General features: G+C 34.3%; 1 long non-coding RNA gene across 2 annotated transcripts; it reads left to right on the forward strand.

Annotated features, from left to right (window-relative positions):
- The first annotated feature begins 22,962 nt into the window (after positions 1-22,962).
- Positions 22,963-51,224, forward strand: LOC134475762 (uncharacterized). 2 transcript variants are annotated; one of them, XR_010046996.1, is made up of 4 exons: positions 22,963-23,191; positions 31,886-31,932; positions 40,861-41,029; positions 46,936-51,224. It is a non-coding gene; the product is annotated as an uncharacterized LOC134475762 (long non-coding RNA). The 2 variants fall into 2 exon arrangements; XR_010046997.1 differs by lacking the exon at positions 40,861-41,029.
- The last annotated feature ends 20,865 nt before the right edge of the window (positions 51,225-72,089 follow it).

Consider the following 72,089-nt stretch of genomic DNA (forward strand, 5'->3'; position numbering starts at 1 on the left):
AGGATTCGGAGACATATTTGTGCAGAGTAACAGAACAAAACTGAGGGCTGAAACACAGCCAGAGGAGAATCTTTGTGGGAGTGTCTGATGTAGTATTGCAAAAGAATCAGATGAATAAAGTTTATTTTCCAGAACTTTGAGCTACTGTACAGTAGTTAACAGAGATAGCCAAGATCTCTGTTCCTGGAATAGCTTTAAGGACTGAAAGTGAAATGTGAACTAAACTTAATTGCACAAAGGGAGGTTGAGAACTGACTGCCATTTGTATGAATACTGATCTACGAAAAGTCCATTTTCAAGTCAAGGGTGTGAAACATAGGCTAATTGGAAAGAGCATTTTAGATAATTGAATAAGCTTGAGAATGTACACAGAACCATAACCAAAGCGGTTCCTGTTATCAGTGGGTAATTTTTTGGAAGTTCCCTGCTAAAGGAAGTTTCAATCAGAATCACACTAGGTGTTAGCATGCTTATAAATACGTGTAGGCCCACAAACACACCCATGCACTTGCACAATGTATTCATTCTTTTCTAGAGAAGCATATTTAAAGAAAAGCATACCCACAAACAACTAAAATTTGCTTAAAGAGTAGTTGAAGTTAATGTTCTAAAACAGAGATTCTATAGTTGTGCTGTTATTGTCTGATTTTTTACACTTTGATTTTGTAACTTGAGCAACTACTTCTAAGGATAATAATGTTTAATATATTAACTCGTGTTGACTTTTTACTTTGTTTTGAAATTCTGTGTTATTTCTACCCTTGTTTTGATTTTTAAGAATAAAAAAAAAAAAGAAAACAGAAATCAGAGATTCCAGATGATATAAGAACGTATATGGCAGAGCAAGCTGTGAGCAAATTTCCTCTGGTTACCATCTCACATTCCAGTGCAATGGCTTTTCCCAGGTGGAAAGTAAGGCTGAGGTCATGAATATCCGGGTAATGTGTATCTGGGTCTCCTTTCCCTAGTCAGTTTTTAGGAGACACTTTCATTCATGCTTGAACGATAGGTCAGACAACTTGTGTAGAAACTTGTTCAAGTTTTCTAACTTTCAGCTGACAGCTTTCAAGGGAATTCGTATATATCTTAACATTAAAACTGTCAAAGTAAGCTTTTTAAAAAAGATTTCCAAGGACAGCATCAATTAATGACTTACAGTTTCTCAAAGAGGATGTATTTAGTATCTGGCCATTGACAATTATCTCTGAAAACTTCCCATCCAACCCATGATTAAGGCTTTCTAACATGGTGGGGTATCTGAGGAATTTTTTCTACTATGTAGAATCATCATAGAAAATTAGTTGTACACAAGTGCCTTTGTATTCCTGGATGGGGTGAAATTTGGTTTGAGAGTTTCCTTAGCAACACACTTGAGCTATACATTTAGTTCTTTCTCTTTACCCTTCTGTCTTTCTCTGTATCACTGTGAACCTGATTTACCAACAACAGAATTTTATATTTCAATTCCCTTTTGAGTCATAGACCACTGGTTATAAGCTCCTGATGTATAAAGGAGCACCTTTGGTAAAGGAAAGGATTTGTAGGCTACCACTCATATTTCCTTGGTCCTGTATTTTATCACAGTATCATCACAGGGATAGTAGCTAAAACCTTTGGATTATAATATTCATTTATTAAATAATAAAGGAAAACTACTGATTAAGTCATTAAACTGTAAGGGAAATTTATGGAATAATATCTGCAAAATGATTCTTAGCTTGCCTGAAGTACTAAAATTCAACGAGGTTTATAACTGCTATAGACTTCTTTGTAGACTGTAATACTTATTTTAGAACAGAATGGATAATACTAAATGTGAAATAAAAATGGATTCTTGGTCACACAAAAATCTTTCATTTTTGATTAACAGATACACAGACAAAGAGGAAATTGATATATAAGAATGAAACTCCCAAACTACTAGGTATCTGATGAGTTCATATTATCTAAAATTGAAGAATGGATTTTAGGAACAGTGGTGATTGGAGCAGAATATATTTATTGAGAGAAAGAAAGTTTCTGTCTGACAGACGGAAGGGGCCCTGAGTGGGTGCCAAAGACTGTCTTTTTTAGGGACTTTTATAGAGTAAAGCCAAAAAGTGGGACAGATCTAAGGTGGGGAAAACATGATAACTCTTAAGATGGGTATGAGGTAAGACAGAGATTTGATCAACCAGGAGGACTAATTGCACAGGTAAAATTGACTAAATTGGGGGAAAATGGGGGAACAAGTCGCATAGCAAGGAGGCATGAATACAGAATAGTGATTCTTCCTATAAGCAATTTGGATACTGACTCCTGGCTTCCTCAGGGTAATACAGACCTATTCAGAATATCAAGCACAAGGACGTGAATATATTTGTTTGATCTTTTGTCTTGAGATTTAGCTCACAGCAGGAGGTGTCTGTTTCCTCCAGGGTTGCAAGACACCCAGTCTTCTGCACTGGCTCCTTCCAGGGTCTCTCCTTATTTGACTGCCTATAAAATTTCTGTCTAACTCAGTTGCCTGTAACAGAATCACAGAAATCTCTTCCTTGTAAACCAATACAATCCTTATTCAGTATTATCATTTCCTGATTTTATGTTCATTCAAATTCATAAAATTCAAGTAATTCAAGTTAGTGTGACATCTTACTACTTTTACATGTGCATAAAGAAAGTAATGAATAGATTTTTTTTCCTCTAGTAAAACTCTGTGAATTTCAGTTTAAGAGACATTAAATACCCGTTTTATATGAAAACTCACTTTAATATAGTGTTTTATCAATTACTAATTATCTTATTTCTTAATGTTTTTCCAAGATGAATTTTTAATGTGATGACATAGAAATGACTTATTTTTTAGCCCCCAAAAGTAATACAGTAAATTAAATGTTTTTCTGTCTATGTTCCAAACCTAAAATTGTTTGTTGAAAGTAAGAATTGAATGGATCATTTGTCTAAAATCTTAAGTAAATTGACCAATTTATTTAAAACTTACCTGAATGGCTATTGTATGGCAGATATTATCTTAAAAAGGAAAATATATGCTATTTAACAACTGCTTCGCATTGAGATTATCTCACATTATATTCGCAATAATTCAGTAAGAAATGTTGATTACCTCCTACTTAACATAAATAACTGGTTTGCAGAGGACATATGATTCTCATATTACTCTATAATTAAGTAAAAGAAATAGTCTGTTAAAATTTATATCACTTCTACATTCATTCAAGTATTTTATTCCCTTGTTGTTTATTTTCTGCTTGCTTAGTTTGTTTGTCTTACCATATAGTCAGGAAATATGCAATTCAGTATCTTTTTCAGAATTTAAACTTTAAAATGAAGTTATCTACCAACGCTTGTACCAGCTGTGGTATAAACTTTATTTTTTCAGGAAGAGTTAAGACAGAGAATTAATATATTATTCAGGCAGAGTTCCTAGGAAAATCAGCTTTCATAAAATCTGATAGACAATGATTTCAGATTTTCTGACTAATGAAGCAGACAATGTATTCTTTTTCTCTAAATGGTATTAACACTCAGTCTGGAACTTTATCAGAAACGGACTTAGAATATGAGCTTTGTGAATGTTTGTGACTTCTGTGCTTTGGTAAACCTGAGGTATTGAAAGATGGAAAATAAATGAGTAAAATTACCTGATTAGTCAATGCCAGGGCTCAGGCCTACATCTTCCCGGCTTCACAGCTCTTCACCCTACTTTATTGAAGTCTGACTAGTGGTCAGTTCATTACGGGGGCAGGCAACTCTCTTGCTGTAGCTTTGGCACAAAATATACTGTCTTCGCACCATAAGTGAGCATGCAATTGGCTAAGGGAGAACAATATTAACTCATTCATTCTAGCACCAAATTCTCACCTTTACAATGTAAATCCTCTTTCATTGAGCTGGAGTTATTACACTGGAACAGACAGTGATAATCGTAGCAATTTTCCCATTGACTGGGAAAAAAATGTCTTTAGCCGCCTCATTCAGTGACTGTTTAATGCTTAAAATCTTTGTGAGCAGCCATAGCGTGTTATCGTCTGATCCATGTCATGTAGATGTCGACACTTTCATTCACTTACACATGCTCTGGTTTTTATTAAATGTGTTTGATAATTTTAATTATGAGTTAAAATCCATCTCTTAAAAAATTTTATTCTGCTTTCTTTATTGGGAAAAGCATATAATTTGATTATTTAACAACATTTGTTGTTTATTACTATAATATTCAATGCTACTAAGGAGCTTTTCATCGAAACATATCTTCCTTTTACCACCATGAGCAACACTAGTACCAGGACCAAGGACACATTCTGTCCATTTCATTCCATTTTCTCCTATATGTTTATATATATATATATATATATATATATATATATGTATATATATACACACACACACACAAACCTGAATGGCTATTGTATGGCAGATATTATCCTAAAAAGGAAAATATGTGCTATATATATATATATATATATATATATAAGGGGTGGGGTGTGTGTGTTTATACATGTGCATGTATATGTATTTATACATATGCTCACGCATACATGCATGCTTCTACATATATATCATTACTATGCTAAAGGAAAGTTAGATATTGAGATAATTTCTTGGTTTACATTAGTAATTGCTAATAAAAACTGATAAATATTTAAAGTTCTAAGTGCTTAGAAATTTTTCCTAATTAAAAGAGTACTATGATTATATTCTGCTTTGCAATTGTGTCTTGCAAAAGTGTCTTGAAATTTTATATACAATATAAAATTGTATGCTAAAATTCAAAACAAAGAAATGTATTCCAAATATTCAGAAATATATTATACTCTCTACATAGATTTTATGTTATTTATTGATACAAAATACTTCAAAATATCTGACATAATCTACTGAAAATAATAAAATATTTGCATTTGATAAGATGATAATACCCCAAATATCTAAACAATTTAAAATCAACAAAACAATAACCCAATCAATAAATGGGCAAAGAAGCTGAGCAGATATTTATCAGAAGGCAATATATGAGTAAAAAAGTATTCCATCCCTGGCGATTACAATAGAAACTCAATCTAAAAGATACCAAGTAAATAAAAAAAATGTGGAGCAAATGACATTATATCATACTTCTTTGTGTATGTTAATATAAGTAAGTGCTTTAGAGATGTGCATGTATTTAATATATCTACTTCTGAAAACATATTTTAAAAAAAGAATCTAAGTACAGATATTTTTAAGAAAACAATACAAATTACATATTATCATTGTGAAGCAATAGGAACAAAATATTCAACACAGAATTACTTTAGTTCTAGGACTGTGTACTTGCATTGGAAATGTGTGTACTTACTTCATGAAAATGATTTTTCCAAATAAGATTTCACCTTCTCTGGTTATTGTGTAAGTTCTTAGCAATTGAAGGTATATTTTTAGTACCTAGATTTTTTCCCACCCCTTTGGAGAAGAGAAGGTACATTATTCAAATTTTAGAAATTTATTGTTATCAAATTTATTATGAAAAAGAATGTGAACTGTATAAAATATCTGTATTATAAAAGAGAAAAAGTCCTTTCATGGCAAAAAGAAAACATCATTTTTTTCTTTTCAAAATCTTATTTATTTTAATGATTAGAGTTTCCATTTATCACTAAAAACAAATGAGGAAAAATCCAGTAAACCTAAATGAAAGCCATCTCAAATTTACTGGTCAATTCCTGAGTGCCGTATCTCAAGTTCATCTTATTTGGTTGAATTGTCTTTTGCTTAGAATCAGTTTTTACCATAGCTTTTATATTATCAGCTCTACAGCTTTCAGATGACTTTCCAGTTTGCTAGCTGGATCAAATCTGCTGAGAATATTTTAGCGTTTTTGAGATCTTTAAACATATGTGCTGTAAATTTATAATGTTATCTCTTTGATTAATTCTATGATTTTCACTGAATATAATTTATATTCTAGATGAAAATGCACTTTAAAATATAAATTATTAGCTTTATTATACTTAGAATGAATAGGACTTATAATTATACATTGATAAATGAAAGATTCTGATCCTGTACAAGGAAAACAGAAGCAAGACCAGGGCTGTACCCACCATTTAATTCATTTTCCTTGTGAGGTGGCTGTTGTCATCTCTGTTTTCATAGACAAAAGTGTACACAGAGATGTTAATATATTCTAAAATATTTCTTTATCTCTACATCTCAAGTTTCTTTGAAAATGAAGCCATATAATATTGTCTTTTGCATCTTATACTTTCCAAGATCACTTGGAAATCAGACCTACGATCTGGAATATCTCATCTTTTTCAACCATCTTTTTTCACCCAAGTGGGATCCCTCACACACAATCTGGGAATGATGTGTCATCTGGTGGGGTTTTTTTTCTTTTATTTTCATTTATAAACAAACATTATAAGTCTCTTGGTTTGTCACTATGACCTAAATATTTTAGACACAAAGAAACATACAGCTAAGATACAGATTCATTTCTGACTTCTGACATTTTGCACTTTTCTGAGATTGAGTTCTATTAGAAGAGACACGAAGCTAATAATTTTAAAGAAGAGGGATTCCCAGAAAGGATCACTTGGAAAATGAGCAAGAAAGACTAAGGTGGATGATAAGTTGTTGAAAGATACATGAGAAAACAGTTTAAATTTATCTCTAGGCCTAGGCAACTAAGCTTCAGTCCCACTAGGAAACACATCAAATACGTAGAGTATGCACATCAGAGTTGTATGTTTTCTAAGCACAGTCCACCAAAAATAAAAAAAAAAATCTAGATGTTTTCTGTATAATTTTCTTCAGCTCGTATCTGAGTGTTTTCCTGAAACCATTATCTCTCTTTATCCAGCATCTCTGGATTTTCTGTCCAGACAGAGAAAAACAAATAAAAAAAAATTGGATGAGGGTTGTAGCATGACCCAATTAATACTGAAAAATGAGTATCATGTAGATAGGGATAGGCCCTATGCTGTACTGTATACTTGATTTAACTTCTCTTCCTGACATCTATAAAAATAGGCAAGATAACATTTCACAGCACGTTCTATGCAGATGAAGAAAAGTACCATGAGTTAAACATCTAATATAGTGCCTAAGAGCAAAGAGTAAGCAATGGCGAGCATAGATGCACATCACGTCTCAGGGAAGGCTGAGAAAGACATGTTGAGATATGCCTAAGACAGTTTGCAACCATTTTAAGGCAGTGACTTCTCTGGGACATGCAATGAGAGTTCTTGAAAAACAATATCTGGAGTAAAGATTTTATTTAGGAAAAGAGATGTTTCATTTACAGGTGAGGACAGGGTTAGAACTAGATATGAATCATCATGTAAGTAGTTATGATGCAATAAGTATAGTTAGGGCTAAATATGAATTCACTTTTATGTATTTAATGAGTATTTTAGGGACAAAAGGTCAGATAGGAAGAAGAGGATGAATTAATTTCAAAGCAAATAAACAAAACAAAGGAAAGGCTAGAAGAATTATTATGGTTCCTCATAGTAAATGTGCTCAAGTCTATATTGAATAAACTTGTCAACGTATTTGACTAAGAGAAGAAATAAAAGCCATAAAGGACAGGAAAGAGCTAGGAACAATGCTCTCTTTAGCATTTTTCTTGGGGCTTGTATGTCTACATGGAGCTATTCACTCAGAAAAATTACCTATGCCTCATGCAAACGTAGCATTCTCTGCATGTATCAGTATAAACAGGGTCTACATTTGAGTGCAGATTATCCATTAGTGAAGATAGGATTCTTTCTTGGATTTCATAAGGGAGATATAATTTTATTACCATCTCACATTCAATGAAATGCAAAATCTACAAGATATAAAAAAATGATGCATAATAAAATAAGGCAAATAATGTATTTTATTAGCTATAATTAGATAAATTAAATGCTCTTATAAAGTGTTTCAGATTCGAAACATACATCTAAATTATCAAAGCATATTGTTCTCTGTGGGCCAGATGAAAAGAGATACAGACATGAATTCAAATTATGACTGTGATCTTTAACAGAAAAGAGCAAATATACAATCTCTGCAAGCCTCAGATACTAAGGTCACACACTTCAAAATATTTTTCTTTCTTCCAATACAGTATGCCTTTGCTAGGTCAACTGAGTGCAGCCTAGTCTTTCCTGATATGAACAGCTTTATCAGAGATAATTCATAGTAGTCAAAGTATGACACATTGCAATTTCTGTATATGATTAATTTGTGAGCAAACAACTATATAACATAGCTTTATTAAGAACACCTGAAGGTTATCAGTTCATTCACAATCACTTTCTTTTTTTTTTCTTTTTTTGTTTAATGAAAAACAAAACAAAACAAAACAGTAAAAGGGTACAAGTAATACAGAATTTCAAAAAAAAACAGTAAGAAATCACTAGTTAATAGATTACATGTTGTCATCTTAGAAATAGTTGAGCAAGTTACAAAATTAAGCATACAAAGTGGACCTTCAAACAGTGAGACTGCAAACAGTTCTGTTCAATGATCCAACAACAACTTAGTAATATAGTCATCTATCTTACACACTTGCAGTTGTGTCCTTTAGAGCACTTTCTTTTCCTCTCTTTTTTTTACAATAATATTTACACATTTTGGGTTTTATTTTTCCCACAGTTCTTATTACTTTTTTTGGAAGTGAATAAAACCAAATGTGACTAAACAAAGCAGTCAGTCAAAACAAAGGATGGACATAGTACATGATGTAAAAACAGAATACAAGGTAATCAACAATGGTTACCGTAATGCCTCTTGCTACCTTAATCAGAATTACCTATATCATCAGGTATAATAAAATTGAACAAAACAGTACAGAACAAATAATACCAATAAAACCTTAACATCTGAGACATTACTGAACTTCAAAAGAAGATAATAGTCAAACCAGAATGGGCATCATAGTGAACGTTATTGCCTTCAAAATTGTTGCCTATACCCTCAAAATTGATAATATCAAACAGAACAGAATAAAATCAGTCAAGACAAGATGTTGAGAGCAATACAGAGCTTCAAATCAAGTTAATAGGAAATCAAAAAAAGTTACTATAATATATCCTGCTAATTTTAAAAAAATTTTCCCACAATAACTTTCAATGACTGTCCCATGAGACTTGGATTAAGAACTCTGAAAAAGGAAAGACCTAGCCACAAACCTATTAAAATGAATTTATTGTAGTAATAGGGCATCAAAATATACTATTAACAATATAACCAAATGAAATAGAAAAAGTGTTCCTGTGAAAGTTTGGAAGAAAGAATCGGGAACCAAGAGCTGTAAGTAATAGCTGCATTTGATATGGATGGAGGCTGTAGAACACACAGAAGTAAGAGGAATCTGGAGCCAGAACTTTCCTGTTTGAGACCTTGTCCTACTACTTAATATTAGTATGATATGGAACCAGACATTTAACTGCTTCAATTTTTTCATCTTTAAAATGGAACTGTTGTCGATAGCAAACTTATTTTAAGCACAAGACAAAAAATTTAGAATGGGAATGTGGACAAGAGCCACTTCAGTGTTGGCTTTTAATAATGTGTAGAAGAAGATCTTAAGTAAAAACTTTCTAATCACTTCAATTCTGTACACTCAGACCAGTCTCATCTTTATTATACAGATGGGTAAATTTGGCTTCAAGGCACTGTCCTAACTTCCTCAATTTCATGTAAATAATATGTAACTGAGACAGATTTCCCTTGGTATTCCTTTAATACAATTTCTTAGTCATGCTACCATATTGCCTTCTGAAAAACGAAGCAGAACAAAATGTGAGGATAGTGTCTCTGTTGTAAATGGAGATTTGGAAAATACAGCATGTTAGGGGCTGGGGATTTAGCTCAGCGGCATAAGTGCTTGCCTTGCAAGTGTGCGGTCATGAGTTCGATCCCTGGTACTGATAAAAAAAATGAAAATACAGCATGTTGATATTATAAAAGCAAGGACTTGGAATCTGCAAACTCTTTGAAAAATAGCAAATGATGCTAATCCATCCAGAAGGCCCATTTATGTTTTGTGTCATTAATGGTGCAATTGTGATAGAAGATAAATTTTGCTTGATACTAAAGAAAATCAGGAAACATAAACCCTCTGTGTTGTAACAGTGTAAAGCTGTGTCTTATGAAGAATGTGATGAATACTTAAATGAACATAAACTAAGTGTGTTTATTTCTACCCAAGAATCTACATTAGCTTTGTCTTTGGAGACCAAAGAGAAATCAAAGAGATAGAAATGGACAAGTTTATGTGAGTATTCCAGGAAAGCTGCTATGAACGTTCAAGAAAATCAAATGGCTTGTTCCAACTGGATAAAGCTGGAAACGTTTTCATGGAAGAATAGTTTTATCTTGAGGTTGTAAAAAAATATGTTTAAGCTGTTATTCTATAATCAGTAATTTACTGACCATGGTCTTACATCTATTTTGCTTAGTTACCTTTTATTTTATTTCCCTTGAAATCTTTCATTTTTTAGGTGGCCCTCCACTGTGTTATTAGCCCCAATTAAACCATTAAATTTACCCAGCTGTAAATAGCAAAGATGCTTAAATCAACTCATCATTCAGGAATTAGATATTTGACAGGGGCAAATGTGTTCAAGGAATTTCTTAAATATGGAATGAGCTTCTCCTCAGCTGTAATAATTAACATGTTTTAAAACTTTAATAAATAATCATGGAGTTCAACTCCAATTACCATTACAAATGTTTGTATTTATTTTTGCAAAACAATTGACATCTAATTAGCATGTTAAATGCTTTGTGTGTTTAAGATATTAATCAAATATCTTTATAAAATCATATGAATTATTTATTTAAAATAAGTATATGCATAAACAATCAATTTAAGCTACCATATGAGTTACTTCCAAGGGTAATTTTTAGAACCATATAACAGGAAATATTAGAAATCAATTATTTCTTAAAATATACTTAAGATTGTTCCAGCTATGTGTTGTCCAGCCTCTCTATGTTCCTTGCTGCAGAATGGTAAATTCAAGAATCTCAGTGGATGTGTCCTACTAAACGAAACTAACCTTTTCTGTGAGCCTGTTTCAACTTTAAACATATCTCTATAACACTTTGATCATCTTTTTATATCAGTTTATACTATATTCAATTATAATTTTTTACATGCTGGTCATTCCTAGTAGACTGTGAACATGTGAAAACCTAATATAGAAGTCTTTAGTACTTTCCCTAGTTAATAATATGATTTTTTTTTTGCAAATGCCAACAATCTATTTAAAGCAGACAAAAAAACACAAGAGAGTATATATCAAAGTTTGTTAAAGAAAATAAATTATATCTGGCATAACATGCTGGTAAATTTCAGTGTTTAGTTTCCTCAATGTTTTCTCAGACAATGTTCAGCCTGGAGATTTGACAATTAGCAAAGAGAAGCACGGCTCAGCTCTCGGCTCACTAACAGGAGCTAACTGAACAACCTCAAACCTAAGCCAACTCATCCCGAAAGCAGAAACAGGAGTTAACTGAACAACCTCAAACCTAAGCCAACTCATCTCGAAAGCAGAAATGAGACATACCAACTTACAGAGCAGCAGTGAATGTTTCATGAAACGAACACACAAATAGCCTTGCTGCAGTGTGTGGCATGAAGTGAGACCTGAGATGTGTAATTTTCCTTTATGTCTTTTCATGAAGAATTACCATAAGCATGGACAGTAAGGGTGCCTCTAAGCACATCCACAGCCGCCTAAGTACTTCCGTGGTGTAGCACTTGTTCTGTGCCCCGCAGATGGAAACACATGTGAAGTGGAATCTTCCAGTACATGACTCTGGGGAGTGATCTCGCTAACTCAGCTGAAGTTGCTTGGCCCTGCTGGCGCGTGGGTGGAACTTGTTTTGATTTCACAAACTGTCTGTGTCCTAGGTGTATAGTGTATTTTTCGTGACTCAGAAGCTTCATTGCTTTGACGAAAGTAAAAAATAGTCTAGAAAACATTTTTTAATGAAATGGAAGAAAGTGCAGCTGAGGCAGCTCTTGAAGTGTAATTAGAAATTAACCAAGTGTGATGGTGGTATGTGTATTGCTGCGAAAGGTGAAGGCAAATAAGAAAAGTAAAGCGAAATGTAAAGATCCAAATTTATGCGAGTCTTTTTTCAGTGTACTTTAGAAGTGGCGCCTTGAGAATTACCTTTTCAGGATACTTCCAGTGATGTGGAACTCAGTCTCTTACTTTTTAATCTCGCTCTGTGAATTGTGTATTTGGAATCTGTCTTTATGGTGCTGCCCTGTGAGCCCTACTTGCAGATATCCACGCCTTTTATAATCCTTCTGCCTTGATTCTAGGTTGTGCCTCCTCATTTGTTTCTCAGTTAGGGTCCTCTACAGGAACAGAATCAATATAACATACATGCGTAATTAAACAAATAGATTTATTAGGAAGGCTTACAGGGTCACAGGTGGAAGAGTGATGAAGACCATTTGTGCAATTAGAGACAGAAAAAGACAACATGGCTGCCTGTACACAGGGGAACTGAAATATCCAGTGGTAGTTGAAGATCGAGGGCCTGGGCGCTCATTGCAGAGTCTCAGCACTAGAAGGCTGAATAGTCTGTGCTAGAAAGCTAAGAAACTGGAGACCAAAGACCAGAGCTCCTCCGCAAAGGAAACACTTTCTTCTTTCTCTCTTTGATCTCTCTATTCTGCCAACTTATTTCTTGGTGCCATCTGTATACCAGGTGCTCTTCTTCCTTCTGTTAGCAAGCTTATGTGCCGGTTACTAACAGATACACCCAGAACATTACTAATCTGCTAGGTAGATTTTACCTCAAGTCAAGCTCATAGTTTATTAATCAGCTTCTGTAAAATAGAATTCAGCAAAAGGACTGGGATATGACTTCTAGTGTGGGGTATAAAAGTCTCCTTACATTCTACTCAGGATGTCCTGCTTTCTCACTCACTTTTTCTGACACCAGTCAATCACAGTTTGTGAGTCTTCTATGGAGAAGTCCCTATATCATGGAAACAGAGGATGAATGCATCCAGGAAATGACCAGAGGAAATGTATAGGTCTCAGTTCCACCACACAAAATATTAGCACTAACCAACCAACCAACCAACCAACAAAACTCCCTTTTGTGAACTATCTCTATGAAAACTCCATACGTCAACTTTTGTGAAAGCCAACAAAATAGTGCTTAGAAAAAAAAATTTCATCTTGTATTCTTCAGAAAAATATATTATAAAGAATAATTTAAACTTTCAATATAAAATGTAGTGAAATGAATAATTAATTTAATGCAAAAATAAAGATAAAAACAAAATTTTATAAAATAGCAACAAAAAGACACAGCCTAAGTCTGTAAAGGCAAAGGCTGACATTTCAAAAAGATAAACAGATAAACATTTAACAAGACTGAGGAAGGAGGGAAAAGAAACAAATTATTAATAGGCATAAAAGTAAAGCTATCATTCTTTCTCTATAGACATTATAGAATTTTAATGAAAGCATAATCAAAAACTTTACACACATACATTTATTTAGTTGCATAAAACAGGCAGTGACTTTAATCCTAACTTGCCACTCCCACTGGATTTAGAAAGCCTTAGTAAACTAGTGAAGAGTTCTGCTAAGTGTGTCACAGAGGCATGAAATTACATGCTATATACCAAGAGTGATAAAAATATGGTGAATATTTAAGTTCAAAAATGTGTTGTAGCAAAAGATTTATTACTAAGAATGATTAAGTAAGTGCGTTTTAAGTGAGCAGCAGTGTTTGGAGAGAGATTTTTACCAGTGTGATTTTACTGTGATTTTTAAAAATTTCAATATTCACGATATATCATGGCCACCAGACTGCATCAAGTATTTAAGGAACTTTCTGTGAAAAGCATTGCAGTATGTGCCCATCCATCCTTAAAATCAGATTTGATGCACTTTAATTTCTAGACTTTATGAAAATCAAAATGACCACGTGACGTAAAGGTTTTCAAAGATTTCCGACGAAGAGACAGTCACAGAAACATAATCAAAGACGCTCATAAAGAGAATTTCTAGAACTGCTTTAGTAAGTGACAAAATCAATGGCATAAGTGTTTTTGAATCAACGGAAACTACTGTATTTTTGAGAGGGATTAATGGCAATGTGTCTTTTAATACGATATTTTGTGTGTGTGTCTTTCATTTTTATCGATACTAGGGATCAAACTCACGACTGCCTGCTTGCAAGGCAGGCGCTTACGCCACTGAGTTAAATCCCCAGCCCTCTTTTAATACAATTTTTAAAATTTAAATCTTCACTGTATGTCCTGATCACACCCTAGTCCAAAACTGCATGACACTGTTTTTGTGTTTTGCTTCCAGTCTACAATGACATGTGGACACCCTCCCAACCTCCCCACACCACAGGCTTTTGTTATGATGTTTCTGCCTTGGAACCTGTTGACAAGAGACCAAAACTTCTGAAATTATGAGTTAAATTAAATCTCACCTCTTGTAAGTCACACGTGTCAGGGATTGTGTCCTAGGCACAATAAAGTTGATTATTGGAACAATTAAAAAACCTCAAAAGTCACTAAGAAGAAAAATGTGATAGTTCCACTATTGCAAAATAAATTGAATTATAATTAAATTTCAGTTCTATTTTCAAATGTTTGCAGAGATAAATGCTGCCTGTACTGCACAGTGGCTAGGCTTGGGACTGGAAAGTGGTTCACTGTGTAGAGCAGAGCCTAGAGTCTAACGGAAGCAGGTTAGGGTCAGGATGATGCAAGAACAGTTCGTGGGTTGTTGCATAAACTCACATCCAACAGTATGATGTTTGTTTTCCTAAACTTCATCCCTTTCTAATCTTCTCCATACTTAAGCAGAATACTTCTATACTTTCCCAGCTTTGACCAGATAATGGCAACTTTATGTATGATATTCTGCTCTATACTTCTGGTTAGGGTGTTGACTTGGAGCCAGTGGTAGAGGGGAAGAGAGAAAACAAAATGGTCAGAAATTTCATTTCACCATCCTTGGAGCAATGCTTCATGCTTCAGTATTAGACTCTAAGGCTTTCCTGGGCTGGGAAACAAGATAACTGGGGTAAAGAAAACTAACTGAAAACAAGAGATTTCTTTGGTGTGTATTAGGAGACCTCTTCCTGCATCTCACTTGACAATTAGAAAACACCCCTTTCAACCCTTTCAGTCTAGGCCAATATCTGTCTTCTATATTTAGGCTGCCTCAGAATGGGGAGGGAGGCATGGGAGGAAGAGGAAAAAGAGAATCTCAGGGACACTTAATTTCTTTCCATTCTCTCTATAGCTCTCTAAATTCCCTTTATTAGAGTCTTCAAACAACAACTACATGTATTCTGTCCAGGTTATAAATATTTATTCTGTAGAAAACAGAAAAACATGATTCTCCTAAAATATAAATTTGTCTCAAAATATAAATTCTCCTATTGTTTTCACAGTCTGTCCTTTGTGTTAAAAGTTTTACAAAGTCTAATAGGCCATTACCCCCAATATGTAATGTATTTAAACCTTTCTGGCACACAGTCACATTTTAAAAGATCATAAATTCCACTTCTAGGGAAAATTTGTTTCATAAATTCATGATACACTAGAACAGTACCATGATTCACTGGTATAAGTGAAGAGCAGGGTAAATAGTATCACAATATGCAAATGTATTTTATTGTATGATAAGCACAATGATAAGTTTTGACTATTTCCTTGTAGAATCTCAACAGAAAAATGTAGAACAAAAGCTGGAAAAGAATGTGCCAGAAAACCTTTGACAGTGAGATTTATGATCTAGAATGTTTGACTTGGGAGAGGTCTGGCTCATTCACTGAACTCTAGTTACTTGTCTGCATGAAGCACCAAGCTTTATCTCAACAATAATATCCCCAGATGCTTGGGGCATGAAAAGAGAAGTCATCAAAATCAATATGAGCCTATTTTTATAGAAAACTGTACTTCCTAAATAGCACTCTCTTCATTTTAAGACTTCAGAATACAGAATTTTCTCCACTCTCCAGTTTGTCAAAGTGCTTGCTAGGTTTTTCCTTTATTTCCTCAACATTTCTTTTCTCTTTGTCTCTTTTTCTGTGCCTCAAATTTAAAATTCAAGGTGGCAAAAGTGCATGGAATTAGATTCAATTTGAACAAATATTATTGCTAGAAGACTAGCGTTATCAGGATATATGTCTCATGTTTTTCTCCCAACCTAAGGATGGAAATGGAGATAGAAATCAGGTTAAAATGGGACATAGAGGAGGATAAAGTGACTGATTTTATCTTACAAAGTTAAGTAATTTTTGTTTCTTGACTCTTGTTTGCTTTGGATATGCTGTCACTTGCAATCCTCGGGTTCTGATTTAGACGGAAGTCTTCCTAGAGAAAGTAATATTACTGGATTGTGGAAGAAATAGGTGATGGCTGAGTAAGAGACATTTTCTGCAGTGGAAATTATATGTAGAGAAGAAATGAAGTCTTCATCAGACACTGCAAAGTGTGTGTATATGTTCATACATTTGCATGCGCAGGAGTGTGTTCAAAATCATAGGAGTGGTGAAGAGTGATTTTTAAAAAGGTAAAGAAAGCTAAGTGAATCTCAAGTTACCTTTTTATAACTTCATTGCAAAAGATGGATAATTTTTTCATTTTATGTGAGTGAATCTGGAGACAATTACAGCATATTTACATTTTATACTTTAGGTAGTACAAAAAACTTACGAGATAGGAGGTACAAGAAATAATTTTTTGAGTTAGTAGGTATTGACAATAGCCAGAAAAAATGGATTCAACTGAGAAAGCCCATTCATCAGAGTTTTGAAGGTAATGTCATTGAAATTTTCAAATTTTCTGTACTATCACCTGTTTATGATTTTGTTTTATATTTTATTTTATTCAGAATAATGCACAATATGACTTCTGATATATGGACTCTAAAAACGATGGTTTCCCTACTTATGTATTCATTTGGGATATTTAGGTAGCATTTTAGATAAAATATCACCAAAACTATAGTGAGGTAAGTGGTTTTAACACAAACAGAGCTTCTGCTATTGTGTTATTCCTTTCGGGATAAAAATACCCACCCATCTGGACAAGGAGAATGATATCACGGGTGTTTAGTCAGGGTTTGAGTTTATCTCTGGTGCTTGTTTACCAAGGATGAGGGCAAGAAATAGATAGCAAAATATGTGAATCATCATAGAGAGCTTTAAAACTGATCCACTGAAATCAGGATGAATATCTTGTTCAAAGAGAGGAGCATTTGGTAAGGTCAATGGATTAAAAGTTAAAAAACAATATTGCTCTCTTCTAGCAATATGCTTCTAGGATCTCAAATGATCCATTTTTTTCCCAAGAAATTGTTAAACACAAAACTGATTTTGATTCTCATGTTGGCATTTAAAAATGAATGCACAAACAAGACTTTGCTTATTCTAAATATGGGAGACACAGCATAATCAAGGAATACAAATAATAAATAAAACTATAAATTTGTTGAAATTTTGATAAGTTGTTAAGAATAAAAATATTAACCAAAATGGCAGGAAACAAGTACCAGTGGATTGTAATTTTAAACACAAATGATACTTTAAAGTTACCACAATCAAATAAGTGTCACATTGACTTGGAAATTCAGTGAAAAGCAAAATATTCCAGAACTGCATCAAAATAAACAACATTGTTTAATGCATGGAGATATTGTAATTGCATTGAAAGAGAGAAGACTTACACATTATAAAGGGCTGGAGCAACTTCTAACTCTCTGGAGACAAAATAAGAAACTCGTATCACAAATAAAAACGGACTCATTAGAGAAAAACATAAAAAAGATTTAGAGTAAAATCACAAACATACAAATAAGAAACTAAAAAAAAATCCCCATGAAAAACTAGAAAGTAAATACATCTTCACTCATTTTAGTACTTGTTTATTGAAGCCTATTATCCTAAGTATAATGTTAGGAGCTTGAAATATACATAATTTAGATATGAAAATATGAAGTTCCATGTATGGTGGATAACCAAAAGTAAAATGCAAGAATATTAAATAAATAAAACATCTATTTTCTCAGGATGTAATCAGTGATGTGGAAAAGAATCTAAACAATAAAAGATTTTGTATTGTGATGTTAGACAAAATATACCAGGCTGGGATACTAATAGTCCTATAAGGTACCAAGCATTGAAAAATGTGGCTTTTTAGCCAAGCTCTGAACAAACTGATGAGCTGTGTAGGGGCAGATGCCTTCAACAAGAGCTCTAAGCAGGGTCTATGGCTGGTGTGAACATTTAAAGTGCTTGTGTCTCTCAGATGTTTAAAGAAAGCCAGCTCAGTCAGTGCCTTCACAACTGGACTGGAATAAAGTAATACGGAGCACAGTGGTACTTCTAAGGACATTTTGCATCAGCATTATATCTAGAAAGCTGGCAATTGAATTCTGTGTACCTATACAGATGTTAAACATCAAATTGTTATAATATCTGAAGGGGACATAGACAAATGTAGATTTAAAAAGTATATTTGCCATAACTAAGATCCATTACATTTAAAATATTTACTAGCAAAAAATGTTTCAATTATATTGATGTGAATTCACAAAACAATTCAAAAGCTTGACAGGCATTTAAAGATTTTTTTTCTACTTTTCTGCAAATCAGACTAATAGTGATTATGAAGTACTTACCAGGACTGTTATAAACTAAGGTGAAAAATACGTTGATCTTAATTTCTAGCTGATACAAGGAAGTACTCTGCTACTGAGAATATAAATCAGTGCATTATTAAAGCACTTTGTAAACATCTACTGACACTAATGACATTGCCTGAAAATGTAACTTTCAGAGATTACTTTTGTGCCTTTGTGAATTTTTTTGTAAAAGTAATTTCAAAATTGATTTAGAAATCTTTTGAAACAACTTGACTGTCAGTGTTTGTGCATGCAAAGGATTGGATATGTATGCACATTCATATAAATGATTTTGAACAGATTTGATAACAGAAAGATATTCAGTGGTTTTCAGTGTTGCATCCTTTCTTTAATCATAAATTTGTTCTTTTCATTCTTATGCATATTAAGTAAGTATATGTGTGTGTGCGCTTATATTCAAATGAATAGTTTAATGTGCCTAAAACTTCAAGCTTGTATAACAGGTCTAATGACTTTTGTTTTATTCAAATACTTTTACAATATACTTGTGGAAGCTGAGAGCCCCGAGATGCACACAATTTTACACTCAGTGAAAAATAAAATCGGACACAGCCTCCACACTCTTCTGCCAGGCCACCCTGCATTCTGGAGAAAAAGCCTGAGAATTCTGAATTAGCTGCATCAGTGTAAAAAGTCTTTTATCAGCTCTGAGTTCACTCTGAAAATTCTCCACTCTGTTCTAGTCTCCTAACCATTTTAAAGTTTATTCCTGAAATAAAGAGCCATGCAAATGTTCTGTAAACAGGAGACAAATTTGTCTTTGATGATTGTGTCATACTGTCCCAGAAAGAGAAGATCAAGAGAGCATTTGGCCAAGAAATTTGAGGAAATGTGTGCAATACAGCACCAGTGACAAAGGGTTCCAAAGGCATTGAGGACACAATGTTGATAACCAAAAGGACAGAAGAAAGCGTACTTTGTCCCCATAATTAAGAAATGAACACATAATGATGTCCACAAGGACCATAGATATTTTAAATTTTATTCCAAAGACAAAAAAGCAGTCTTTCAGCTTTGTTGAAAATTTTCTATAGGCAATGAATATTAGATTTATTTGCAATTCACTTCTTAGTCATAGCAGTCTAGCTTGCCTATATTACAGATAAAAGAGATAAGACCAAGAAAAGAGAACTAATATGCCTAAGGTCACACAGTTAATTATTGGCATGGCCAGAACAAAATGTATATTTTCTATAACTATTATTCTTTCAACCCACTTCTCACAGGATATCCTGAGGTGAGATCCTGAATGACTATAGAAAATGGAATCTGTAGTGACAAGAAAGTTGTGGGAAATTGGTTTTCAAAAACCTTTATCCATCGTAACTGCATGAATGACACTGTGCTCATTATTAACATCACATTATTTTTTACTTATCAAACATGTAAAAGTACACACCTCATACCACCATTGGGAAAGAGTTTCCTCAGGGCAGAAGATAAATGATTAAATTCCTAAAATCCTTTTTGCTGTATTTTTTGACCTAGAAATGAATGGTTTTTTGTTTGTTTGTTTTATTTAGCTATGAGCACTTTGGAGCCTTAATTTTTTTCAAGTTTGCTTTGGGACAAGCTAAAAATGAACATAATACATGTGGAAAAAGTGGAAAATTAATGAATGACTGGATGGATCCATTCCCTTTGTTAGTTTTTCTGAAGTCTTTAATCAATTAAGTTCTTCTGTGTGTACAAGTGTGTGTGTGTGTGTGTGTGTGTGTGTGTGTGTGTGTGCTCATGGCCATCACTTTATGTTTTGGCACTAAGAATTACGTAAGATTTATCTCATTTTACGTTTTAGTGTGATATCTGAATGACTTTGTCTTTCTGAGCCAACAGAAAATCACTGCAAATATACCTTTGGGAAATCCACTGTGGTCTTGTTATTACTCAGATTTTGAAGATAAAGATAACATCTGTAATTCAGCAGAAAACATACAGATAAGTTTAAGAAAGAGATCCAAAAAGAACTTCAAGTCACTGAAGGGTTTCATCCCACATGTACAGGGGATACATGAAGGATGGGAGTGTATCTTATTTAGCCAAATGATAATGAAGGAAAGTGGTCAAAATGTCATTATGACAAAATAAAACACATTTTACTGAAACACTTTTCGTTTCTCCAGTTACCAGTGTTGGTATCAGGCGATTGGTGGGCAGCTTACTATACATGACTGAGTCTCTAAAGGGCTGCTGAGCTTTCTCAAGGAAATGTATAGTCATCTATACAATAAGAAAAAGGAATCATGATCCTTATTACAGGAACATTATAACTTCTGTCCATCTTACAAAAACAAAGAGCACATTTCTGTTGACTTTTCCTTAATTCCTCAGGAAGTGATGGTCAGAATATCATGTGTCAGGGGTGAAACTTGTGCACTGAGCTGTATTACGATGCACGGTTCCAGTTTGTGTTCCCATGTCCACTGGTGTCACTATCTTAGGGTTACAATGTGTTCTCATGACGTCTTCTGTATATCACAGAAATGCAGATTGGTTGCCAACAAAACCTTGCTTACTAAATGAAGGAGCAGATTAATCCTTGCAGGCTCTCAGAAATGGCTTCTAAATTTTTTTTGTTTGTTTTTGAAGTTGTCATTAACTCACAAGAGATTACAAAACAAATGCAGAATGCTTCCCTGTACTCCTCACTCCACTTTCCCCCCATGGTAACACCTGGTATATTATTGTACATGATCCCAGCAAATACTGTGCTACAATACTGGCACAATACAATTAACTTGGTCCTAATTAGATTATGTTGGTTTTTGAGCGCACTGATTTTTGTTTGTTTGTTTCATTTTGGTATGCCTCTGTGTAGAGTCCTATCTGATTTTATCACCTACATAAATCTCTACAGTTAAGGTGAGGAATTGTCATCTCATCCCAAGGAACTTCCAAACGTTCCTTGCCACACCCTCTCCTTGCTCACTAGCCCCAGGAGCCACCAGTATGCCCTCCCTTCTCTGTAAATTTTTTTCAGAATATTATATAAGTGGAATGATGTGACATGTAGGTTTTTAAGATTAACCATTTTTCTCTCAGCAGGAGAAATTCAAGGGCTTGGTACACTTCCCTGAGGCTTGTTCCTTCTGACTGCTGAGGAGTGTTCTATCAGATGGATGTGCCACTGTGGCCTGTACGGCCAGATTCCAAAGACAGTACTTTATTCAAAGTTTCCTCTGCCCTTACCTCTCATATTTATATCTCTCTCAAGTCACACACTGAATTTTTCCCTGGATTCTTCGTATGCTCATAATCAGGTTCCCTATAACTCATGTTCCTTATTATTGTACCAGAAAAGAAAACTTTAACATCTGAACTAATCCTCCAATACTTCCCTGGTGACAAGTTCTTTCCAGTACTAAAGACAAAATGCTTAGAGAAGCTTGGCAAGAGTTTGGAACTGTAGATGTTCACACGAGGTAAGTTTGGAATAATGTATGCTCACTGGAAGTAATTTTGGTAACTGTTTTTAACTTATTTTTTTCCACCTGTACGTGTTAATCTTATACTCCCAGGTTCTTTGGCAACACACATTTCGAAATTATCCAGCAGAATTTCTTGCTTTATTTTGTTTTGTTTTCTGGTTTTTGTTTGTTTGTTTGTTTTTCCCCAGAACAATGAATATCTTAGTAAATTTGAGACCTTTGCTTCAGAAGAAGTGTTTTTAAAGGAAGTTATCTGATATAGCTATTGTAAGAATTGAATTTAACAAATCGACATATGCCAAGATTGCACCGAAATCTTTGCGTTGGTAAAGAAATAGTGGTATAAGTGGGAAGGACACTGATAGTGTTTTCTTCCTCAAAAAGTAGTGGGGCTGGCATTTTTCAACAAGGTAATGATTCAGACACACAAAGGGCATCCCTATGATGGTGAATAAGTAACACTTTCCATTTTCCTTTTTTTCTTTCTTTATTTCTTTCTTTCTTTTTTTTTTTTTTTTTTTTTTTTTTTTTTTTTTTTTTTTTTCAGTCTCATACTAAGATCAGGGCAAAGAATGGGAAAAAATGAGTGTCTGATTTGTTGAAAGCAAAGTGCTTTTTTTGTTAGGAGCACAATGCAGAGATGTCCCCAGGCTCTGTGTATGTGCTGGAAGGAATGCCTGCTTGCAGAAATGGTAAGCTTAACCTTGTCCAAGTTTCGTTTTCCCGAATTATCCAGCCTCAATCTTGTTCTTTTGTTACTGAACACAGCTTCCATAGAACTCGAGTGTCTGTTTGGGCTGACCTCAGAGCTGGCGGCAGAGAAAGCAGCGGGTGAGAAGGGTATTTCATGTTTCTTATAATCAGTTTCTTTCAGGAGTACTACAGGGACTGCAGATCCCTTCACAATGCTCCCGCTGCTGACCAATGAAAAGAAATGCGATCTCACAGTCTTCTCATAGCTCTCCAGTGAAATAGTTCTCTTGTACTGAAACCAAAAAAGAATCCAGAGCATGGCTGAAGAGTAAGAATTCTGGGCCTGATCACAATTTCTGTTAGCCCTAGCCATGTCTGGAGGTGGGTAAGCATATATATTTTCCTATTTTAGTTTCCTTTTACATGTTTTCGTGGGATGGGAGATGAATTGAGGGAAGAAAAAGTAGCAGTGTGCCAGAGAATAGCACAGTATTTGGTTTCTACTGAGTCTTCTAGATGATACCATTAGTTGGTGCATTTGTAGGCTGGATTTCTGGATGAAGAGGGATTTCAACAGCTAGATAAATTGCACCTATAATGCTAATAGTCCGATGTTGACTGGAGGTAGCATTGCCTTCAAGAAGATTAAGGGGAAGTTTTAGCAGAATATTTTCTAAGAATTTCTCAATTGCGTATCCAGGTTTTGAGTTCTGTATTAAAATAGTTTTGTTGTGTTCTCCTAACACAAGTGAAATGCTTTCTATTCTACAATACGATAGAAGCAAATCTGGGAATTTTTTAAATCTTGGAAACATGGTGCAGGAGAAGCAAGTGAACTTTGAAGACATGATTTGGCTGTGTTTCCTCAGTTTGTTATCTATCAGATTTTGACTTTGGGAGAGGCCCCATTACTTTTCTAATCAGGAGCACTGTAATGCTGTCTTTCTGGTTGGCCAGCCATGGAGATTATAATGTGCATGGGATATCCAGTCCAGAGGAGTTCAATGAAATACGATTCATTTTTAGAAATGTTTCAATGTAGCACAGGTCTTGCAAATAGTCTACCCAAGCCCTTCCCATTTCCAAATAATAAATAAAAACCTAGAGACATGAAATTACTAAAATGCTAGTATTATAGATCTTCTGATTCCCAGGTTGCCTTACGTGGAATAAGTTTGGTTAATTTTATAACTTATGTGTATATGTATAGTTACAAATTTTTACACTATACGGATGCATATTGCTTTTAATAATTATAAACTAAACTTTGAATCTACCTAGCAATACAATGTGCATAAACACAGGTGAAGATTTGAAAGCAAAGATGATATAAATGAAAATAAAATAGATTTTGCTAGATAAAAACTGAAGGCTAAACTCAATAAGAGGCTACAAAGGTTAGTTCACTTATTTTTATCATATCCAGCCTACATGTGACTCTCTACCTAATAGCTTTTATACTAGAATTATTACATAACATCCCCACATTCAGCTGGTGTTGCAGCAAGTGATATTAAAACTCCTTTAGCCACTCTTAAGATAACAAATGAGTTTCAGTTTCATAGAATTTCTGGCAATGATTGAAAATTCATGTAACATATGTCTAGATAGTCTGAAGAAATGTACAGAAATATGATTATTCAACTTATTATGTGTCTCCTTAACATTGCCCAGAACGATTAGCCTGATGGTTCTCACTGGATGATGGCAGCTTATGTGTCATTGCCTGTGACCTTGATGTGAAAGATCTTAAGGACAAAATTGAGTATGAAAATGCAGAGTTTCAAGGAAGTAGAAATGTTCATTGACATCTACGTACTAAAGATAGAGTTAACTTGTGAAAATACATCATTAACATGATGAACAAATAAGCTATATGTCCTCTAAACCACATTACCAAATTAAAATAAAATTAGTCAGTCTTAGTCAAATAATAGACCAAGGGAAAGTGAAACACACAAAGGAAAACCAGCTTCCAAGCCATGTCTACAAAACAACATAAAGGAAAAAGAAGGAGGCAGAAAATCAGTCCTAATTTGCAGTTTGAAATACTTTGTGGGTAAAGGAGAGACTAGAAATTCTAGGAACCATATTTCTCACCACAGTAACAATCCTTTTATATAGTTATGTAAATCAATGGAAGGAATAAAAAGAAAATGGAAGAAAGTAAAACTCAATATTCCACTAAGTTATATTTCATCAGTTTGTTCACATTTCATTGCTATGAGCCATTTCTTAGGAATTCCTCAGAAAAGAAAGTATCTCAGGAAAGCTCCAGATGCTCCAGCAGTTAATTTACTTGAATCATCATTTACTTAATGACTTTTGGTAAACAACAAAGCCTGATCATATTAAGGGATGTGTTATATTGTTTTCTTATCAATAAACTTTCATCAGCAAAATTGGACTATGTGTGGGACGAAGTCAGAGGAAGGTATATTGAAACAAACAAATGAGGGAATAGGAAGAGAATATGGTGATTCATCCTGAAGACATAATTGTGTCGTCTAACATTTTTATTTTTCCTATTGTTTTCAATTTTAGGGTTGAGCCAGGGTCATTGCGCTGAGGTTTGTTTTCAGTCCTTTATTAAAAATTGTTTTAGGACAGGGTTCTACTCATTTGCCCAACTGGCCTTGAACTTGAGATCGCCCTGCCTCAGCTGCACAGAGTGCCAAGATGACAGACCTGCTCTGCAATACTCAGCTAGCTCTTCAGTTCTTAAAAGAGTAATGTTAATATTGTTTACGTTGTTCTCACAACAGATATGAGATTGAGACTTAGCAAAATGGTCCACAGCCCCATAAATAATTAGTGAGTTTTAATGAAAGTCGTCTCATTTTGCCCACGAAGCTCACACACAATGCATGGGTCACTGTCGGGATGTTTATCTGTGCCATGCCTTATGTGGAAGTAAAATCTGTGATAGTTTGTTCTTACAATGAAATTTGTATAGCTCCATTCTTATAGGTGATCGTTCAGATGACCCATTCTGCCTTGGAATATTTGAATCATGAGATAAGAAGGAATTAAAATCTCTGCAGAAAAATTCTGAAAGTCTTTATGATTTTCATGATGTCTTAGAATATTTTTTCCAGATTTATTTGGCCTTTCTCAGTACCAAGAATGAATTCCACATCATTTCCTCTTAGAATAAAACTAAAAATTATTTCTTCCAGATGCTTCTCAGCCTTCTTTGTATAATTTACTCCTCGGTGGTGTCTCTTTTATAGAGTTCACAGAAGGTTAGGCAAATGAAACCGTGCCTCATTATGTTCCCCACCAAATTACCTCTTGTAAACTAGAATAAAATAGAGGAATACAACTGCTTTATTTCTCACACAAATGTGAATCATGACTCAAGATGTACACTTTTTTTGGGAAGAGAAAAATGTTTTACTTTTTCCACTGTAAAAATTGGTGACACAAAATGGAAAGTAGCTTTAGATTTTCCATATGTTCTGTGTTCTGAAGTCTCTAATACTTGCTTTACCCATTTTTATGCATAACATTTAGTAACAGCCTATGTTTGATATTAATGTTACTATTGTATAAAAAGATCATTTAATTTTGATGGGAGAACTATGTACAGACTAGGTCAGTAAGAAAGTAGAATGTAGATTTAGAATGTTCTGCATAAAGTACAGTTTCCTTTCCAGACATTTCACTGGGCAGCTCTGGCCGATCCTTGAAATTCTTACAGCATCATGATGAAATAGAGGAAAGAGTACACACCCGAGAATGTGCGGCACACAGAAATATAATAGACGGAATGAAAGTAGACCATTTTGAAATCCTGATTCCATTATTTATTTTCTGTGTAACTTTTTCAAGTTACTAAACCTCGCCAGTGTCAGTTTTCTCAATTATAAAATGAGAACAGTTGTGGCCCCTTCAGGTTATGATGAGGCTGAGGTCAATAATGACAAGCAAGATACAGTGGGCACCGCTTGTCCTTCTTTGTACTCAGGTCATACCCCAGGCACAAGAGACCTCAGCCCTGAGGCTGAAGAGAAATACAGAAATTAGGTGACATGAGAAAATATAGATACTATGAGTAATAGATGAGAAAATTCCGCATATAAATAGGTAGTTACATATAAATGTGTTTTGAGACATTTTAGGAGGTGTATCATATTTATCTGTCACTATAGATCTCTGAAATAACTCATAGACTTTAAACAACTCGTATCAATAATAGAATGCAAGCCGTTTGTAACTGTAATTGTTAGACTTCTTAGTGAAATGATGGGTTCACTCAATTAGCATTGCAAATCCAGTATAAAATCCACTGGAGATTCTTGTGTATTTTTTTCAGTTTATAAAACAGACTAGGAAAGACAACTTGAAATCGGTCTGGGTCCTTAACTTCCAAGACGAAAAACTAAAAGCTAAAATACGAAAATGAGAAAATTTTAAATTACCATTGAGCACACATTACTTTCTGAGTTTCAATACACTAAATATTGAATTCTTTTCTTGGAGAGTGTTCAAGGAGACATACTATTCTGTACATATTAATTGATGTATTGTGTAAAGCATGTCAACTTAGAATCTAGCCAGATTACTAACAACCAGAATTTAGAAGGATTATGTAACCTCACTTGCTGTCAGTTTCCATACTTGTAAAGGAGAATAATAAATTTGGTCTTATAGATAACTATTCACTGTTATTGGTATCATTTGCTATTCAGCCTATATTTATCATCAATTTGCCAACATATATGCAGGGGTGTGTGTGTATGGAAGGCTATGTATGTGTAGCTGACTTATAAGACTGAAGAATTTGTATCATCATGTACATAGTTTTGATATAAAATTTCAAAAGCACTAATGTATGAAAAAAACCTAATGTGTGGAAAGAGATAATAATAAGCTAATTAATGTAGACAATGTAGAAGATAAAGAATTCAGTTTTATTCTTTTTACAAAAAGATGAAAAGTTGTAAATCAATAAAGGTGTCATTATGTTAGTGTTTAGCACATAAACTTTATAAAGACATGTGCTATGTAATATAGTTCATACATTTTGGGAAATGTATTTTCTTTAACTTTTATTATACATTCTTCAAAGGAAGTAGTTCATATGTTCTGTTTTATAGATTTACAAATAACATCTCTAGGGAGAGGAATGTGACAATTTAGATAATAAAAGAAAAACTTCTGTAAGTCTTGCAAACACAAAGTAAAGTGTCCCCCTGAAGTTTTGGAGATTTCTGCACAGGAGCAAAATTAATTATCATGTGGAAAAGTAGAATTGAGTGATGTTCAAATGAATTTCTGAGTTCTCTAAAAATATTCAAGAATTTATAGGTAAGAGTAGGACCAAGATTCCTATTTGCTGCAGTTGCTATGAATGGAAAACATGGACAGGTACTATAATGTTACTATTATATAAAAAGAGCTAACCTCTCTGCAGGCTGTCTGGGTTTTGTGGGGTTTGATGAGAATACACAGTGATCTCCATAATCCTAATCACTAATGGAGAGGACAGAGCTTCTCCTTGAATACACGGTGGAGGGAAAAAGTAGTTACTCTAGTATGCTCTCTGGGATAGAGTAAGAGCATCCCTTCTATTTATTTGTGCCAGTTGGGCACACGAAAGATGTTCGGATTCTCATCAAAGACTGTTTAATTTGGACAGAAAAAGGAAAGATGAGGGTGTGTTTTAGAGGGACTAATGGAGAAGGTCATTCAAACAAAATGATATGAAGTTTCTGTCATTGCCTTGCCTACTTGAACCTTGCTATTTAGATTAATATTTACCAAATACTTTTTATCGTAGTGCTGGTTACAGGATCTTTGTAAAAGTTGTAAAACTTTTCCAGAAAGATTCAAGAGGTAGCCAGTTTGACTTGATCATTTGAATTGTTTTGTGCAGTAAAAGTCCAGTGGAAGTCGTATGTGCAATGCTGACATCCATGTGTCTCTTTCCTGCATCCCCCAGACTCTAATTCTCATGTGCATATTTCATTTCACTAAAAAGATTGATTGAAGCTTACCATGCTACTGAATTCCTATTAGTTCCTACTTAGTTTCTGTTAGTAGCTTACTATGCTACTTAGTTGCTATTGGTTATCAGTAGATCATTCTCTTTAGAAATACTACATTTTAATTCATACCTGTAGGCTATGTAACCTAACAGAAATATTTGCAAGATCATTAACATATCTGAACAAAATGTTAATTCCTAATTGCAAATGTTCATATAATTTCAAGTTAGGATTGATGTTATCTTGCAGAAACAATAAATATTAATAATTCATTAATTTAGATCATATTAATATTGACAGTTCAAAAAACATGTGAACTCTCTTGTGTCCATTGAAACTTTTAATGACCACTAAGTTGTGTATTCTGTCTCTTCCAAGTAGATACAAGGCCACTTATTTAAATGAAATTATGGTCTCAACTATTCAGCTGCTCACCATTGTCTCAGTCACTTTCTGGTTACTGGGTCACCCACCATTTAAGGGAAGAGAGATTTATTCGTGTTCACATTTGATGTTCAGCAGACTTAAACACAGAAATGGCAAGGTGCAAGGGCATAGGCAGAGGAAAGCTGCTCTAAACAACACAGCTACAAAGCAGAGAGAAGAGAGAAGGCCGGAAGGAAGATATCCTCTTCTAGCAGAATCTCCAATGACCATCTCTATCTAGGGCCACACCTCTGGCCATCAAGTCAGTGCCTGGCCCCTATAAGCAAGTCACCTTCCCTCCTCTGCACACATAAAGTTTTGGGAAGACAGTTCCAATCAAAGCCACAACTATCTTTTATCACCTCGAAAGTCTGATTCTTGTCTTATAAATCACAGAGTAAGAAAAAATGAATAATTAACAAAAGGACAAGTATGCGTCTGCTATCATTAGTAACAGCCAGCAGCTGCAAAGCATTTGCTGTGTTAAGCACTGAATTTAAAACTCTGTGTCCAATAATTAACTCCTTACAAATACCATATGAATTAGAAATTTAATTCTATTCCCATGTTGCTAATGAGGATAGAGAGGTTAAACAAGAAACTACTCAAGATCGTAATTGCAATATCACAGAAATGTGTGCAGGGTGTTGAAGACGATACACCTGGGCTTTAGTCAGTGTTGGGTTTTGAGTCTTCATAACACAAGCTTCTCCCCTTTACCTTGCAAGCATTTTGAATAGTTTCTGTATCTCTGAGTCAAGATTTCATGAGCAGAAACATCCTCCTCTCAACTTCTTCCCATAAAATATTTAAGGAACAACACAAACTATATTCTAATACACATTAGTTCCTGGAGGAATTATATTTGTCTGTATTTAGTGATTTTTGTTCAAATGCAAAAATGTATTTATTTGATCTAAAAGGCATGGATATTACATACAGGTATGTATTCTGGCTGAGAATAAAATAAGTATTGATTTTTAATATAGAATTGGCCTAGAAAGCATAGTAGGATTTGGCTATGGGAGAACATATTATAGAACATTTTAGGTTTACAACTCTGTTGACATTAATCATGTCTCTAATATAATGACATACTTGAAATTGTTAATATTTGCCATTTAACAATAAAATATTTGGCTCTTGACAAGAATGTTTATATCCTTCCAACTTGAAATGCATAACTCCGAATAAATTTTTATTATGCAATACTTTCCATATACCGTTTTCCTTAAGATTTTAAATAAACTACTTATTTTTCATATATTTTTAAGAGCATTCTACCATACATATTAAATTTTGGCCTACATTGTGCTAAAATAATGAATAAATTGATCTTTTTGTGTTTGTGTAAAACTCAAAACTTTAAGGTCAAAAAATATTTCGGAACTCACTAACAATCAGTGTGTTTAATCATCAACTGAAGCACTGAAGAGGTATCTTGTACTGTATACAAAAATGTGGGAGCTTCTAATGGTATTTTATTTCATCTTTTAGACCTAAAACACTGAATCAGATTTTCATTTGTGAGCAACAAGAAGCCACCAGCCACAATCTGGAGAAAGTAATCTTACTAGGAGGGTATTAGGAAGCTCACAGGGACATGAGAGGACGAAGGGCAGCAAATACTATTGCTGCTTCCCCCTCTCCTGCTCATCTCAAAGAAGGGGAGTCAGCACCTCCAATTTGCAATGTTTTCTACACTATCTCTAAATGTTTGGTCACTCACTGAATAGGCCACGTTGAGGTCAACATGCTGATCAGCCATGAAGGCTCAGTCACTTGTCGGTGGGCCAGTTTCCAAAGACTAAGCCTGACTATGAACCTTTTGGCTGCTGAACTGGGAGCAGCAGTGTCAGAGGGCTCCTGCAAAACAAATACATGACACACAATTATTCATATCGTAAGTGGGAATTTTTTCCCTTGCAATATACAATAGTTTTTGAGGAAAGAAGAGAAAGATAAGATCAGAAATCTATGTCTGAGGATATTTTATTCTATCGATTAACTCTGGAATCAAAACCACAATTTTAGTGAACAAAAGAATAGCTTAACTGCACTACACTTTTTACAGAGAAAAAATATCTATCAGACTTCAGTTAACAAGTTAAATGGGTGGGGAACGTTTATCGTTGATAGGATTATTTCCAAAAGATGTAAAGTATAAAACAAAAGAGGCCTTTCTTCTGAGAACACGGAGAGAGATGCTGACACCACCTGCTGCTGAAGTTTGGGATCTCTCTCAGGGACACGTGGCTGTGGGGTTATAAGTAGCCTAAGCTTAGGGTAGTGTCCTAGGGCCATTAGAGATGCACAGGTATTTCATTGGCACAGGTTTGGCGCCAGGGGCAGATTCCAAAGGGTGGGGGGAGATAGAGTTACAGGTAAATCTCTAGGGGTGGGGGAGACATGAGCTCCCTGATTCAGGCTGAAGTCTTTTCTGCCTACAGTGTCCCATCTGGGCCAAAATCCTTTCAATCATAATAGCTTTCAAACTTCTTCTAACTTGTATAGTTGAGTCCTCCCAGACAGACAGATAGCACAGTCACATTTTTATGTTATGAGTTTCCTTGCTGCACATTTGACTGCAATGATTTTGAAAGAAGTCTTGAGGCAAATGGAAGTCATAACTAATTAATATATTTTTCCTTTGTAGCTCGTTCTGCCCCCACTCCTGAGAAAAACTAGTGAATCACATATCTTGTAAGTATTTCCATATAAACAACACATGAAATTATTACAGAATTGGTCGATCAATTCTCTCCAGTGGTAATATTAAATATGCCAAAGCTTTTCATTTATGAATGAAAAAGTGTGTACACTGGGTTTATTTATTCTAGTAACAGTTTGCTTGAATGCTTTCATATATAGGTTTCTCTCATATAATATAGTTAATAATGATTATAAAAAAAACTATTAACTTGCGTTTGCTGAATCAAGTACTTAATCATACATTTTGTCTTCATAATGATTTACTCTTGTGAAAATTTTGTTTCTAATTTTATTTGCTGCAGTATGAAAATATTGTTGAATCATAATGAAGATAGTGGATATACTTGGAAAATTAATTTCTTGGACATTGATAGTTACATCTTTACGGAATTTAGTTGAATGTAAAAAAGAATTTATTATTTAATGTTAAATTTAAAGTAAGAAATAGCAATATGTTGCATGAAACAAGGTGATCAGGAAAGAGTATATACTATGTAATTCTAATTTATGAGTTCTAATTATTATTGGAAAAATTTTATAGGAAGATAGACACTAAAATAATTGTTGCCTCTAGAGAGGATATTTACTATTAAGGGGCAGGAAGATTCTGGGGTCCCTCAGGTATTCTTGGTTATGTTAGATGTTAGTAGTCTTTATCAATATACACAAATATGCATATATAAAACACAAATGTGTAAATCTTTATATAAAGACTTAGCTTTATATATGTGTTCCATATATGTATAAATGCATATCTGTTTATATACATGTATACCTACCATATATCTGTGTAGTGTTATGTATATGTTAAAACCTACTTAAGTAATCTACAAAATAACAGATAGAATACTTTATAAATTATAAATACATATGTGGAAAATTAATTATTTTAAAAACATACAAATACTAACACTATCTTTGGATGATGACATTATCTTTATGTCTTATATATTTTATAATTTTCGCATTTAATTACACATTTTCATAAATCAAAGGAAGGTTTTTATTTTATTCATCACTGTACCACAATACATGTGAATGCTGATGCAAAGATGTATGCAATAAAATAATTACATTCAATATTGCCTATCATGGAGCTGCTGTTCTGAGCCCTAATTTTTGAACAGAAATATTCTAGCTCACTCCTCTTATTTGCATCTGGGTGATTGTTAACTTGTTCTCCATAGTACCCCCAGTGCCTATTTAATTCATAGATGTGGTGCTTAGTAGACCTTTGCTGAATGAACGAATATAACTGGAACAGACTTAAATTTTTACACCAAGCGTAAGTATCACTTAGAATAGACCTCAAGTTTTCTTCACACATGAAAGACCTGTGTTTGCCTTCACCAAGACAGGGTGTGAATGTGTAATGAGGTATTCTCCTCAGGAAAAGCCTTCTTAGCTTCAGTGGCAAGTCATGTAGAGACAATGGATGGGAATCTACATCTGGAAGATTCATTTAAAATAGTCTCTCAGTCTTCTTTGATGAAGTTAGCCTACCTCTCCTGATTGTTCAGAACCCTTTTTTTTCCATCTTAAAAACAAAAAGTATTTCTGAAACTGATTAAGCACATAGTAGCTCTAGAAAGCATACATTGCTCTTTGCAATAAGAACACTGTATTCAAGCTAAGTATATGAATTACTTAGCAAAGAGCTCAAAAAATACATTTTTAATGACACTTGAGTTGCTAAGACCATACCAACTGACATCTAATCTATTTCTACTACTTCATATCTTTTTCTTATGTTTGTAAATTATTTTAGATTGGGATTTGTTGGCATTTCCTTCAAGACTATAAATTCCTCACAGAAGTGAACCACTCCCTGTCTGGGTTACATAAAGTCTGGTAAATTATCAAATCTTGCTGTGGCCTTTGACACTATATAACTTTTCCAGTATCTAGTATCTATGTTCAAAATTCATTTGATGACCTTAGGAAACTAAGGTTAAGAATCAAGATTCTTTTTCTGTAGAGAACACTCCATTGTTGAAACCTGTGTCCCATCTAACCTCTTCTGCTCTGTGGAACAGCATAGCTCTCTGACAAACTAGAGATGGACACATGCCAGACTTCCTATGAGTAGATCACAAATGTCAAGTGAGGTGACAGTTTTTTTTCTACCAGTAAGACTCAGGAGAGAGTGGCATGCTGATTTTAAGATCCTTGAATCAGAAAAGGCTAATCTGAGTGGAATTTAGCATATTTACATGAGGGAATAAACACGATCGAAGACAAAGACGGAGAAGGATTGCTGGGATCCAGAAACTTGTGCCTATAGAGGGGCAGTCTTGGCCCCAAAAGCAGAAAGTGAAGTGTGCAGAGCAGAAGCTGAGGAGAGGAGAAGCAAACACTCTTCAGAAGTGGGTTTGAGAAAGGATGCTTGCAGAGTGAGCAGGTTCATGTTCATAACAAATGGAAAGCAATGTCTCTTTCATTTTCCTAAATTCTCTCATAGTGAAGGAACTACTTTAGTTCCTTGAAGTGTCTGCTGTGTGGTAGGATCAGTGCTAGGTGCTTGCAGGAGTTATTCCATTTAGTATTCAGATCATCCTGAGTTCCTGGCACTGAACCCCAGTGAAAAAGCTGAGGCTCAGGGAGGTAAGGTAGAGCAAAGAAAAAGAAAAAAAGTATAAAACTTTCCTCATCTGGAAAGCAAATGAGAATAAAGCACGGGTTTTTAAAAAGTGCTGCAATTTCTTTCTACACCCCCTCTTGGCTTTTTTTAATGTCCCCGAAAGCTGGGATTAAGAATCCTCCCACAGCCTGTCTCTTCTGGGAACTTGCATAGCACTGCTCCTGATTAAACTAACAGATTAGACCCCATGGCAGAAGGCACAGCTTCTCTCCTTTGAGAAAGAGCAAATAAGAATGAAGTGTTAGATTGCAAAGCTAATTATACATTCTGTTCAAGTGTAAACCATCTGTTGCAATTGTTTAAAAAGCAGACATAAGTCAACAGTTGGGGTGGGATATTTACTGTTGTGAACACACAAAAAGCTTATGACTCAAGTGCAAAGCCTGGTCCTCTTGCACTCTGGAGAATCCAGCAGGACTCTACTGATGTCTTGCAAACCCACCTACCTGTAAAAGAGTAAGTGACAGCTCCAGGGAGCTAAAGGTTAAGAACAAGTCATCCAGACTCTTTTGGAACTAGAAAATACCTCCAGCATTACAAGATCAAACCCTTTGAATGACAGATGGGGAAAGTCAGTTAAAGAAGGGCAAGGCTCTGTCTATCCATCACTTTTACATAAGTCCTTACAATCTTCTACTGTTATGCAAAAGTTTGCTTATGTGTAGAGTTCTCCTCAGAGATCTATTGAGTCTCTCAGGGAAGGAATGGGACAGTATTTTGTCTTTCTGCTTAATACACAGATGTACACAGAATAGAACTTAAACCAAGGAGGTGTCTAGTGTATGTTGTAAAAATATAATTATCCATATTGGGCATGAAATTTTTGTTAAAAAGTACAGAATGTACAGAGACAGTACCACAATCCACCCCACCAAGAGAGATGATGGGTGTTTTAGCACCGATGTTTTTTATTGAATAAGTTGAACATTCTGTCACATTGAGGCTTAAAATAATCTGTTTAATCAAAATGACTGGAATTAAATTGTAAGGTAGTTTCAACTGAAATCCAAAATTGAAACAAAACAAAACAAAGACAAACAAAAAGCAAAAAGCCAACCATGGTGAGGCACACACAAAATCTCAAATCTCAGCTCTCTGAGATGCTGAGGAAGGATTGTAAGATTGAGACTAGTCTGGACAACTCAAAGATTTAACAAAACTCTGATTCAAAATACAATGTTAAAAAGGAACAAAAGTTCAGTGTGAAAACCCTTCACTCAGTTCCAGCTTAAAAAATAAATAAATTTACCCAAATCAGGAAAACTATTTTCTTCTGGTTCTATTTCTGAGTAAATAAAAATGCTCAGTTGTAACAGTACATTTTGATTTTTTCTATTGTTCTCTAAATCTACGCTTGAAGGCAATTATTTAGAGAATAGTACAGGTGTCATGGACAGGAAAGTTCTATTGGCATGTTCATTCATAGCATGAAAACAGAACAGCAGCCTTCCATTCTTAACATTGAGTCAGCCATTAGTGTTGAGAATTTTGTTACCAACCTATCACATTGTGTAGAGTTATCTTTCACTGATTTTAAGTTCACATTTTTGTTTTATAATCTATTTGTAGTTTTCCCATCACCGATCACATATCTCTGGAAATTTTTCTTCTCCCTGGCTGGCATTTTAGTGTTGAACCTTCTTCTTCTATTTCGTATCAAAATTTTCAAAGACCTCCATTTGTTCCTCCAAATGATTTATTATTCAGACCACAGGACTTATTATTATACACAAGCATTCCCATTATCAATGACCCTACAGCAATGAAATGAGGAGGCTTTGCCAGTGGAATTGGTGAGCGATATTTTAGCGTGCTAATAGCACTTCCCCAGCTAAGTTTCTGACTAAATATGTGCACACTCAGGGAGCCAGGTAATGATAAAAAATAGCATCTAGCATCGCATTGATCTCTATGCCAGGCAACAATATACAACTTGGACTCAGGAATTCAGCTGGATTCAAAGGAATTTTTTGTTTGTTTGTTTGTTTAACATCTTGGCACTGAGTCCATAAAGGAATATCCTACCACTTTCATAGACTTTTGTAGCCAGCTGAATGACTTTTCAAAGATAGAAGGTGAAGTAAAGAGTGACTGGGCCCTCACCTTCCCTAAGGTTTGAGTGATGAAATCTGGGGAAAGTGCATTGTCGTGGGGATCTGAATTACATTAGTGATGTGTCCTTTCCAGAGAAAGGACTGCCTGGGTTTACAAAAAGTGAACTGTGTGGCATGCTTCAGGAGTGCTGTGACATATTTCAGCAAAACTGCCTCCTTTTGAAGACTGACATTAAAGATCCCTCCACAGGATTTAAACTAAAAATAGGTACCTTCTTACAGCCTAGAGGGACAGAAAATGAAAAGAAACCATTGTAAGAAAAGTCATTGCTTTTTCTCCACTTTATACTTAGTTCTAGCATCACAGCTGCTATGTTAAAAATATAACCACAAATACCTCAGTCTCATGACTATTTTTAGTGTCTTCCCTATTCTTAAGACGTGAGGACCACACCTCCTACAGGATATTTCAGCATACACACTCTCTAATGGCACTCTTCCACTCTTACCAAGGTAGATCGTGCCATAGGTTACTTTCTTTTTATTATCTACGAATAGAAAACTGCCAGAGTACCTTCCATATTTGTTATGCATTCATTTGTATACTTTCTATTTCACTCAAGGAGGAAAAGTAAGGGACACTCTTATAAGCCATGAATTTAAAACAATTTTTATAAAATGAAATTCACAAAGCAGAACTTGGAAGGATTCTAGTTTTGGTCATGGAGTGGGATCAAATAATTTTTATTTTAGATAGCTCTACCTACACCTTCATTATCATTTATTTGAAATTCTGAAGTTTCATTTTGGGTTCTGTTTATTACATTTAAGATAAAATGTTACCACTGATGTTAAAAGCAGTTTTATTCCAGGAAAAATACAAGATAAGACAAGAAAAGACACCAAGTAAAGGGAGAATTTTAGAATCTCTCCAACTCAAATTTATGCAACTAGAATTCTTTCAATTTACACAACTCTTGTTTTATTGTGATAAGCTGATTGAAAAAGAGAGATTTTGTAAAATATTGTCATCATAGAGTCAACAGTGGTATGATGCCCTAAGTATTCAATTTGAGGTGATGTACTCCTCACAGGGTTATGCTGTCGTTCTGTTGCACGTCAGAAATTGAAGGCACTCCAGTTGAGAAAACTGAGCTTCCTTTTAGACCAGGCTGCTCAGTTTGAGTAACTGGAATCTGACTTCTCATACTCTGATCCAGAACTTGTTACTGTCTTAGAACAAGGCCAACTGGTCAGTTTCCCCAGTTGGATGGTTTTCACTGCTCTTGCTGATCTTGTTTGCTGCATTTCCTAACCTGAACCTCATCTACTTCAGTTATCATGTACTTTGACGCTGGCCATGAGGTTCTCTAATGCAAAAGCATCGTGTTCAATTCATCATTTTGCCCTGTCATCCTCCTTTGGGATATGTATGAATATTTTAGTGCAATGGTACCATCTCTTAACCATCTGAATTATTCAAATGACAATGCAGTCAAATTCTAGTAATAAGAAATCTTCATTTGTGGATGATTTTTTTCTTTTAATCAATCATTAGAATTTTGTTATTTTTAAACATGGCTCTGCTATATATAGATATTTCTCCCTTGAGCACTCCTGGGGGAAGCAAGGATGTTCTTGGCAGTTCATTTTGATTCTTTCCCCTTCCAGTCAATGTCTTCGTCATCTTCCCAAGAGAATTTTGGAAGCATGGGATTCATCCAGTACACTTTTGTAAAAAAATCTATTCCATTTTCTGTAGTTTTATGCCCAGACTGTTTTCATGCACTTCGTGTTATTTTATTTCAAGGAAGTATTTATGAAATTGCTATTACTGGTATCTTTGTTTTGCAATTGATCAAAGTTACAGGGAGAAATCTGATGACATTTGCCATGGTCACAGGATCAGTGGTGACAGAGATAGAATTCTGAAGTTTCCTAACTTTCTCTCTCAAAGTGCAAAGGTGTTAATATATTTAGTACCATGGTTTTTGTTACAAAGTATGACTTTAATACAAACTTAACCTGATAACTCAGACATCTTGTGTTTAAAATGTTGAATTCCATGTCCAGTTGTGCAGCATATCACAGAACTAATGTTCCAGTTTGGTATGTTTATAAATTTGGCCTGAAGGTCTAATGTTGCATTTAATTTCTAATTCAATATTCTCTGGGTAGCTGTGTGCCCTACACTAGACTATGCAATATTGAAAACCATCTTTGATATTGATACTTTCTCTACAACAATTAACAGCTATGTGTCAAAAGCTTTTAAAATACTGCAGTTATGCCATCTTCCGTAGGACTTATATTCTTTTCTAGTCTTGGCCAAGATGACAGTTGTTTTACAGTAGACTTTGTCTGATCACCCTCGAGTTAATATTGGTGAAACCAGTTCTCTCACTCAACTATGAAACCATTCCACTTTAAACATAGATGTTTCCTGTGATTGGTGAAGCCCTGCTCTGAAAAGATTGCTAATTAGAGTTATGACATTTTACCATTTTATTGACTGTGTAGATTATTCCGCGACAGAGATGGCTCAAAAATCTTGAAAAACCTGAGACTAGCTGGGCAGGGATGAAAGGAGGGAGTATCTCCTGTGGTCAACAGTCTACTGTCTTTTTCAGAAAAATAGATATGCTACAGTTTCCACAAAATTCATAAAACCTACCACTAGCTCATTTTCTTTAATATAGTATGTCATTGTCCCCATTCTTATCTTATATATGCATACTCTCATGTTTTCATGTTTTTCTTTGAATATGTGATTCATTTGCCATTTCTACTTTAATAACAACAAAATGTATGAGTAACTATTTGTTTTAGCTACACATCATGATAGATTCTTTGTCGTCTCTTCATTTGTTTATTGCCAGACTCCTTAACCCCTGGTTATAGTGCTGCAGCTGTCTGCTTGCCTGCCAATCTCATCCATATTTCTGGTACCTTTAAGTCTCCTTAAAATCCTCTTGTATCCGTATTCATGGCCTGGAATCCTAGATAGTGTCCCCTAGGTCAGATACAGCAGTAGTGTTCTTCTTCAATGCAGAAGCATCAATGCTTTTAGACTTTCCCAAAATTTCCTCTTTCTTGGGCATCTTATCAGCTGAGGTTTACATGACATGACTTTTCAAATTTTCACTCATTTTAGAAAATACACAGAAGGTCTAACAAATTTAGAAGACAACCAGGTATGGATTTCAGTTTATGAAGTTACCAGCCATAAAATCTTAGTAAATATCTTTATATTGCTCATGCCTTGGGTTTTAAGTGAGCTGAATATTACTTTATTACTTTCTACCATATAGATATAAAGTTTAAGAGACATAGTGCTTAAGATGGTCACCACAGTTTGTTCTAAACACCTGACTTAGGTTACACATTACTACTAATAGTGTCTCTTACTGTTACAGTTATCATCCGTGACATTTTTCCCTCTTTGTATTTTACTGGGCTCTTTCCTTCCTTTTTGGTATTTTCTTTAGTTTACTTTATGTTGACTTTTTTCTTTTTATATATACAACCTACATTATTTTCAAATGTTTCTTTTTCTGTTGATTCTTACCTTCTATATTTTGCTCTGTTTTATGTTTTAAATTTCAAATCTCTATGTCTGTCAAACTGCTAGATACTTTACATCACTCACAACAAAGCCAGCACCAAAATGAACATAATCACCATGAGGAATCAATAGACCCAGAATAATAAGAATCTCCATCCAATGCTCTGAACTTGTGAAGTATCTTACTTAGATTCCTTCTCTCTACATCTCATTCACCTGTAGATTTTAAAACTAGACTTGCTTACTTCAACAAGTCATACTTTTTTGCCATCTTTATTCTTAGTCTCATTTCTTACCTCAATCAGATTAGCATAAAATCCTTAAACATTTTACTGAATGACATCATCCATTCCTTTCTTCATCCTCCACTCCAGTAACAATTTTTGTATTTCTTAAACTAAAACAAAAAGCAAGTAACCAGTAAATAAATCAATGAATAAGATCATACAATCCTTGTAAGCTAAAACTCTTTTAGAATCCAGATTTCTTATTATGGTTTGCAGAGTTATGCTGTAATCTCTGCTTACTCCTACCTAGGTGTTGCATGCCATAATGACTGAGAATATGCTCTACAGTTATATTACATTATTTTAAATGTGCCTGTACTGTTTCCTGTCCATTGCCTTGTGAATATTTGTTTAACCTCTTCCATTTTTTAGATCTGCATGCCACTCTTTACCTGCCTTGTGCTACACAGGCTGATATGTACGAAACTCTCAATTAGCTCTCTTGTCCTCTGATGTAACATGGATTTGGCCAATGAAATTTACCTCAACAGGAATTGCACAAGGAAGCAAGAGAGTATTCCTATCTGCCAGGTTGTCGAAGGTTAGTTACGTGTGTCTACCAAAGACTCCAACTGCTCTCAGATAAGTGCATGCAGCTTGCTTTTTTCTGTTTAGATAACTGCCATCTCTTTCTGGCCTACAGGTGACAGTGCAGTGGTTCTCCTTGTGTTACCAACCCCATGGTGCAACATCACCATCCTTGGTCATTTCTTTAAAGCTGTTGTTTAAAAATTTCAGAGTGAACTAGTGGTTTGTTAAGCTACAGTTTGCAGGATGCTGTGCCTACAGTTTTAGATTCAGTGCTTCTGGGAGAAGACTAAATGTTTGCATTTCTAAAAGCTTCTCAAGTGATGCTGATAATGCTGGTCTAGGTGTCACATTTTCAGAACCACTGGATTAAACCATGCATACAGCTTTATAAATAGTTCTTTTTTCAATGGTCTAGAATTACTCAATTCAGTTTGTGGGTTCATTCTAAAAATTTCTGAAACTCAGCTTTCTAATATGTAAAATAAGGGAAAAGTAAAATAGTTTCAGGCTCAAATTTGTTGGGAAGGTCAAATGAGAGAACGGATGTACAATTTTGTGACTTAAGATGTTCACTTTACAGTTTTTTTTTTAACTTTAAGATGGTATGAAAGCCTTGCATATTTAGTGGAAGCTGTACTTCAGGTTTTCTTGTGCTGTATAATACTGTCTATTGCAATGCCGGCCAGAGGGAATGGTCTACACCTCCTGGCAACTCTGGACCAAAAGTACCATCCTTTGGGGAGGATAAAACATCCAGTGATCTACAGTATACCATGTTACTAAGTAATAACTTCAGGCAAATTTGGTATAAAATATGTTTTTAATTTAGTATATTTTCAACTAACAAAGAATATATCAAAACACAATCCTATTGTGATTTAAGGAACATCTTTATGTAGCAAATGCTTAAGGTTCAGTATGTACTAACTGTGGTTACAGAGTCACTAAGACTGTCTTTCCTGTTTATCCACTCATGTCTTGTATTCTAGCCAAATCTGGTAATTAAAAATTTCTGTAAAGCAAATCCTTTCACATTTCTATGGATACCATAGTTTATAAAGATGCTGTCGTCTGAATATTCTCTGGCAGCTTTTCTATTTCTTTTGCTTGTCATTTAATGCTCCAAGCTTTAATCTGAGTTTGAATGACTGCTGTGGAGTATTGAATTAGCGCTTGAAGCTTTTAAAGATGTTGTGTGAATGCATTCACTTTCACTTCTCAATGCCATCAGACTTTTCCTTCAACTCTTTTCTGTCCTTATTAAATTGCACCATTTTCATGTCCTTGTCACTGGATTGTTTTGGGAATAGACAGTATTTTATCTGAGAAAGCATATTTTCTGTCTAATATCTGGAGCAGAATAAATAGTAGATTTGAATCATATAATTCGGTAAATTACTTCTAAACTTTGTTTCCTAAGAAATGACCATATCATTCAGTTTTGCCAGTGACACAAAGAAAAATAGAAATACAAATCCAAAATGTCAAGAATTACACTAGAATTACAGCGGCAATATACACCTTTACTGTCACTGTTTCTCATTATCTGAATAAGACATAGTGAAAGGAAGCAGATGGTTTGAGAAGACATAAAATAAACATGAGTAACACAAAACCTGCCATTCAATAACACTAATCACACCACAGATTTTGGACAGTGGTGTATTCTTCACTTGCTAATAAAACTATGGTGAAGCATATGTTCTGGAAACAGTGAAATTAGATAAAGGAAACTTAGCAAAAAACTTAATACTGCCATTTATTTTAAGGCACTTATCTTTCTCTTCATTTTTCTACCAATTTAATGACTATACATGAAAAATTCTGTAATAAAACATTCTCCCACCACCTATGTCCTTTACCACTTTAAAAAATGAAACATCATGTTTTCTCTTTTATTTGTCAAACTATTTCAATTTCTAAACTGAAATAATTTCCACAGGTTCAGGGTTCTAATTTTGAGCAGAATTGACTGGCTTTCAATGAAAATTAATTTGAAGCCTGTATATATAAATATTACTTCATAATTTTTCTAAAGGATAATTTTGACTTGTAAAATTTTTGTGGTTTGCAGATTTACAACATTTCTTCATCTACATCAAAAAATTAGTGCAATTTTGATCCTATGCGGAGAGCCTTATAATATTTGAAATAAATAGGTTGATGCATTTCTATACCAGAGAGGATAGCACAATACAGTTTCTCTAATCCTTTGGGAGATAGTACTGTATAATTTGTCTCTTCTTAAATTTTTCTACCTTGCTATATTTCTACTTGTTACTCTAGTCAAAATCCTAGATTTGAGTACCTTTTTTATTTTAATGACTATATAAGTAGAAGAAAACATTGTAACTTGAAATTAACAAAATCTTTGGAATTTACTGCAAAGATATTTGACTAATAGAAAAACCAACTTCACTAGAAACTCAAATAGAATATTTTTATATATCTTAATCACATTCTTTTGAAGTCAGCCACATTTTTTAAAAAACTATTTTTGTATTCTACAATTGCACTTGGCTTTAGTGGTACACATACAAAAAGTGTCCAACTTGTTTCTTGGGCCTACTCAAAATCACTGCAGCATGAAGGATAAAGACCCTTTTAATCGTGGTTAAATGAGCTAGACTATGATTTAAAATATGAATGAGAATGCAGAAAATGGAGCGATGCATTCTGTGATTATTCAATTAAATTGGGATTTACCAGTGAGGAATTAACCACTAAATCTGAGGGCAAAGAACTAAAAGCAAAGCAAATCATGAAAAATATATGCACTTCATTAGTAAGTGAAATCCGCATATTTTTAGATAACATCAGACTTTGAACTCCACATAGAAGTAACTGAGTCCAGCATTGGGATATTTTAGTCCATTGCCTAACACTGTGTATCAAATATTATCTATTTTGCTTGAAATAATAAATGGAAAAGACATGAATAACCAAGTCATAATCATAGTCTATGATAGGCATGGAAATAGTGTGAGTGCTAAAGATTTCATTAGGTCTGAGTTTATGGTATGATAAATACTTATGGACTTTATTTTGATACTGAAGAATCTTGGAGGCTAAGTAGTAAAAACAAAACTCAGTTTTAGACTAATTAATACAACTCATCAAAATATTTATTCAACATACACTCTGTTCAAAGTAATACAATGAAGAACAAGTAACCTATGATGCTATCCTCATGAAACTTTTTTCCTCAGTGATTACTCTAACAATAAAGAAATAAAAAAATAACATAATCATTCCTACTATAATTTATAATCTGCCGTATAAAGTTGGGAACAAGCAGACTTTATATATTTGCTGAAATTGACCTACTTGCTGTATTTTTAAATAGAATGATATTGTTACACAGCTACCCACTTTGTTTACATAGTGTTTATAACTGCTTTTAAGTTGAGTGGAATCAAAAGAAAATTTGAGGCCAGAATCCATTAAGTATTTCTGCCTAAATTGTTACAGAAAAAGTTTAACAATCCTAACTAAAAAATAAACAAATGAGAGGTACACATGACAAAAAGTAGAAAATAGTTCATCCCAGATAAAATTACAGGAATGATCCTTTTACATAGAGGCACTCGGCAAAGGGGTTAAAAAAATTAAGGTAGGTCAGCCTCTTGAAGATGGGAGGGGCGTGGAGCCATCACCTGTGCCTGGGGGGTGGGGTGTTGAAGTTTGCAGAAGCAAACAGTGTTACACAGCTTGCTGAAACAGAGAGTAGGGCGTTATGACCAGTGATTGGACAGACCACAGTTGTTCTCTCTGGCGGCAGTCTACTCATCTGCCCATGTTACCAAATCAGAATATATGGTGAATGTTTAAAAGTTAAAATGTTATGTGTTAAAAGATACGTTACAATTAATATCCCACAAAACACTTCTCCTGACTTCAAAAGCACTTTTACCATTGTTTGTGAGAATTTCTGAAGCTTTATGCAAGTCTTCTCCTATGAGTATATTTATGAGGTTTGATAAAACAGTACGGTAGATACTGTTGCAGGGTGCAATCCAGCAGGAAGGCAGGCTTGTAAAAATCCTTAGTGTGTCCTCACCAACTTAGTTCATCTGATTTGGTATGATGTGACTTCTGGCTGTTCCACAAAGACAAAATGACCATGACAGAGAAATATTTTGGCTTAATTCAGGGCATTGAGGCAGCCACAATAGCACAGCTAAAGACATCCACTGAAAAGGGCTTGCAGACCTGCTTCAGCAAGTGGCAAGTGTGACGGGACAGTGTGTGCAAAGTTAGGGAAGTATTTTAGGAAGATTAACGGCAGTGCGAATTATTTTTTTAATTTAGCATTCACCATATTTTTAGATCATACTTCATGAAACTTCAATTAGGCTAAAAAATCATTTTTAAAGATAGCATTCTCATATAGATTTTAACCTATCAGTAAGCAACATTTAAATTTTGACTATAAATTTTATTAATCTTTATAAAGCATGTATTGATGACAAAGATAGTCCTTTTTCAATCAAGGCAATGAAGCTGACATGAAGAAGATTATTTGTGAGGAAAGGCGAATTAAATCTAGATGATGCTGATTTTGCAGTGATTCCAGAGTAATTTTTTTTCCTTATTTTGAATGGCAGAGCTGGCAAAATGCTAACAATTTCAATATACCATGCACTACATGAAACCCAGAGAGTATTTCTAGAAAATGATGATGGTTTTCTAAACTAGTCAAAAAGGGGAGGGTTATTTTAGCCCTAATGCACTCCACTATATCAAGTTGTTTGCTTGAATTATTTATGTGTATATTGCAAAATTTAAAGTAGGAGCATCAGAAGCACTTAAGCCAGTGAGAAGTTAAGGACCTTGTAGGTCATTCAAGGAGAATGTTAACTAGGGCAGGCAGCAGTGGCTGGAGAATTATGTCCAATCCACTTCAAAAGTCACAGGAGCTTGGATGTCAGCCAGACATGAATATAAAGATTAATTTGACTACTTTGTAACTGTACATATGGAGACATTTAACATTCACTCCCCAAGACTCAGTTTCTGTAATTCTAAACTGGAGATCATATATTCAGAATTAGTACATTATTAAAAGATCCAGTAATATGCAAAAAGAATTGAATGTATAGATGAAAGGAATTATAGATATTATTTTTGAGATTATTTTTATTTTCCTCCAGATCCAGGGACCATAATAATACACACACACACACACACACACACACACACATATATATTCAAATTTAGAATTTTATTTATATATAGTCGAAACACCTTGGATATCTTAGTGAAGAAAATATATACCTTATATAATTTAAAATCTGTAGGGAAAACACATTAATGTGTCATAAATATCCTTGAGTGCTTCTTTAAATATTGGTCCCCAAGTCCCATCTCCCAAGTCACTGAGTCACAATTTCCAAGAGAAGAACTTTAATGTTACCTGTGTAAGGTGTAATCATTTAACCCTAATCATTTGAAAATCTTGACGGATCAATCACACAGACAAAAATGTAAAATACAATACCAAATAGATCCCTGCCTTAGTGTGGTGTGGAAAAATGATTTAGTAGTTCCAAGTCAACATAAAAAAAAAAAAAAACTTATATGTTCCTCAATTTGCACCTGTGAGAACATATTTAACAAAAGGAACAATCAGACAAAATTAAATATAAAATAAAGAAGGATAGTTACAAAATACATCTGAACCAAGCTGTGCATGGTAAACCTAAATGAGAAAATATTCATTGTCAGATAAGGTTCTTCTAGAACTAGCAGTTGGAAAATCAAATTTCTCCCCATTCTCAAATATAATGAAATTTGGATCATGTATGATCTGTGTGAAAACTGAGTATGTTTTGTTCAAGTCTAAATAGCGATATTTATTGGCCAACCGAAAAACTGCATTTAAGAAGTCTGAAAATCACGCTGCTTTCTTTTTAGGAGAGTGGATGTCAGCAAGTCAAGGTTCTCCAAGTTGAAGAGTACTGAGGTCAACAATGTCCCAAGGACAAGAATCAGCAGCCTAGATCTTAAAAATCGTTTAAACAACTCTCACTTCAAGTTGAAGAACAAATACCCAGAACACATATAGATGGTGAACATTATTCTATGAAGAAAAATGAACTAAAATAAGAGTGACGATGATAGTAGAACCATTTGTGGCATAAAGCTCAATGGTGACGGAATGAAACACAAATCACTTCCTGTATTCCACTATCAAAACCCTTACCAGCATCTCCATTCTTCATCTTTCATCTGAGCAGCGGGTCCCTAGTATTATCTCCACTTGACAGAGGAAGAAAATCAGCTTTAAGAAAGTTCAACTCCTTCATTAGGATATAAGCTTTTAAATGATTAAATCAGGCTTGAGCTTATACAATTTAACCTCTGAGACTGATTTCTTTCTGTTTCATTTTAAAGTTGCATCCCAGTATACTGCCAACATGTGCTAATAAAAACTGAAACAATTAAAAGAATAAAATATAAAATTTCATCCTAATAAATGTGTAACGTGAAATAAGATATGTAAATATGTAATGTGGGCAAATAAGATATGTACATATGTAATGTGAAATAACAAATATGTAATGTGAAATTTGGTCCCATTTTTTGATGTTTTAGATTGATCTCCACCTCTTCCCTTGATACTCCACATCTATAAAAGTTTATTGGTAAACCTTCATATTTCTTCTTTTAATCTCATTGGGAAAGTCAAACCATGCAATGCCCTGATCTTCTGGAACTCTCATTCTAGCCCTAAACACTTAACTGTAAAGAAAACCCAAGTCAGTCTCGGAGTCTTCCTGTTTTGGGTCATTTTTAGACATTCTTGATAGTCTTGCCCTGCATATTGCAGAGATGTCCATGTGACATAAGGAGTAAGCCCTTCCTACGCTGTTAGTATATGTCAGTATATGAGTGTGTAACTGTGCATCTTTGTGTGTGTATAATTATCAATTTTGATACCCAGTTTTGGGTGCATATCATCTTTCTCTGCAGGACACCTTAACAAATGTGGTATTTACTGTCTTCAACTTTTGATTCATTTCCATATGCACTAGTTTGATACCCTCTCTAGTGACTTCATTCCATTCATTCTATTGAATTCAGTCAAATTCTTTCACCAGCATTAACAAATATTGAACACAACAGGTCTTCTTTTCTGAACACTGAAAATTATCCCTAGGCAAATACAGTCACATTTCCTTCTGATCTGGGGCTGCTTTGGCATTCTTTTCAGAATTAGTTTTTGCAGACAGACTTGATTATGTTGAGAAGAGAGATGAAATGTTTGTATCTCCCTAGACTTAAGGATTTGTTTTAGGATAAGCAAAGAGCTACCAACATCTCTCACCTACCCTCTGAGTACAAAATATGCCCAACGTACAGTTGTATTTGGAAATACTAAATAAACGGAAGAAGGCTGTGTCACACAAGCCCATCAAAGAAGCAGGGAAAATAAAAAATGTCAGGGGTGTACCTGAGGTGTAAACACAACTTCAGGGGTTTTACTTTTTAGTGTTGAGACCTGTGGTTTCCTAGTGAAATTTTTTTCTCATGATTTGATTATAAAAAATAGACAATCAATGAAGCAACAGTCAAACTTATTTTTCTCAGCCATAACTGAGTAGCACCCATTAGGTGGACCCCCACAGGTACACTTACATTCTTTAAAAAATATCATGACATTAAACTCTGGGTTTGACACAGTTGGCAGAATATCCCTTGGAAATGTTTTGCCTTTCAGCTGCAAAAGTTGCTCTAACAAAGTGGATGTTAGAAGAAGCTCTCGGGCACCCCTGCCTATATCTCTAGCTCATTATCTCCTCATTACAGGGAACCTGAAGGGGATGAAGAAAATGCATTCAGAAAAATACGTTCATGTTTTATTGATTGCCAGCAGAGCTCGAGTCTCTGAATACTCACACTTTGGGATATTTTGTTAGGAAAATAAGCACAGTAAGCCCTGTTTACATGCTCTCCTCCTTGTGGTACAATTTAATCCAGCACAGCACAAAACTGAACATCTTCTCCAATTAGGTGCACATAAGACACTTCCACATAGGCATATATTGGGACTTCCAGTGACCCATTGCTTATTGTCTTAGCTCACTTATTCAATCCCCTCTTTTGATGAATGAGGAAGCCAAAGTTCAGAGAGTTTAACTGGCTTGTACATTATCACACAGTCATTATTTAGATTTCCTATGTTTGCATCATCTTTTCTAATTATTCTAACAAATTTATTTATCACATTTCTGGAGGAAAAAAATTAAATAGTAGTTTTCACTTTTCCTCTATAAATATATCAGGAAGTTCAGAGCCCATCTGGATAAGATATGCTGTGATAATTGAGTTCCTGGCGAATCCAGAACATATTAAGAGTTAACCAATCGGGGTAGTGATAATGCTGGAGGTCTATCAAGCAACCGAGTAGTGAATGTAGCTGTGAGAGCTCATTCTGAAATAAAGGCACAGCTCTGCGGAAACATGACAGTTATCTTGAGGAAAACTGAATTAATTGAGTCTTAAGGGAAGAGACTGGTAGAACCAATGAGAAAATGGTAATAAGCATGGATTTTGGAATCAGAAAGGATGGCTAGTGAAACTTGGGGCAAAATATTAAACTTTTTGAGTTTCCATTATTGTATCTATAAGTTGAAGATAATACCATATCAGACATTACTTTATAAGGTTCTTGGGAAAATATATTAGACTATGGAGATGGTGACTTTTTTTTTTTTTTTTCGTTTTTTATCGGTACCAAGGATAGAACTCACGACTGTCTGCTTGCAAGGCAGGGGCTTATGCCACTGAGCTAAATCCCCAGCCCTTATGGTGACTTTTTATTAGAAGGCTGCTGTGTTTGTGTGTATTGTGAGCACTTATTGTATATAAATCTACTTTTATCCCCATAGTAAACTATGAAGCGCCATTATTTCAGTTGGCAAAGAAAATAACTGGGACACGAAAAAGGAGCTTTCTTTTGGAAAATCAAATTTTTGGATGTTTTTTATCTTAATTTTTGTTGCCACAATTGTTTTGCTTTTATTAAGACAGACTCACTCCAGAATCCTTAATCTTTATTACTGTGCACAATGTGATATATTTTAAGGTCCCTTTATTGAGACATAGTGTCTGCTCACAACATGATAGCTTTTATCATCATCGTCATCATCATCATCATCATCACCCTCATCAATAACTTTATATGAAAAAAATAATGATGATAAAGGAAAGAGAAAATAAAGAAGTAATTAATGATACTTAAGGAATGTGTGACTTGCCTGCTCCTTAGATCATATTTCCAAAATAAAAATAGGTACGTCCCATTACTGGTATAATAAACAACACAGTATTGTGTAGCCAGAAAACAGATACCAAACCCTAAATTTGAAGTTCATGAATGACAATTCATAGCAAACACTGATGTGTCACCAAGTAAGAAGGGTTCTTTTCATGTCCAGTTGTGCTTAATTTGTTTTGTGTTCTCACTAGAAATATAGTGTTCTCCACTGGAACAATGGGATTACATACTATTTGAACAAAAATGTTTTCAAATACCATGTTGTTAATATAATACATGTATATGAAATAGCCTTGCATACAGTTTACTGATGCATTAAAAATGAAGTTAATGATTTCCAAACAGAAGAACCTATTTGATTCTTACATAACAGAGTTTCATGTGTGATGAGAAATGGAAGTATCAGAAGCATGTGAGATTTTCTATCTACATGTGTTGACACTAAGAGAGTTGGAATGTTTGACAGTCGAAAAATGATAAGTAGCTTTGAAGTACTGTCCTGTGGAACTCAGCTCACCAAAGGAATTGAAAACTGACCAAGATTCCATCTTGAACTCAAGAGAGTTAAAATATATCACGACTACTATTGGTAAGTGTAGGGAGTGGCTCAGAATGGCTGCCACTGTCCTGCCCCTCCCACCTGAGGGCATTTTGAGTGTCAGCCTACATTTCCCATGATCCTCCCCTTGCCTACAATGCAATGGTGTAAGCACCTTCTCGCTTCAGCCTACATCTCCCACAATCCCCTCTTGTTGACATCACTTCCACTTACCTATGTGTCTACCTATGACTTCCTGCTAGCCTGATAGGCCCATGGCATATGAGGAGATCCAAGCCAGCCCATCCTGTAAAGCCATATCCCCTTTGACTCTATATAAGCCATGTACACTTCCTGAATAAATGGGACTTGATTGGAATTGGTCATCTTGTCCTCGTCTCTCTTTTCTCTTGCCTAGCCCTCCATCCCCGTCCCCTCTCCAGGTGAAGCCTACGGACCAATCCGCGGGCTGGATCAGGTAAGTTTGGACTAGCCCAATGACTGGAGCTACTTGATAGAATTATACAGTCTCGACAGAGATATATTATGGCATAATTATGAACTTTCAATTTTGCAATACAAGTAAGATACAGAAAGAATAGACACATCAGTAAAAAAAGATACTTCCTTATTCGCACGCTCATTTCTAACTTATATATTATATTAGTGCACATTTACAAACTTTCATTATGCATTAACACAGGGATTCTCAATTGATGGTAACTTCCAGTGTAGACATTTGGCAATGTCTGAACACATTTTGATTAATAAATCTGGAGTGGTGCTACTGGCATTTAGTGGATAAAGGTCAAGGATGCGGTTAAGCATCCTATGATGCACAAGTTGGCTCAACTCACCTCCTTAAGAATTGTCTGTCCTGCAATGACCACAGAATTCATATTAGAAAAAATGCAGTAACTTTTGTGCAAGCCATTAGGGGAGAAGAAGCAGTAATGAGTGATACAGATATGACATTTGGTAGCACACATTCTCTGTGCATTGTGTCCCATTCTAGAAAGGCTTGAAACATGATGGAGATAATGAATTTGGTGAATTTTAGGACTATAAGAAATTAGGTTCTAGTTAACTAGTTCTTGTTTTGTTTCTGTTCATTTGTGGAGGACCTCCCTCACAATGAAGTTGTACAGTATGTCATTATTGAAATCTATCTGCATTCCTTGTTACATGAACCAATCATCAATGAAGTGTAATTACAAGTTACAATACAATGTATTCTGATTCACAAGTGGTACTCCAACCCATTAAACTTTGCCATCCTTTGACAACTAATAACTCCATTGATATTGTTGGCTAATCTGGCAGCTACATTCATTGATTATTAAAATCTATCATAGAGGGGAATATGATCAAATAATTTAATACTGTATTTCCCAATTCATTTTGTTTGTTATGCTTGTAATTTTGATGCTTTTTCCAATAAAATCTATATTTTTTTTACTTAAGGTAAATGATATCAAAATGGATTATATTTGAAAACTTTTAAAATATTAACTGTTTTCCTATGTGAAAAAAATTAGGAAGCATATAAAACTATAGAAGCATGTAAAACTGACTGTGACCATATCCCTGAATTATTTACTGTGTAGTTAAGAATGTGTTTAATTTTAAGCCAGATATATGAAAACCATGTAGATATATGCAAGACATATAACCATGTATGTATACAATATATACACATTGTATATATTTGATCAAACTGCACTGGTCTTTAAAATCATGAAAAATACATTGTGAAAAATGATGTTACTGAAAGTTCAACATATATAAATTATACACTTATATAATTGTGCCATATACCATTTAGTCTAAATCTTATTGTTGAGATGTTATCCATTAAGATTTATTATTTGTATGTACTTATATATGTATATTTCTATATTTGTATCCTTCATTATTTCTGGGAATAAATTCCTAGATTTTTCTTTGCTGTGAAAAGAATGAAACTACTGATATAGACTTAAAACTAGCATTCATAAAAGCTAAGTATTTTCTAAAATTATAAATAGTCATTTTCCTCACCCAAAAAAACTGTAACCTAAATATCATTGCTAACCCAAAATAAAATAAAGTCAAAAAAATCATAGGTCAGAACTCCTGGATGCTATAGACTGATTGTTACTTTATTTTGGAAGCAAAAACTCTGGAAAAATAATAGAGATGCATTTAGTAGATATGTGATTTGAGCATATTTTAAACATTTCTCATGAGAAGCTGACACCATCTTTCTTGTCTTTGTATGTCCTGGTTCTCACCATGCCATGAAGACCAAAGTATATTTTCTATTACTATGTCAAATAAAAATTAATAGCGTCTGTTAAATATTAGGTAATAACTTCATGCCTCTGTGAAGCTCTGAGCATGTGTGTTACTGCAGCATTGGAAGGAAATCGAATATGCAAGGATAAACTAGGAAAAATCTGCAAATTTCAGAAAAGGCAACACATCCTGTATCTAGATTAACAATTGTGACAACAAACACACCCCCACTGCCACTGGCACAACTGTGCTGAGACCCATACTACAGAGGAGAAGTCTTACCCTGTCTTCTCCATCCTTCACCTGGCAGAGGGAGAGGACCTAGAGAGAGGGACAGGGAGGGGTTAGAGGCCTAACTGATAACTCGTAGCCAAGTTTGCACTTTGGTTCTTAGCACAGGGAAGCAGAGGTGATGAGCTAAAGATCAACTGATTGTGGAGAAGACTAACACAGTAGCTGAGCGTTTCTCTCAAGGACTAAAGTACTGCCTTTCCACAGAGACCAGGTGAGAGACAACCTTGAGGGGATAGGTTTAGTGCGTTGAAGTATTTGACAAAGGTCTTCTTAGAATCTCAGGCTAAGACAAAGATAATGGAACCTGGGAAGATCAGGCTAAGACAAATAAAGTTCGTGGAAACTTTAATCAGTGGAGGAGACCAAATTTAATGGGTACAACCTTCGGAAGGGGTGTATCTGATGAAAATGGGATTCAGTCCAGTGCTCTGTTTAAGCTTTTGCACCCTTGTCTATATTCAGGAGAAACTAACATCCTGATATAATTTAGGTAAATTTTCAGGGCTGCATAAGAGTCTATAATAAAATCACAGACATCTTGCTCTGCTTAAGGGTCAACGATAAGTAATTCTTAGAGTTTTTCAATATACAGTTTATATTTCACATAATTATTGTCTTTATCACTGTTGACAACGTGTCAGATTGTTGCTGTCAGTTGGTTTTCTATGTAAGCCAGTATTTTGGAGTTATAAACAACACTGTGGCACATTCACAAAGAACCAGTCACTGGACAAGGGAAGCGGAAAACCCAGCACAGAAAATAAACAAAAAGTAAAAATATAAAAAGAAAAGGTCACAAAATGTCTCCAAATCTTCTCATTTCTTCAAAGCCAATCCAGAAGACATGGGGTAGGGAAGCCATACAGCAACATATCTACTAAAATAACAAAATGGTTCAATAAGGTACTTGGTTAATTCAAAGAAAATATAAACAGATAATGGGTGTAAGGAAATAAATGACTGAAGGGAGGTATAAAAAACGATACAAATATGAATGCCCACCACAGAAAAGGCTGGGAATAGCTACAAATGTCTAAGCAGATATCCAAAATTGAAAGTATTGAAATCTGTAATAACCAATGTGATTGGAAGAAATTAAATATTGAAAGACAGTGCAAAAGCATAAAAACCTGCTTACTGAAAAAATAGCAGAAAACTTTCCAAATGTGGAAAAAGAATTTGAAATACAGATAAATTAGGCATATACAACCCCAAATACCATGATAAGAAAAAAAAATGGAAAACACTCCATGCCACAGAATACACATTGTTTTTGGCAGCACATAGTAATGTTCTACAATAGACCACATCCAAGCTAATTAAACATGCTTAAGTAAATGCAAAAAAAAAAAAAAAAAACCAGAATGAAAATAACCCCATGCATATTAGCAGAGCACAGTTCAGTGAAACTAGAAATGAAGTGCAAAAGCAGCATCAGAAAAATAGTATGGCAATAAAGAACCCACACCTGAATAACTCATGTGTCACACACACACACACGAACAAAAAACAATGAATAAATAAGAAAGTTTTCAGAACTAAATGACAGCACCAATATAACATACCAGAACTTATGGGACAAAACAGAAGCATTTCTGTGAGGGAAGTGTATAGCAGTAAATGCCCACATCAGAAAAACATAACAAGTCCAAGTAAATACTTGATAATGCATCTCAAGGCCTCAGAAAAACAGACAAGCAAACAAAAATCAAAATGTAGAGTTTTAAAAAGGAAGCAAATTATAAATAGGAAAGCAGATATCAATGAAATAGAGACAAAAATGAAACAAAGAGTAATTTTTTGAAAGAATAAACAACATTAAACAACCCTTAGTCAAATTTGCTCAAAAAAAAAAAAACCCTAAAAAATTAAAAAGGAAAGACACAAATCAACAGAAAGGGAAAGAAATAAAAAGAGCAAATCACAATGAACACCACCAAAATGTACAATATTACTAGTAACTACTTCACAAATTTATATGTCAAATAACTGGAAAGTCCAGAACAAATGAAGAGACCTAAAATAATCAAAAAGAGATAAAACTCTTGAGTACTCAAACAACAGGTAATGAAATTAAAGCTGTAACAACAACAAAGCATCACCAATAAAAGCCCAGAACCTCATGGAGTCCCAACTGAATTCTAAAAGAACTTCAGCGAAGATATAACACCACTATTCCTCACTTTTTAATGAAAGTGAAAGTGAACAAGTACTGACAGAAGTCAGTCTTGGAAAGCAGTATGGTCTTGATTCTCAAGCCAGAGAACAACCCAAAGTAAAAATAGAATCTCTCTAAAAAACAAGATGCAAAAATTCTCACCATGCCTAATGGTTGATTCATCGTGTCAACTTAAATCTAGAAGCTTAATTAGGTAACTCAGCAGTTTTACATCCTAGGGTGTAGAGAACATGTTCTTACTACACTAGGATATTGTTCACTGTGTCAACTTGAGAAGTTTAGAAGTTTAACTAAGTGACTTAGCAAGGGACCAGAGTCCTCTTTCTGTAAACACTCTGAGCCTGTGCAAGAGGCGAGCACAATGAGGTGGGTACTACACTTGCTCCATGTAGATAACCTGCTCCCAATATAAGGAGAAGACAAATAGCCTGCTCACAATATAAGGGAGTAGAAGAGGCTTTCCCCCCTTTTTTGCTATCATCGCTTGTGCTGTCTTCTACCAACATGAACTGTTACCCTTCCACCATGAAGCTTTGCCTTGGAGCTAGCTGATTATGGACCAAAATCTCCACAAACTGTGAGCTAAATAAACCTTTTGTCCTCTAAATTTGGGTGCCAGGTGTCTAAGCAATGAAAGAAAAAATAAAAACAAAATATTGGCAAACAGAATACAACACATCATACACCATGAAGAGTAGACTTGATTCCAGAGATACAAGTATATTCCATTATAGGCAAATCAATAAATGTAATTCATTATAACATAAGCAAAAACTAATCACAGAAGCATAACAGATGCAGAAAAAAACCCTTTGAAAAATCTAACACAAATTCATGAAGAATGCTCGGGAAATACTATAGAAAATCAAGGTAAAAGCACCTATCTTACTGATAAAATCTATTTGCAACCAAAGTATTGCCAACAACACATTAAAAGTGGGAACACTGAAAACTTTTCCTCTAAAATTCTCTCTGTTTCTTCTAAAACACTCACAAGTGTTTACACTACCAAAATTTCTGTTCAACATCATCCTTGAGAATTAGTAGTCAAAAAATTAAGAAAAAGAAAAAAAATGATTTATATAGATAAGGATGAAATCAATGTACTGCTATTGGCAGATGCCAGGATCTCATACCAGCAAGACCCAAAAATTCCCCCAAAAGACTCTTAAATAAATAATCAAATTCAGAAATGTAAAAATAATACAAAACAAACACAAAAATCTATAACATGCCTACGTACTAATAATGAACTCACTGAGAATTAAGAAAACAATACCATTCAAAATACACAAAAATATTAATTATTTAGGAATTAGTCTAACCAAGGAAGTGAAAAATCTTTACAATGGGAATTATAGCAGTCCTGAAAAGGAGACTGAATTGGACAGAAGAAAAGGAAAAAGTTTCCCTGGATAGGCAAAACTAATAAAGTCAAGATAGCCAAAAATTGATATATAGACTTAATGTAATCCCAATCAAAATTTCAACATTGTTCCTCACAGGTATAGAAAAAATAGTACTAAATTTTATATGGAATCAAAAGAGACCCAAAATAGCAAATCAGTTCTGGGTAACAATAGCAAAGCATGAGGCATCAAAAACCAGATTTGAAATTATATTCTAAAGCTACAGAGATATAAGCAGTATTGTACTGGCTTACAAAAACACATGTACATCAGCAGACCAGAACAGAGGAAGAAGAAAAACTTTAGACATATTCAGTTACTGGATCTTTGACAAAGGAGCCAAAAACTTACGGTAGAGGGAGGACAGCCTCTTTAATAAATGGTAGTGGAGTAAGTGGTTATCAACATGCAGAAAATCAAATCTAGACACGTATATCTCACTACATACTAAAGTTAAATTACAGTGGATTGGAGATCTAAATGCTGAAATAGAAGCACCTAATGTGCTTCACGATAAAATAGGTAAAACTCCTGAAAACATAGACAGAGCCAAGGGCTTTGTAAACCAAAATACAATGGCACAAGCAATAATACTGAGAAACAACAAATGGGATCATATTAAATTAGAAAGGAAACAACCAATAGAATGAAGAGACAATTGAAAGACTGGGAAAACTTTCTACAGCTATCCCACAGAAAGGTTAACAACATTTAGACTGAATCAGTAACTCAAAAAATTAGACACTTCATAATAAAGATCCAAAAAAACCAAGCAACCAAAATGAATAGATGCTTGTCTTAAGAAGACACACACACATCATAAATAAATACATGAAAAACTGTACAACCTTGCTGGTCATTAGAGAAATGTAAGTTAAAAATACATCGAGAAATCATCTTACCACAGAAAAAAATTGCTATAAAAAAATATTAAATGTTGATGATAGCATGTGAAAAAAAAATCTACATTTTTTGGTGGGTACAAAAACTAGTACAACCACTATAAAAATCAGTGTGTAAGTTTCTCTTTTTCTATTTTAAAAAGATTAAGATAAAAGGAAACATAACAAAACGGATCAGAATAGAATAATTTAAGCAACATAGTGTTTCACCACAAGACAACCTGAGATAACAATAGCTACCATAGTGTCTTTTTCATTGAAATATTTGAGTATACTTTCATACACTATAGTATCAAACGTAACAAAATAGTATAAAACCATTCAAGAGAATGAAAGTATTATAGGGTATTCAGAACCAACTAGCAGAAAATGAACAATGGTTACTCTAATATCTCCTTGTCCATAAAAAATTTTGTTTATACTATTGCACATAATAAAATCCAATAAGAAACATCGTGATAAAATCGATGGAGACAGAAGAACAAAAGCAAGGTAGAACTTCAAAACAAGATGATATTAAATCAGCACTAGCTATTATAATGTCCTGTTTTCTTCAAAATATCTGTTGATACCATCACAGACAATAAAACCAAACAACCTAAAATAAAACCATTCCAACTGAAATGAAAATGAAAACATTATTAGGCTTCAAAGCAATATAATGAGGGTGAAAGTTTCTCAAAAAGAATAAAAAATAACTCAACCTAGATATCTTCTCTCTAATTACCTTCCCAAATGTGTTAATGTCATCATATTACAGAGATACATACATATTCATATTTATAGCAGCACAAATTATAATAGCTGTATCTTAAAAACGACATATAGATTATGTCCATCAACAGACAAATGGATAAGGAAAACATGTATTTATACCCAATGGACTAGTACTCTGCTATAAAGTAAGATAAACTTGAGGATTTTGCAGGTAAATGGATGCAACTTGAGAACATTATATTAAATATAGCAAGTCAGACACAAAAGTTTAAATATTGCATCATTTCTTATATATGAGAAAATCAAAATATATACACATAATCACGAAGAACAACATGCAAGATAGAGAAATAGGAGTTAGGGAAAAATTCAAATAATTTCCCAAATTATCCTATAGTTTTTAAAATACTTCAATATATATATATATATATATATATATATATATATATATTCATTTGTACTATCATTTTCTCTAAAATCATTGAAAATAGATTCTTCTGCTATTATGTTTTTCTTTCTTGTATAGGTCATTTTTTATCTATGAATTGTACTTCTAAGGACTTTATGGCTACTATTTTGATTTTCTGGCACATAATATATTAACTATCATTGTTCTCTGATTATTTTACTATGAAATTTTGTCTTATTTGGTCATAAGGTTTAAGAAAAATTCTTTTTTATATTTTATTAATATCTATAGTTATTGGATTAAAGTTAAATATTTAAAAATATGTGACAACATGCAAATATAACAAAGCATATATTGCATATAGAGAAAAATCATTAGTTTGCAAACTGTTTTTAATGGGTAACATAATAAAACAAAAATCTAGGGTAATGGTCAAGAATTTTTATTTTTGTCAACTGCTCTGGAATTAGTAAAATTAGAATATAGGTGGGGGAACAATTTTGTGTGTGAGTGAGGGCGTGGTTTTTGTTTGTTCACACTTTGAAGGAGGGTTTGCTAACTTGCGCATTCTGACCTTGAACTCACAATCTTCTCACCTCAGCCATTTGAGAATCTGAAATTAGAAGCATTTAACAAAGGAGAAAATTTTGAGGCTTTAGAGGTTTTCTGAAATTCTATATATGATTGCATAGATTTAAAATTAGTATTTTTAAATACAGAAATGAATATGTAAAGAGAATTGAAGGCCAGGGTGTAATAGTGTAACATTGATCCACACAGATTTAGTGTCAGTCATAAAACTAGTTGAGACTGCCTTCTAGGAAGAGAAAGATTGTAAGGAATGCTGTACACAATTCAAAGCCAAAGCCTGTTGACTTTAAGTGGAGAAAAATAATCATTGGAGACTAATGGAAGCATTTTGTTTATGTAGCAGAGCTGATTTTTAAAAAATATTAAAATTATATGCATATTGTATGCATATAATATTCAAGTAATTTTAGGAGCATTCACACGAATCACAGCAGTATACCTACGTTTAGGCTGGGTTTTCTCACTCCCTTACTATAGTATAGCTTAAAAATATAGCCAGCCTCACATATATATTTCAGCGCAGTATAATTACTCAGTAAAAATCAATGATTTCCCTTGCTCAGGTCATTGAATTTTTCCTTCTGGTCTGAAAATATGACTTCTATTTCTCTGGGCACAAATCTTAAAAACAAAAGTTTGGAAGTTTAAATTCCTAAAGATATGGAAAAAGGGCAGGGGGTTTAGCTCAGCGGCACAAGTGCCTGCCTGGCAAGGGCGCGGTCAAGAGTTCAATCTCTGTTACAAAAAAAAAAAAAAAAAAAAAAAAAAAAATATATATATATATATATATATATATATATATATATATATATAATGATATGGAACAAATAAGGAAGTTTTATTGCAGAAAATTCAGTCCCTTTAGGAATAGCCAAGGCTGAGGTACTTGAACCAGCCCGATTCCCTGACCCCCTCAGCTCACTACCACACTCCACTACAGGCACTTTGTACAAGAAAATAGGCTAGAATAGCCTCCAGAGACAATGCAGAATCAGCTTTTTTTCATTCCCACCAGCTCCAGCTGGAGAGGTAAAAGTATGGAAGAACAGTTGAGGAGAAACCTTTAATGCACCCGGTCCTCACTATGCAGTGAGATAGACCAAGAATTCAGGGCCTCTTGACTAACCATACCAGACCCAGCAACTAGGGTGAAATTTTTATATGGAGAAAAGCAGACTAAAAAGTCCAACGACCTGCTCAGAAAGTCCAGTGTCACTGGGCAGCAAACATTAACGTTAGACATTAAACATTAAACACTAAACATTAAAAATTAATAGACCTGGAGACAAGTGGTAGGGACTACATGGAAAGCAAAGAAGACATAATATTATTTTTCTTCATTTTTGTTTTCTTAATCACTATGTATAGACAAAATTAAAATGAGTTTATCATTTCAAACTTTAGCTCAAGAGAAGATAAAACCTGTCAAACATGTTAATAAGGCTTAGGACACTTACAAAGTACAAACCATACATGAGGGTCTGGAAAAACCTCAGGGTCTCAAAATGAAGAAAATAGAGACACTTCATCAGAAGAATAAACAGGCAAATTTTTCCACTGAAGTTGATTAAAACAGTCCATTTTCCTTGTAAGAGAACAATGTCCTCAGGGGAAGAAATGAGTCTTTGAAGACCATTTTAAAAATATAGCCTGAGCCTTAATGTGGTACAGTTGCTCTCTTGACATTTGTCCACATTCATGCTTGAAGGTGTGAACTCCCTATTGCTTTGGAAGTGTATCAGTTTGCAACATACTCTACCTATACTCTATATGATCTAGTATGTCTTGTCTGAAGTCTTTATTCAAAGAGAAAAGGAATTCAACATGAACATTGCTGGTTCTTAGAGGTATGAGGATATGGCATCCAGGAGACAGTCACTAGGATAGTAAAGGATCACTATTCCCACCCTGTCCCGAGCACCTTTTTCCAGATACTTTTCCTAGGCTTAATGGTTACCCATAAACCAGAGAGCTCTGAAACTCTCCCCAAAGGAATTGGATTTAGTTAGAACTGCATGAAATGCTTTGAGATACAAACATTTTCAGGAAGTAGCTATTTTGCTGACAGACAATTAAAATGACACAGCATAAAAATGCAAAAGTTGCTTCCTGAAAATCCTAAGATAAATCATAGTCAGATGTTTTCCAAATAGAATAAAGAAAAAAATCTTAGGATATTCCTCTTGGATTCAAAGCAAATCTCAAAGAATGCCTTTATTGCAATTTATTTGTCAGAAACTTACCAAAAACAATAGCACAAAGTAATTTATAGAGCTGATCAGCTGGTTGTGATGCAACAGAGGGAGGAAATTTGACAGATAGATCAAGGAAAGTGACAGTTAAAGAAAATTCTGCTAAAACCAAATGTCCATGATGCTAATTGATGGGGCTCTTGGAATGGACTGGAGCACAGTTATATGATACTAAATCACCAGTGTGTGATACTGGATTGTCCTACTGATTGGTTTAGTGTAGTTCTGGGTGTAGATGATAAATCTACTGAAGAGCGATGACCTATCCTGGATGTGCATGTGTGTGTGTGTGTGTGTGTGTGTGTGTGTGTGTGTGTGTGTGTAGACCATCTATTTGTTTGTATCCTGGACAGAATAAAAGAGAAAGACTAAAGAAGTCCAACTTCTTCCTTTCTGCCACACCATGAACTGTTTCTCTTCTGCCATGTCCCTCTACCATGCTACCCTGCCTTGAAGCAAGGTGACTATGGATTGAAATATTTACACACTGTGGACTAATATATACCTTACCTCTTTGAACTGATGAATGTCAGATTTTTTTTCCAGCAATGAGAAAATACCAAAGCAAACATGTAAGTTCAAAGAAATAAAATTAAGTTCAGTTATGAAACTTCATATTTACACTCAATTGACTCTGAAACTTTGGAGTTTTAACTGTAATTTATTAATTCAATCCAAATGACTAATTCAGTTAATGCTGCTGTCAAAACTGATTATCCATGTGCAAAGATAAACACGGTTGGACCTTCCTTCAACTCTACATTAAATAAGTCAAAATAGATCATAGATTTAAATTTAGGAGATGCAACTATAAATCTGTTAGGAGAATACATGGAAAGTTTTAAAACCTTGGGGGATGTAAAAACTGTTTACATCACTTACTAAAATCAAAAGAAACAAATTAGATTTTATTTTTTTTTTTAGAACATACCTTAAAATAGTGAAAAGCACCCTTTAGGATCAAAAACTAATTTCTAAATTTTATACATGTGATTACCCTGATAATTGTTCTTTTAGTTAGTAATTTTAAAATAAAATGGTAAAAAGAAAAGTAACCCAAATAAAATGTTGTAAATATCCTACTAGGCATTTCTGCAAAGAAGATTTTCAAATGATCAATGTACATATGAAAATTGTGTTCCATATATTCACATCACTAGCCATCAGCAAATTCAACATAAACTCACAGGACACAACATTACACACATTCAAGTGACTGTAACTGAAAAGAAAAATATTGGCAATTTTTGATAAATAAATGAATAATTTGGAATTCTAAAATGGTACTGTACAAATTCAAAATGCTTTAGCTATTTTGATCTGTCAGTTCTTGAAAGGTTTATATATAGTTACAAAGAATCATAAATCCTATTTTTAAATATATATATATAGCAATAAAAATGTGAATATATGTCAACATGAGACACTGTACATGAATAGTTATTGAAACATTTTAGATATTTAATGACAACATTCATGATAGGGAGTTTGTAACTGCACGTGATATATCCTGTTTCTTTTTCCCGTTTCCCTCCCCTCCCTTCAAACCTCTTCTCCTCCTGTTTACAAAGTTATGCTCCCACATTTTCACTCTAGGCCTGTCTTTATTTTACTTTCTTTCCCTTCTCCCACTCCCTGATTGTTCTCATTTAAACATTTTATTTCCATTTCCCAATATCTATTGTACATTTTGGTCCTTATGAAATTATCTGTTTCTCACACCAGATAAACCCTGAGAACACGTGTGTCCAATTTATTTTACTAAAGAGTATAGTTTCAATGTTCACTGAGTTAGCTAGAAAAGTCTCAAGTTTATCTTTCTTTATGGTATAGTAGTACACCATTGCATAAAATTCACACCTTGTTTATCAGTTGATGGTCATTTGGGCTGTTTCCAAGATTTAGCTATTACAAGCTGTGCCATTATAAAGATAGGGATTCAGATTAGTTAAATCAATATACACAGAAAGTAATTTAATAATGCTCTTTGGCTGAGGAACTTAGAGTTAAATGGAAAGTTATTGATAATCAGAATGGAATTTTCTTTTAGAGTGATAAAATATCTTAAAGTTGATTTTAGTGATAGATGCTTCACTATGAGTATGTTAAAAACCATTGTGCAGTTTAAATATATAATTATCTGAAGTTATAGTTAAGTATATTTGAATTTATAATTCACATATATGTGTGATTTATTTATTTTAAACAGAATAAAGAAAAAATAGAACAAAGCAGATCAGAAAAAAAATTGCAAGAAACACAGGACTTCAAAACTAGACAACAGGAAATAATAGTGGCTACCATAATATCTCTTGTTTTCTTTAAAATAGTTGTCCATATCTTCACACACAATTAATTCAAACAATGTTATATATTTTAAAAGTGTATTTGTCAACTTTTAGTTCTTTGGTGTTACAGGAAAATTATAAAGAAAAAAATCCTTGTCATTTAACTCTAATTCCAAATCATATATGGATTAAAGTTTATTAAGATATCACATGAGCTTTCTAATGCATATATTATTTTTCTTATTCTATAACCAAATTACATTGATTCATTTTTCTTTTAAAGGAGTATTATCAACACTAAATTAAAAGCTAGATAAAAGGCTCTGGGCCATTAATGATAAAGAAGTGAAAGTCATTCAGTTAACAATAAAGATAAAACACAAAATAATTTTTCATTTAAAATAGAAGAGTAATTTATCTACAGACCCAGCAACAAGCATAATCCACAGTAATTCATAACAACTAAATGAATCACAATGTTTTAATTTACAGTTCTCTGTTTAATAATGCAGTAAGTGCATAAATGTTTTGAAGCAACTTTATAGTGATTATTTCAAACAAACTTAGATCTCAAATTTGGATATATTAGCTATCTGTAGTATATGTTTTATAAAATATTCATTTATTCCAAATGAAGGTCAAATCATAGTTTAATACTTTCTTATGTCAAATTCTAGAGGACCAAACAGATGTGCCCTATTATCATGTATGTGTCTAAAACAGAGATGTAACAAATTGTTTGTGTGTGTGTGTGTGTGTGTGTGTGTGTGTGTGTGTGTGATACACAAACCTTGTAGGAATAGAAGTCTTATTATTAAAGCGTCATACACTCATACGTAATACATTTATGACTCAAATACAATGTCAACACAAAATAAATGGCTTTTCCAAGGGTCACTTAAAAAAAAAAACCTATACACAAGTAAAATCTGGCATCTGATGATTGCTGTTTATAACACTTCTTGATTCTCTATCCATTTAGCTTGCCTGTAGGCAAACTTTCTCAATGAGTAAAGAGATTATTTTACTTAGCATACAATGTTTATCACTTGTTTCTGAATGAGTCTATTTTACATTTCAGGCAGTGATAACAGATTGTAGTAATGAGGAGAGAAACCAAATAAGACCCTGAAAATGTTAGTGCTGGGAGAATTTTCCCGCGTGCTTCAGGCTTTCTGGGGCTTTGTGAATAAGAGAGTCCACTGTTTCTGGAAAACAAATTGAGAGACATACTTTCAGGGTCCAGCGTCTTCAAATTAAGTTTTACTATTTTCATTTTTGACTGTGAGTTGCACTTGAGAACTCTTCTTTCTCTCTCAATGCGTATTATATGTCACTCTATGGTTTATGACTCAGACTCAATCATCTGTGAACGGTACTGATCTAGCAACAAGAAGACTTTAAAAATCACGCTGGACAGGGGCCTGTTGGCTTGAGTGTAAATCCATGCTAACACTGCCTGCCTCATTGTCAGAGTGCACATTAGCCAGTAGCAGTCTGTATTTTTCTTTTACAACTGTGTGACTTGTGAACATGTTTTCCTATCCTTTAGCTATCTTGTATTTCACAACGTAATTATTTAAATGTAATTACATTCTTGAAATTTTGAATAAAAAGAATATCTAAAATCATCATAAATACAAATTAAAACTGTATACATATCATCCCCTTGCCAAACCCCAATTTTCACTGAACACATTTGATGAATAGCATCTTTCAAAAGCAATAGGATATTAGGATGAAAATATTTGTCAACTGCATCTCTAAGGACTAATGATTATTTCAAAGTACTGCTGAGAATCTTTAAAAGAAGAAATGAGTACCATCATTGCCTAAAGGGAAGATGAAATTCTCATTAAATAAATGTGTTGTATGTGGGATCCATTTTATTGAACTTTTTTTTTAATCGGCACCGGGGATCAAACTCACGACCACCTGCTTGCAAGGCAGGTTCTTATGCCGCTGAGCTAAATCCCCAGCCCCTTGGGCTCCATTTTTTAAGCATGGTTGTCACAGAATTCATGCTCAATAGCAATTGAGCACTGGAAGAATTAAGTGTCTTTAAGAGTTTTTTGGTTTATTGAATGTTTTAGGTGTTTCCAAAACTGAGTACATGTGTGTTTGTGCATGTATATATTCATATTTTAAAGTGGTAATAAAATGTTTTGGGGGGTTACCATGGAAATGCGAGATTATTCCAAATTTTGTGAGGAAATAAGTACTATGAGCAGGTTGCTAACTCAGATTTCAGTAAATTCCTCTTAACAAGACATGATTTAGAAAACAATGTCCTCATAGTTTTTCAATAGCTCCTCGTATTTCTGCACCATGTCTCTGGAGTCGAGACACTAAACAGACCACAAATAATCCTTGCTTTCTAGGAATCACAACTGAAGGAATCAGGTAAAGCTTCCCCTTAATTGATGTCAGAACTTTGACTTGCTTCGATCCCTTAGACTATGGGAGAGGTAAAAGAAGGACATTCCCTTGTTTGTGGTGTATGGTAAGTTTATGCAATGTCTAATTACATTATCTTATGGACTCTCAGTCTTCCGTGAAGAATAACACCAGTTCCTCTTGCTTGTCCAATGCATGTAGTAACTAAGCTGGTTCATTGTTGAGGGCATACATCTAATCCTAATACTCAAGGAGGCTGAGCCAAGAGATTTCCAGTTCTAATCCAATAATGGCAGATTTAGTGAGACTCTGACTCAATATACAAAGTAAAAAAAAGAAAAAAAAAACCTGCGATATAGCTCAGTATAATGGCTCTGTTTGTAATCTCTAATAATAGAAGAAAAGAAAATAATAGCGAGAAGGATGAGGAGGACTAGGAAGAAGGAGGAAGTAAAGAGAGAGTGGCAGAAAAGAAGACAGGGAGAGGAAAATGAAGAAAATTGCGTTATTCTCAATTGCCTTTGTGGAAAAAATGTAGTAGGAAATATCAAGAGGCCTCTAGATGCTGAAAAGGACCCTCAAGAAATGCATGTTCTGCTGATAAGTTCTGCCAATAGTCTAAGTGAACTTGCAGATGTACGCATTCTTAGCTAAGCTTTCAAACAAGAACCCAGCCCTCACCACCTGTTTGGTTGCAGCCATTAGGTGGAGCCAATCAATGCATGTCCCGTTTCCTGCCCCACAAGGATAGGGCATGGTGGCCCATACCTATAATTCCAGCATTCTTGGAGGATGATGCCAAAGCACCTCAAATGTAAATCTAGACTGAGAAACAACAAATTAGTTAAACATTGTTTCAAAAAATTACGGACAAATGCAGGTGGTGTAGCTGAGTGCATAGGTCATGGCTCCAATCCCCAATATCTCAGAAAAAAAGAACAAATATGGGGAACTTCACATGTGTTTGTAGGGAGCAGAGTGACTGCCCCATTGCTGCCTCCCCACCTCTCTCCTATGGGCACATGATACACCTGCCTACATTAACCATAATCCTCTCCTGCTTACGTCACATACCCGGACATGAGGATGACCCATCAGAAACCACCCCGTAGCCTCTTCCTTTCCCACCAGCCTGCCCTTGGCCCATAAAGGATGTGACTACTTCCTGAATAAATGAGGCTTGATCAGATTCTCGCGACTTGCTTCAATCTCTCTTTGTCTCCCCCCAGTTCTATTCATCCCCATTCCCCCTCCAGGTACATCCCACAGATTGATCCGCGGGCTGGATCATGTGTTATTTAAAGCTAATTGTGTAGTTATTTATTATCTGGCAATGGGTAACTAGCATAATTTCCTAAATCAAATGCAAATGTGGGAAACCATACCATAAGTGCTATACATGTATGAAAAACCCAACAGCACAGATAGCAAGAACATATTATTCATTAAGTTTTTTTTTTTCTGACAAAAAGGTGAATATCAAAACATTATGTCTGAGAATCCAACACTGTTATGCCTATTACTACAGGAAAATTTGGGTGTGAAACACACAGGCATGTATGCACATAAATGTTTTTGTTATACTTATGGTTCTCAGAATAGATTAGAGAATTAATATTCTCTTCATGGATAGACTGAAGCTTTGCCTTATTTTTTTCAAATTTATTATCTCTTATGATGTACAGTTGTGGCAAGGACTATTCCCACTTCACAGATGAAAGAACATTTTTTTTGTAAAAGAATGCAGAATAAAGACAAATATAATTCAGATAATAAAGCACTTCATAGATAATGGCACAATTAATCCTTCAAGCAACTCTTTGTGGTACAGTTTCTTATCCCTGTTTTGCTAGTAGATAAAACAGCTTATGTGATTTATTCAGTCTTTATTTGGTTTGTTGCAGAAAAGGGAGTTGTTAAATTTATGTGCCAACTTGACTGGGATATAGTATACTCAAATGCTTATCTAAGTATTACTCTGGTGTATCTGTGAGCACATTTCTGGTGGGACCAGTGTTTGCATTGACACAGCTGACTTAGACTCAGTTAACCAGATCACCACTCCTAAAGTGTGCAAGCAGCCCCACCAGTATAAGTACAACAAAAACACTGACCTCACCAGTATGTTGAAGACACTCTCTCTCAACTGTACAGAACAAGGACTTTACTTATTTTCTGCCTGCTGACTCTATCTAAGGTTTCCAGGGACTTTCAGACTGGAATTACACTTCTGCCACTTCTTGGTCTCCAGTTTTCTGGGCTTGGAACTTCTCAGCCTTAATGATCTATTCCTTATAGTATAAGGCAATATGTGCATATATGTAATGCATCTCTGGTAAAACACACAAGACATACACATAGTGTTTGTATATATTATAGTAACTTGAAGAATATATTGAACACAGTGTTTTTGTTTTAGAAAAGAATCCCTGGTTTATGCAGAAGCTAAGCATTAGCCTCACTGATCTCCAAACCAGTGTTTGTATTATTTCTCTGCTTCTCTATAAATGAAAACATGAGTGAATAGTTTTATATGATACTACTGGATAGTGGAAAACAAAATTCCTTACTTATTGTACACCATGAAGGATATTTTGTGTGCATTATTCAATTGTTTTAAAACATGAATTCTTCTTAGTAATGCCTTTTCATTTTTTTAAGTTTATTGGTACAATTTATATACAGATAATGATTGCATTCATCATAGGGAATTTGTAGGTGTACAAGATATGTCCAATTTTCTTTCTTGCTAAATCTCCTCTCCTACATTCAATACTTTCTACACTCTTTATTTTTAAATCTTTATTTCCATTAAAAAAGAGGAGAAAAAAAGAAAAATGGTAAAAGAAAGCAGTGTCTTTTTTTGTTTCACAAGTTTTCCAACTTCAAAATGTAGGAGCAGCAGAACTGGGAGCAGGGGATTAATTGCCCTCAATCCTTCACTGAAACTCCAGAGACACACAGAACACTGACTTCAGACAAGAAAAATGTTTCAGCTGATCTTTTATACTCTGAGTGACTGAATGACAGGTGTTGTTTTCTTTATGTTTCATAGAAAGTGATCCTATCTGTTTAATCTAGTATTTTGTGGCAATAGCAGTTCCAATAATATCCACATAAAATTACTTTAATTAAGGGTACTGGTTATCAGCTTCATTATGTCTTTAATAGTCAATTCTAAAGAAATGGGCCTTTCCCAGTGAACTTGTCATTTTGAGCATCTCTGGAATGTTTAGTATCTCAACCCAACAAAACTGATTCTAAACATCATATCTCTCAGACATACAAATGAAAAAGAACAGAGAACATTTTACATTGAGAGCAAGGCAATTATGTGAAAGTTAAGGTAGCTTAATAGTTAGGGAAAATTTTTAGTTATATGACATTCAGCAACCTACATTCTCTTTCTTGTTTTACTTACCTGAAAATACGGACGATGATGTGGTGCCATCTCATGAAATAGATGTCACAATTGGATAAACACGTGCCACAATCTCTGTAGCATGCTAGGAGTCAATTGTATTAACTGCCAATACTATAAATTCTAGCAGTTTTATCTTAAGATCTGGAATTATATGGCGAAAGCATTGTTTAAAAATAAACGACAAATTGTTTCATTGAAGTTTTGTTTAATGAAGTTTCCGTTTACTTTCAGTAAGACCAAATTTTACTAGCACATTAAAGTAGCAGATGTCAAGTCACTACATTCAGACCCAAGTGAATGTCCCAGCTTCTTAAAATAAGTAATTTGTGTTCTTATGAATAATTATTTGGCAACCAAATGTAGTTTTGGAACTGAAGCTCTGAAAGTGAAGGGAGCTATCAATGGATTTACAGATACACTATGTCCCTTCCTTACAGGTTTCCTTGTCCTCTCTATGGCTCTTTAATCTCCTGAATATAATGAAGAGCCCAAATGCACACAATGCAGAAAGCAGCCTGTGAAACACAAAGAAGTAAAAATTCAGTGTCTCCTTATGGGTTTGGTTGAGCCCCCATCTTCTCCAACAGCATGAAGTGCAGAGCAGGAAGAAATATTGGTCTCACCAGACAGTGATTCTTGGACTGGAACTTTGCAGATTTTCATGCAGTTAGATTACTAAAAGACTTTGCATGCTTTCCAAAAGTGTGATATCACTAAGAATCCCAACAGAACAGTTAACTCATTATTCAAGTCACTGATCTGAGCTCTATGAGTAACTGGTGTGTTCTCTGTACTGGGTCATAATTCATATGATTAAGGAGCCAGTTCCTTACTTGAGTATTCAAAGTCTTTCAAATCTGTTTCCACTGAAGAGATATGCTGAAATACAAATAGATCTATAAACTGCTGTATTTAAATTTGAATTATTATTCTGTCAATTATCTATTTTAGGTTCTCTTGCTAAGTTATTAGCAGTTCTGGGTCTTAATCATTGTGACTTTGAAAGTATTAAAATCTGCACTTGAACAAGTAGGGAAACTGAAGGTCAAAGAGTTTCTGTAGTTTAAATATGATCAGGTTTAAGCCAAGCGTGTTAGCAGAAATCCATGTTCTAAGCCTGTCTCGTACATCTAATAGATATAGAACTAGATGTTTATCATTCTTAACAAGTCTCATTGTGAATATGTGGTTTTATATAGAACCAAACTTTTCCGTTACTAATTTTGCAATCTTAGCAAACTATCTCAACTTAGCTAGTGTTCCTTCATCTGTAAAATCTGAAAAAATAAGAGCAGCTATATCCTCATTCAAGGAGTAGGTAATTACTTATGTAGTTCTTGGGAGAGTACCTAGATTAATGTCAGGCATTAATTGTTTATTTCTATTATTATTTTTTGATGCACTTAGTAAACTTAAACAGAAATAAAAGTAGAACTACTACAAGTTGGTAAATCCAGGTGAGAATGACATTCAAGCCAACCCTTTAATAGAAGCAAATATTCTGTCTTTATAAACTGAATGAAAAATACTGCTGTTTATGGCACTAGTAAAAGTCAGAGTTGAGCTGAGGCTACAGTATAATTTGTAAATGCTGGATGAGCATTAGGATTTTTAGGAAAAATGTTTCAAAAATGACCACACTCAAGTCCCTTTTGAGAACAGCCAAAAATAGAATCTTTGAGTACAGAAGTACTTCACATCAGTTTATCTGGAGTCAAGAAAGGTCATATTTAAGGAAAAGTTTTAATTCCTGAGTTACTTGAGTAGATGGAAAGCTTTAGATAATATTATAGCTTGAGATTTTTTATAGCATTTATACACACACCTAAAGTCATTATGAAGCTTTTCATCTTTCTATAATGATTCTTCTTGCCCTACTTCAGGTCAGAAAAGAGTCTGTTAGTGCTTAATGGAGGAGGGCTTATTGAGAATCGAACTCAGGATCTCATACCTACCACAAAGGGGCTAAGCCCCTAAGCTACAACCGTGATAGTTCCCTCCACTTCTTAAAGTTGATCTGAACACATTTTCTCTCTTTTGCTTGTTTCATAATCAACTTACCATCTTTCACCAGAAGCCACCCTCCTCCTATTTAGAGAATGATCATTTT

This window comes from Cavia porcellus, unplaced genomic scaffold, assembly GCF_034190915.1.
Source record: "Cavia porcellus strain 051 isolate PalLab524CR breed Dunkin Hartley unplaced genomic scaffold, mCavPor4.1 scaffold_4, whole genome shotgun sequence".
In the NCBI taxonomy this organism is placed as follows: Eukaryota; Metazoa; Chordata; class Mammalia; order Rodentia; family Caviidae; genus Cavia; species Cavia porcellus.